The sequence below is a fragment of the Zalophus californianus genome, chromosome 13, assembly GCF_009762305.2.
Source record: "Zalophus californianus isolate mZalCal1 chromosome 13, mZalCal1.pri.v2, whole genome shotgun sequence".
Taxonomy (NCBI): domain Eukaryota; kingdom Metazoa; phylum Chordata; class Mammalia; order Carnivora; family Otariidae; genus Zalophus; species Zalophus californianus.
The window spans coordinates 63,082,809-63,154,897 of record NC_045607.1 but is presented as its reverse complement, the minus strand read 5'-3'; the positions used below and the strand labels follow the sequence as shown (position 1 = coordinate 63,154,897).

At 37.1% G+C, this 72,089-nt stretch overlaps 1 protein-coding gene across 5 annotated transcripts; it reads left to right on the top strand.

The window, feature by feature from the left end:
- The first annotated feature begins 15,277 nt into the window (after window positions 1-15,277).
- On the top strand, window positions 15,278-54,335 carry IL33 (interleukin 33). 5 transcript variants are annotated; one of them, XM_027616942.2, is made up of 10 exons: window positions 15,293-15,327; window positions 17,487-17,677; window positions 40,980-41,087; window positions 45,719-45,844; window positions 46,390-46,515; window positions 48,095-48,202; window positions 49,008-49,058; window positions 50,252-50,349; window positions 51,695-51,776; window positions 53,935-54,335. In XM_027616942.2, the coding sequence occupies exons 3-10, from the start codon at window positions 40,991-40,993 to the stop codon at window positions 54,021-54,023; spliced, it is 777 nt and encodes a 258-aa protein (XP_027472743.1). In that variant the 5' UTR covers window positions 15,293-15,327; window positions 17,487-17,677; window positions 40,980-40,990; the 3' UTR covers window positions 54,024-54,335. The 5 variants fall into 5 exon arrangements, with proteins under 5 accessions (XP_027472742.1, XP_027472743.1, XP_027472739.1 ...); XM_027616938.1 differs by lacking the exon at window positions 53,935-54,335 and adding an exon at window positions 38,366-38,498 and having other exon boundaries at window positions 51,695-52,137; XM_027616937.1 differs by lacking the exon at window positions 53,935-54,335 and having other exon boundaries at window positions 51,695-52,137.
- Window positions 54,336-72,089: the final 17,754 nt, after the last annotated feature.

Genomic DNA, 72,089 nt, shown 5'->3' with positions numbered 1-72,089 from the left:
CTGAGGTGATATTCGGGATGATTAGATGGCAGGGGAGGGGGCCTCTGTTGCCGCTCTGGCAAGGGATAGAGCCGTGGAGCACAAAATCAGAACTTTAAGTTGGCTTTACTGAGGGACGTCACTCCAGTGGCTAAGCAGGGGGTGGAACCCTCACAGGACCCTGGGGTCACAGAAAGACCAGGGGTGCCTGAGTGTGGCAGAGCTCCTGGGTATCAAAGCAGGGAAGCCGGCTGCAGAGACGGAGCCGAGGCATGGGCTCTCAGCTCAGGGTTGCCATAAACTGTGATTGGTGACAGTCGGGCCACTGCTCCTCCAGCAGGGACCCAACAAGCAGCAGATCTGGGGAGATTCCTGTTCCCTGGGAGGAGCGGCGCGGGAGCACACCTCAGGGATCCGCTGGGTTTGGAGACTCCACATGGGGTCGGGTGCCAGAGATAGAAAGGCTCGGTCACAGGCTGGGTGAGCACGGAGTGCGGCTGGACACCGGGGACACGGGAGTGACTGAGTGCTTTTCTTTGGGGGCTCACTGAGGAGCAGGCCTCGAGTTCTTGGATTCTGCAGAGTGGCAATTGGGAGGCCGCCATTTTCACTCTCGTCCTCCAAAGCTGTACGGAAAGCTTGCAGGGAACAAAAGCTCCCAAGAGCAAACCCAAGCCGATTGCTTAGCCCGGCCCAGCAAGGGTGGGGCAATTCCACCTCCGGCAAAGATATGTGGGAACCACGGCAACAGGCCCCTCCCCCAGAAGATCAGCACGAACAGGCAGCCAAGACCAAGTTTACCGATCAATGAGAACGGGAGAACTCCAGCATTAGGGGAACAATGCACATAGAATTCACAGCTTTTTAACCATGATTCATTAGTCTTCCAAAGTTAATTTTTTTAACTGTATTTTTTTGAATTTTTCTTTTTCCCTTTTTCAACCAACATCTTATCAATCCCCTTTTTAAAAAAACATTTTATTTTTTATTTTTAGAGTCATATTCTATCCCTTCATAGTAATTACCCTTATTTTTGGCGTATATATATATATAAGTTGTTCTCTCTTTAAAATTTTAAGATACAGTTTCCTCTAACATATCAAAATATACCCTAAATCTCTAGTGTATGGCTTTGTTCTAGTCTCTTGCCTGATCACATTCTCTCCCCTTTCTTTCTTTCTTTCTTTCTTTCTTTCTTTCTTTCTTTCTTTCTTTCATTAATCCTCTTCTTTCTTTTTTCAAACACTTCTGATCAATTCCTTTTTTAAAATAATTTTCATCTTTACAGTGATATTCCATCCCTTCATCATATCAACCTTTATTTTGTACATATATGTCTTTATTTCTTTAAAATTTTAGGAGGCACTTTCTTCTAATAGACCAAAATACACCCAAAATCTAGTGTGTGGCACTGATCTATGCACAAGCCTGATCATATTTGATCATATTCTGTTTTTTTTGTTTTGTTCTGTTTTTGTTTGTTTTTATCTCTTTTTCTTTTTTTTTTTTTCCTCTTTTTTCTTTCTTTCCCTTTCTTTCTCCCTGGTTTCAGGTCTTTCCTGATTTGTTTAGAGTATATTTTCTGGGGATGTTGTTAACCTCTTAGCATTTTGTTCTCTCATTCATCTATTCTCCTCTGGACAAAATGACAACACGAAAAAAATCACCTCAACAAAAAGAACAAAAGGTAGTACCGTCTGCCAGGGAGCTAATCGATACAGACATTAGTACGATGTCAGACCTAGAGTTCAGAATCATGATTTTAAAGATACTAGCTGGGCTTGAAAAAAAGCATGGAAGTTATTAGAGAAACCCTTTCCGGAGAAATAAAAGAACTAAAATCTAACCAAGTCAAAATCAAAAAGGCTATTAATGAGGTGCAATAAAAAATGCGGGCACTAACTCCTAGGATAAATGAGGCAGAAGAGAGAATCAGTGATATAGAAGACCAAATGATGGAAAATAAAGAAGCTGAGAAAAAGAGAGATAAACAACTACTGGATCACAAGGGCAGAATTCGAGAGATAAGTGATATGATGAGACAAAACAACATTAGAATAATTGGGATCCCAGAAGAAGAAGAAAGAGAGAGAAGAGCAGAAGGTATATTGGAGCAAAGTATAGCAGAGAACTTCCCTAATGTGGGGAAGGAAACAGGCATCAAAATCCAGGAGGCACAGAGAACCCCTCTCAAAATCAATAAAAATACGTCAACACACCCAACATCTAATAATAAAACTTATGAGTCTCAGAGACAAAGAGAAAATCTTGTAAGCAGCTCGGGAGAAGAGATATGTAAACTATAATGGTAGGAACATTAGATTGGCAACAGACCTATCCACATGGACCTGGCAGGCCAGAAAGGACTGGCATGATATCTTCAGAGCACTAAACGAGAAAAATATGCAGCCAAGAATACTATATCCAGCTAGGCTGTCATTGAAAATAGAAGGAGAGATAAAAAGCTTCCAGGACAAACAAAAACTAAAGGAATTTGCAAACAAAAAACCAGCCCTCCAAGAAATATTGAAAGGGGTCCTCTAAGCAAAGAGAGAGCCTAAAAGCAGCATAGACCAGAAAGGAACAAAGACAATATACAGTAACAGTCACCTTACAGGCAATACAATGGCACTAAATTCCTATCTTTCAATAATTTACCCTGAATGTAAATGGGCTAAATGCCCCAATCAAAAGACACAGGGTATCAGATTGGATTAAAAAAACAAGACCCACTGATATGCTGTCTGCAAGAGACTCATTTTAGACCCAAAGACACCCCCACATTGAAAGTGAGGGGTGGAAACCCATTTACTATGCTAATGGACACCAAAAGAAAGCTGGGGTGGCAATCCTTATATCAGACAAATTAGATTTTAAAACACAGACTGTAATAAGAGATGAGGAAGGACACTCTATCCTACTTAAAGGGTCTATCCAACAAGAAGATCTAACAATTGTAAATATCTATGCCCCTAACATGGGAGCAGCCAATTTTATAAGGAAATTAATAACAAAAGCAAAGAAACACATCGACAACAATACAATAATAGTGGGGACTTTAACAGCCCCCTCACTGAAATGGACAGATCATCTAAGCAAAAGATCAACAAGGAAAAAAAGACTAAATGACACACTGGACCAAATGGACTTCACAGACATATTCAGAACATTCCATCCCAAAGCAACGGAATACACATTCGTCTCCAGTGCCCATGGAACATTCTCCAGAATAGATCACATCCTAGGTCACATATCTGGTCTCAACCGGTACCAAAAGATTGGGATCATTCCCTGCGTATTTTCAGACCACAATGCTTTGAAACTAGGACTCAATCGCAAGAGGAAAGTTGGAAAGAACTCCAATACATGGAGGCTAAAGAGCATCCTACTGAAGAATGAATGGGTCAACCAGGAAATTAAAGAAGAATTAAAAAATTTCATGGAAACCAATGAAAATGAAGACACAACTGTTCAAAATCTTTGAGATGCAGCAAAGGAAATCCTAAGAGGAAAGTATATAGCAATACAAGCCTTTCTCAAGAAACAAGAAAGGTCTCAAATACACAACCTAACCCTACACCTAAAGGAGCTAGAACAAAAACAGCAAATAAAGCCTAAACCCAGCAGGAGAAGAGAAATAATAAAGATCGGAGAAGAAATCAATGAAATAGAAACCAAAAGAACAGTGGAACAGATCAACAAAACTAGGAGCTGGTTCTTTGAAAGAATTAACAAGATTGATAAACCTCTGGCCAGACTTATCAAGAAGAAAAGAGAAATGACCCAAATCAACAAAATCATGAATGAAAGAGGAGAGATCACAACCAACACCAAAGAAATACAAACAATTATAAGAACATATTATGAGCAACTCTATGCCAGCAAATTAGATAACCTGGAAGCAATGGGTGCATTCCTAGAGAAGTATCAACTACCAAAATTGAACCAGGAAGAAATAGAAAACCTGAACAGACCTATAACCACTAAGGAAATTGAAGCAGTCATCAAAAATCTCCCAACAAACAAAAGCCCAAGGCCAGATGGCTTCCCAGGGGAATTCTACCAAACATTCAAAGAAGAATTAATACCTATTCTCCCAAAACTGTTCCAAAAAATAGAAATGGAAGGAAAACTTCCAAACTCATTTTATGAGGCCAACATTACCTTGCTCCCCAAACCAGACAAAGACCCCATCAAAAAGGAAAATTACAGACCAATATCCTTGATAAACATGGATGCAAAAATTCTCACTAGTATACTAGCCAATAGGACACAACAGTACGTTAAAAGGATTATTCACCACGACCAAGTGGGATTCATCCCTGGGCTGCAAGGTTGGTTCAACATCCACAAATCAATCAACGTGATACAATACATTAACAAAAGAAAGAACAAGAATCATGTGATCCTCTCAATAAATACAGAAAAAGCATCTGATAAAATACAGCATCCTTTCTTGATCAAAACTCTTCAGAGTATAGGGATAGAGGGTACATACTTCAATATCATAAAAGCCATCTATGAAAAACTCACAGCGAATATCATTCTCAATGGGGAAAAACTGAGAGCTTTCCCCCTAAGGTCAGGAACATGGCAGGGATGTCCACTATCACCACTGCTATTCAACATAGTATTAGAAGTCCTAGCCACAGCCGTCAGACAACAAAAAGAAATCAAAGGCATCCAAATCGACAAAGAAGAAGTCAAACTCTCACTCTTTGCAGATGATATGATACTTTATGTGGAAAACCCAAAAGACTCCACCCCAAAACTGCTAGAACTGATACAGGAATTCAGTAAAGTAGCAGGATATAAAATCAATGCACAGAAATCAGTGGCATTCCTATACACCAACAACAAGACAGAAGAGAGACAAATTAAGGAGTCGATCCCATTTACAATTGCACCCCAAACCATAAGAAACCTAGGAATAAATCTAACCAAAGAGGAAAGGATCTGTACTCAGAAAACTATAAAATACTCCTGAAAGTAATTGAGGAAGACACAAAGAAATGGAAAAATATTCCATGCTCATGGATTGGAGGAACAAACATTGTGAAGATGTCAATGCTACCTAAAGCAATCTACACATTCAATGCAATCCCCATCAAAATACCATCCACTCGGGGCGCCTGGGTGGCTCAGTTGGTTAAGCAACTGCCTTCGGCTCAGGTCATGATTCTGGAGTCCCAGGATCGAGTCCCACATTGGGCTCCCTGCTCATCAGGGAGTCTGCTTCTCCCTCTGACCCCCCCCCCTCATGTTCTCTCTCTCTCAAATAAATAAATAAAATCTTAAAAAAAAAAACAAAAAAATAACATCCAGTCTTTTCAAAGAAATGGAACAAATAATCCTAAAATTTTTATGGAACCAGAAGAGACCCCGAATAGCCAGAGGAATGTTGAAAGAGAAAAGCAAAGCTGGCGGCATCAGAATTCCGGACATCTAGCTCTATTACAGCTGTCATCATCAGAATAGTATGGTCTTGGCATAAAAACAGACACACGGATCAGTGGAACAGAATAGAGAGCCGAGAAATGGATCCTCAACTCTATGGTCAACTAGTCTTCGACAAAGCAGGAAAGAATGTCCAATGGAAAAAAGATAGTCTCTTCAACAAATGGTGTTGGGAAAATTGGACAGCCACATGCAGAAGAATGAAACTGGACCATTTCCTTACACCACACACAAAAATAGACTCCAAATGGTTGAAAGAGCTAAACGTGAGACAGAAGTCCATCAAAATCCTAAAGGAGAACACAGGTAGCAACCTCCTCGACCTCAGCCGCAGCAACTTCTTCCTAGAAACATCGCCAATGTCAAGGGAAGCAAGGGCAAAAATGAACTATTGGGATTTCATCAAGATAAAAAGCTTTTGCACAGCAAAAGAAACAGTCCACAAAACCAAAAGACAACCAACAGAATGGGAGAAAATATTTGCAAATGACATATCAGATAAAGGGCTACTATCCAAAATCTATAAAGAACTTATGAAACTCAACACCCAAAGAACAAATAATCCAATCAAGAAATGGGCAGAAGACATGAACAGACATTTTTCCAAAGAAGACATCCAAATGGCCAACAGACACATGAAAAAGTGCTCAACATCGCTTGGCATCAGGGAAATCCAAATCAAAACCTCAGTGACATACCGCTTCACACCAGTCAGAATGGCTAAAATTAACAAGTCAGGAAATGACAGATGTTGGCAAGGATGCGGAGAAAGGGGAACCCTCCTACACTGTTGGTGGGAATGCAAGCTGGTGCAACCACTTTGGAAAACAGTATGGAGGTTCCTCAAAAAGCTGAAAATAGAGCTACCATACAATCCAGCAATTGCACTACTGGGTATTTACCCCAAAGATACAAATGTAGGGATCCGAAGGGGTAGGTGCACCCCAATGTTTATAGCAGCAATGTCCACAATAACCAAACTGTGGAAAGAGACAAGATGTCCATGAACAGATGAATGGATAAAGAAGTGGTATATATACACAATGGAATATTATGCAGCCATCAAAAGGAATGACATCTTGCCATTTGCAATGACGTGGGTGGAACTGGAGGGTGTTATGCTGAGTGAAATAAGTCAATCAGAGAAAGACATGTATTATATGACCTCACTGATATGAGGAATTCTTAATCTCAGGAAACAAACTGAGGGTTGCTGGAGTGGTGGGGGGTGGGAGGGATGGGGTGGCTGGGTGATAGACATTGGCGAGGGTATGTGCTATGGTGAGCTCTGTGAATTGTGCAAGACTGTTGAATCACAGATCTGTATATCTGAAACAAATAATGCAATATATGTTAAGAAAAAAAATAAAAGAAGAAGAAGAGAGCAGGAGGGGTAGAGTGAAGGGGGGTAAATCGGAGGGGGAGACGAACTATGAGAGACGATGGACTCTGAAAAACAAACTGAGGGTTCTAGAGGGGAGGGGGGATGGGTTAGCCTGGTGATGGGTATTAAAGAGGGCACGTTCTGTGTTGAGCACTGGGTGTTATGCACAATGAATCATGGAACACTACATCAAAAACTAATGATGTAATGTATGGTGATTAACATAACAATAAAAAAATTTAAAGATAAAAAGTTAATTCAATATTATTGACTATATTCCTTATGTTGTACATTGTGTTCCCATGAGTTATTTATTTTATAGTTGAAAGTTAGTACTTCAAAATACCATTCACCCATTTTACCATCCCCCAACTCCACTCTCCTCTCTGGCAATGACCAATCTGTTGTCTGTATTTATGAGTGTGGGTTTTGTTTTATTTTGTTCATTTGTTTTGTTTTTAGACTCCACATATAAGTGAAATCATGCAGTATTTGTTTCTTTCTGACTTATTTCACTTAGCATAATACCCTTTATGTTCCAACCATGTTATCACAAATAGCAAGATTTCATTCTTTTTTATGGCTGAATAATATTTCATCACACACACACACACACACACACACACACACACACACACTCCACATCTTCTTTATCCAATAATCCATTGATTGACATTTAGGCTGTTTCCATATCTTGGCTATTGAAAATAATGCTATAATTAATGTAGGGATGCATATATTTTTTCAAATTAGCGTTTTCATGTTTTTTGGATAGATAATGAGAAATGGAATGTCTGGATCATAATTTTTTTGAGAAACCTCCATACTGTCTTCCATACTGGCTGCACCAATTACATTCCCATTAACAAAGCACAAGGGTTCCCTTTTCTCCACAACCTTGCCAACACTTGTTATTTTTTGTCTTTTTGATATTAACTATTCTGATGGTATGAAGTGATATCTCATTGTGATTTTAATTTGCATTTGAAGACTGGTGATGTTAAGCATTTTTTTTCATGTGCCTGTTTGCCATCTGTATGTCTTGTTAGGGAAAAAAAATCTACTCAGATCCTCTGCTCACTTTTTAATTGGATTGCTTATTTTGTTGTTCTTTATACATTTTGGGTATTAAGCCCTTATCATATATATACTTTACAACTATCTTTTTCCATTCAGTAATTTGTCTTTTTGTCTTGATGATGATTTCCTTCAGGATGCAAAAGCTTTTTAGTTTGGTGCAGTCCCATTTATTTGTGCTTTTGTTTCCACTGTCTTCAGAGAAAGATCCCCCCCCCCCCCAAAATTGCTAAGGTTACTGTTAAGGAGCTTAGCAACTCTATTTTCTTCTAGTTTTATAGTTTCTGATTTTACATTCATGTCTTTAATCCATTTTCAGTTAATTTTTTATATGGTGTAATATAATCCAGTTTCATTCTTTTGCATTCAGCTATCCAGTATTCCCAATGGTGTTGGGAATGTGATGTCCTTCCCCCATTGTATATTTTGGTTTCCTTTGTTGTAATTAAATTGACCATATATGCTTGGTTCTATTTGTAGGCCTTCTATTGTGTTCCATTGATTTATGTGTCTTTTATATGTCAATGCTATACTGTTTTGATTACAATAGCTTGGTAGTATACTTTGAAAACAGTGAGTGTGAAACCTCCAGCTTTGTTCTTTCTAAAGAATGTTTTGGGTATTAGGGGTCTCTTCTAATTCCAGACAATGTTAGAATTATTTGTTCTAGTTCCATGAAAAATATTGGAATTTTGATAGGGATTGCTTTGAATTTGTTCATTGCTTTGGGCAGTATGGGTCTTTTAACAATATTAATTCTTCCAACCAGTAAGCATGAAATATATTTTCATTTATTCATGTCTTCTTCAATTTTTTTCATTAATGTCTTATAGTTTTCAGAGTACAAGTCTTTCACCTTGGTTAAATTTATTCCAAGGTATTTTACTGTCTTTAATGCAATTGTAAATGGGATGTTTTTCTCAATTTCTTTCTCAGAGTTTATTACTATATAGAAACAAAACAGATTTTTGTATATTAATTTTGTATCTTGCACTTTTACTGAATTCATTTGTTTTAACAATGTTTTAGTATCATGTCATCTGCAAATAGTAACAGTTTTGCTTCTTCTTTCCAATTTGCTTGCCTTTTATTCACTTTTGTTGCCTGATTACTGTGTCTAGGATTTCCAATTCTATGTTTTGGGTTTTCTTAATAACCATTCTTTTGATGCTTTTATTATGTCTAAAGTATGGGTGTCAAGGAGCATATGATATTTCACAGTTAAGTCTTTATGCAGGTTTTACTTAACCAAGCAATGAGAAATGACAGGCCTCACTGGACTTGATATTCAAATTATCTTTTTAAAATTTCCAGTATCTTCTGCCAGTTATTATGTGTAGAATATTATATTGAAGTGGTTGGCAAGTGACTGACATATCAGTTATCTCAAATAAAATAAAACAAATGCTTAGTTCATGTATTTAATACTAAAGTCTTAGATAAATAATGATTATGAGGTCCTAATTTTAATTTGCCAAATTAGACATTTTAATCAGAAAATAACTGAAACCTATTAAGTGGGGAGTCATATTTTTTAATTATTTTAATTCAATTAATTAACATATAATATATTATTTGTTTCAGAGGTACAGGTCTGTGATTCATCAGTCTTATATAATACCCAGTGCTCACTGCATCACATGCCCTCCTTAATGTCCATCCCCCAATTACCCCATCCCTCCATCCTTCTCCCTTCCAGCAACCCCCAGTTTGTTTCCTATGATTAAGAGTCTCTTACAGTGGGGTGCCTGGGTGGCTCAGGCATTAAGCGTCTGCCTTCGGCTCAGGTCATGATCCCAGCGTCCTGGGATCAAGCCCCAAATCGGGCTCCCTGCTCAGCAGGAAGTCTGCTTCTCCCTCTCCCACTCCCCCTGCTTGTGTTCCTTCTCTCGCTGTGTATCTCTCTGTCAAATAAAGAAATAAAAATCTTAAAAAAAAAAAAAAGAGTCTCTTACGGGTTTTCTCATTTCATTTTTTCCTATCTTCCCCTATGATCCTCTCTTTTGTTTCTTAAATCTCAGTGAGATCATATGATAATTGTCTTTCTCTGATTGACTTATTTTGCTTAGCATAATACCCTCTAGTTCAATCCATATCATTGCAAATGGCAAGATTTCAATTTTTTGATGGCTGTGTAATATTCCAGTGTGTGTGTGTGTGTGTGTGTGTGTGTGTGTGTGTGTGTGTGTGTGTGTGTGTATCACATCTTCTTTATCCATTCATCTATTGAAGGACATCTGGGCTCTTTCCATAGTTTGGCTATTATGGACATTGCTGCTATAAACATTGGGGGGCACGTGCCCCTTCAGATCACTACTTTTGTATCTTTGGGGTAAATAGTCAGTAGTACAATTGCTGGGTCATAGGGTAGCTCTATATTTAACTTCTTGAGGAACTTCCCTACTGTTTTCCAGACTGGCTGTACCAGCTTGCATGCCCACCAGTGGTGCAGGAGGGTTCCCCTTTCTCTGCATCCTTGCCAACATCTGTTGCTTCCTGACTTGTTAATTGTAGCCATTCTGGCTGGTGTGAGGTGGTATCTCATTGTGGTTTTGATTTGTATTTCCCTGATGCTGAGTGACGTTGAGCATTTTTTCATGTGTCTGTTGGCCATTTGGATGCCTTCTTTGGAGAAGTGTCTGTTCATGTCTTCTGCCCATTTCTTGATTGGATTATTTGTTCTTTGGATTTTGAGTTTGATAAGTTCTTTATAGATTTTTGGATACTAGCCCTTTATCTAATGTGTCATTTACAAATATCTTCTCCCATTCTCTCTGTTGTCTCTTGGTTTTGTTGACTGTTTCCTTTGCTGTGCAGAAGCTTTTTATCTTGATGAAGTCCCAAAAGTTCATTTTTGGTTTTGTTTCCCTTGCCTTTGGAGACCTGTCTAGCAAGAAGTTGCTGTGACTGAGGTCATAGAAGTTATCCCCTGTGTTCTCCTCTAGGATTTTGACAGATTCCTTTCTCACATTTAGGTCCTCCATCCATTTTGAGTCTATTTTTATGTATGGTGTAAGAAAATGGCCCAGTTTCATTCTTCTGCATGTGGCTGTCCAATTTACCCAGCACATTTGTTGAAGAGACTGTCTTTTTTCCATTGGATATTCTTTCCTGCTTTGTCGAAGATTAGTTGACCATAGAGTTGAGGATTCATTTCTGGGTTCTCTATTCTGTTCCATTGATCTATGTGTCTGTTTTTGTGCCAGTACCATACTGTCTTGATGATTATAACTTTGTAATAGAGCTTGAAGTCCAGGATTGTGATGCCACCAGTTTTGGTTTTCTTCCAATACTATGTTGAATAAAAGCAGTGAGAGTAGATATGTTTGTCTCCTTCCTTATCTTAGAGGAAAAACTTCCGGCTTTTCACCATTGAGTATAATGTTAGCTGTGAGTTTGACATATATACCTTTATGTTGAGATATGTTCACTCTATACCTACTTTAAGATTTCTTTTCTAATTTTGGGCTTTTTCTGTATCTATTGAAAAGATAATATTATTTTTATCTTCCATTTTGTTAATGTGGTCTATCATGTTGATTTATGAGTGTTGTAACATCCTTGTATCCCTGGAATAAATCCCACTTGATTATGGTGTATGGTTCTTTTAATGTTTTGTTGAAGTCGGATTGCTAATATTTTCTTGAGGATTTTTACATCTGCGAACATCAAGGATATTGGTCTATAATTTTCTCTTTTTTGTGTCTGTGGTGTCCTTGTCTGGTTTTGGTATCAAGATATGCTGGCTGCATACAGTAAGTTTGGAAGTATTCCCTCCTCTCAAATTTTTTAAAAGAGTTTGAGAAAGACAAATGTTAAATATTCTTTGAATGTTTGGTAGAATTCACCAGTGAATCCATCTGTTCCTGGATTGTTTTGTTTGTTTGTTTTTGGTTGGATTTGGATTACTGATTCAATTTCCTTAATAGTAATAGGTTTATTCAGATTTTCTATTTCTTCACAATTCAGTGTTGAAACTATAAATTTTTACGCATTTGTCCAATTCTTCCTGGTTGTCTAATTTATTGGTATATAATTGTTTGTAATAGTCTTCTATGATCCTTTGGATTCCTGTGGTATCAGTTGTAATTTTCGTATCTCCTATGATCCTTTGTCTTTCTGTGGTATCAGTTGTAACTTTATTTCTGATTTTATTTATTTGAGCTTTTTCTTTTTTTTCTTGGGAAGTCTAGCTAAAGGCCTGCCAATTTTCTTTATCTTCTTGAACACATTCCAAAACTACATTTTTACTGCCCCCTTTTATGTTTTTGATGTCGTTTCTTACATTTTTTTATATATCCCTTAACTATTATAGTTTTAGTTGATTTTACTACTTTTGTCTTCAAACTTCTTAATAGCTTCATAAGTGATTAATCCTCTGCCTTTATATATTTACCTTTTCCAGTGAGATTTTTCCTTTGTATATCTTATTCTTAGTGCTATTTCTTTTCAGCTTAAAGAAATCTCTTTAATATGTCTTGTATGGCCAGTTTAGTAGCGATGAATGCCTTAGCTTCTGCTTGTCTAGAAAGCTCTTTATCTCTCTTTCAATCTGAATGAAAGCTTTGCTAAACAGAGTATTCTTGGTTTGAAGTTTTTCCCTTCAGGGATTTGAATGTTTCTTTCAACTCCCTTTTGACTTGCAAAATTTTTGTTAAGAAACCTGCTCATAGCCTTATGGGGTTTCCCTAGTATGTAACAATTTGGTTTTTACCTTGCTGTTTTTAGATTCTTTATCTTTAATTTTTGACATTTTAATTATAATGTGTCTTGGTATGGATTTCCTTAGGTTCATTTTATCTAGAGGACTCTGGGCTTCCTGGATTTGGATGTCTATTTCCTTTCCTAGGTTAGGGAAGTTTTCAGCCATTAGTTCTGCAAATAAGTTTCTGTCCCTTTCTCTTTTCTCCTTCTGGGACCCCTAAAATGCAAATATTATTCTACTTGATGTTATCCCAGAGGTCCCTTAAGTTATTGCCATTGTTTTTTTTTTTCCTCTGTTGCTCTGTCTGGGTGGATTCCATTGCTTTATCTTCCAGTTTATTGATTCACTTCTGTCTCATCCAGTCTGCTGTTGAACCCCAGTAGTGTATTTTTAAGTTCAGTTATTGCATTCTTAAACTCTGTGACTTCTTTTTGGTATTTTCTTAAGTTTTCTACATCTTTGTTGAAGTTTTCATTGCGTTCATCATTTCCTCTCCCAAGTTCAGTGAGCATCTTTATGACCATTACTTTGAATTCTTTATCAGGTCCATTACTTATCTCCATATTATTTAGGTCTATTTCTGAGGCTTTGTCTTATTTCTTTTGTTTGGGACATATTTGTGTTTTCTCATTTTGCTTGACTCTTTTTTTATTTCTATGTATTATGTGAAAGAGCTACCTCTTTCTATCTTGAAGCTTTGTATAGATGATGACCTTCTCAGTCAATCTCACCCTAGCTCTTGATTCTCTCTTAAACCTTTGTGATTGTCTAAATAACCTGATTTAGTCTTGATATTCCCTCATTGTTGAGAGTGTGTTAAGACCTGTCAGTGATTCAAAGGTAAGAATCTCATTTAGCACCTAGTTTTGGGCTGACTGGAAACCACACTCTCAGGCAGCAGCTTTTAAAGTATACAAATATATAGTCCTGAGGAGTCACAATCACAGTCCCTACTGGCCTACAGACCAGGAGATATGGAAGTGTACCCTGGGTGATAGTTGCAATAATTGGGGCTCTAGAAGAGTGTATAAGCTCCTTTCTGGGAAGTCCCATCAACCTCTAGCAAGACCAAGGGAGTGTGCAAGGATGGTGTATCCCTGTTTATATTCCCCTCGAAACATTCCTTACCCTCTAGATGTGTGGGATACTTTAAGCCTGTCCCTGAGGCTGAAGCTCCAAGCTAAATAAATAGGCCTTTTTCATAGGAAGACTGGAGTTGTGTTTTAGTCTGCTCTCTGTGCAGTGCCTTGGGGTTGATAGCCTGCCAAAAACTGTCTTTCCAATTGTTACAGTCTTGGCCACCAGGGCCAGGCAATCAAGGAGTGTCCCTTGTGTGGATTGTGCATACCTACTGGTTTGGGCAAGGAAGCTAGAGATTATATGGGTGGGCCACATTCACCAGCTTCAGAAATGCAGTGAGCATATGTCTTCACTGCATGCCCCCAGAGCCTTCAGTAATGTAGTGTGAGAGTTCCTTGTCTGTGCACACACACCAGCTTTGAGCTGAAAGCTGAAATGTGGTAACTACTTGCTCTTGCCCACCCCAGCCAGAAAGTGGGGGAGCACTGCTACTGCCCATGATCTTTGACCTCAGCACATGCTGTACCTGCGTTCTTGCTCCCCCCCATCGCCCCGATCACAGCAAGGTGGTGAGAGGGTGCTGCATTTGAATTCATCTGCCTGTTTTTGCAGACTGTGTGTAGAGTGGAACAATTGTGTCCACCAGCATCTCCCTCTCCAGGAAGCACCTCAATTCCCATGCCCCTCCAGCCAATGCTTCCAGATCAGCAAATGAATGTCCCTCATATAGTATAGGTGCTTTTCAAACCGCTGTTTTTTCACTGGGTCTTGGGGCAAGTAAGACCATATGTGAGCTCTCCAAGAAGAGAATCTCAGTTTCTTATTGCATTCTGGGACCCCTAGACATCAGACGCATTGGTTTTCCAAGCCAGATTTCTGGGGCTTGTCTTTCCAGTGCAGATCTCACAGGCTGTGGCACCCAATATGGGATACTAACCCTCACTCCTTTGGGAAAAGCACCCATCTGGTGACATCCTTCCCTATTGTCTTTTGCCATGCCAGGGGTTGGATTTTTTGTGAGATTGTGTCTCTGCCTCTCCTACCCCATCTTGATGTGGTTCTTTTATCTTTGTTGTATCCTGTTGTTGCTATTCTTTGTTGTGGAGAGCAGTTCATCTAATTTTCAGACCTTTTTCAGAGGGAATCGATTCTTATGTAGCTGTAGATTTGGAGTGTTCACGGGAGAAGGTAAATTCAGGAACTTTTCACTATCACCTTAAAACTCCCTCCAAGAATTTCCATATGAACAGTGCTGAAGGTGAAGTTCAACTCTGAAGACAGCAAAGTTGTAATGTGTTGGGGGCAGGGGCAGAGGAGGATTGTGAGTTGGAGATGGGAGTGGGGTTTGCATATAAGATAATTCTGATGTGAGTTGGAAATAAAAAAAACATAAATCTATAATTGTTGAATTAAATTTTAAGATGGAAATGGGGAGAAGACAGAAAGTAGGAATCTTGAATGTTGACAGGACTGTAACTCTATTGGCTTTTTTCATGTAATTAAAATCCTGCCAAAATCTCACCCTCTCAGATGTTCTTACAGTGCTTTGGTTCTCTGCCAAACTTTGGGTAATAAATAGAATCTGCAAGCTCTCTGAACACAGAGCTGCAGCTTTTCAGAGAAGAAATCAAAACAAGATTACACGGTAAGAATAAAACTAATATTCTTGTACATTTTTTGTCAGGTTTGGTAAAATAAGATCTTGGGAACCATGGGGAACTGGTTTTTATTTCTATAAAATAAAGGATTAGACTGATTTGTTATTTATTGTCAATACCAGTAAAAGTTGATAATAGCAGTTGCTACTAACGTATAATTCCACTTTGATTTCCTTTGGGTGATTTGGAAAACTATTAATAAATTGCTAAAATTGATTATAATAGTCTTTATAGTAAGTTTCCATCCCCCACCACAAAACTTTATAAAACAAGCTGATAATTCTACTCCATACTGCTAATGCTTATCCAAGACAAACCTACTAACAATTGTTTACCAGTGGCTTCAAAAGAGGGGGACAAATAAAAGAACTGAGAGGGGCCATCCTTTCAAAGTCATCTGCTCAAAAAATAAACCATTTATGAAAAAATGAGGAATTGTCATCCTAAATGAGTAAATTCAAAAGCTCATTAGTTTTGCTACTATTCTTCATTTTGACACTTTCTTTAAAAGATTGTTTTATTCACTTTCTTTCTTGCTGTCTGCCTTGTGGCAATTTTTTCTCCTTGCATTTTTCTCTGCCTTATCTTTCCACACATAAATACATGCCTCCAGACTATTTTAATAAAGAAAATGGTAAAAATCCAAACATATCATGGCTGCACAAAATTGATTCCAGGTCACTGGAAACTTGAGAGTTTAGGAGTAGGTGTGATTGGATTTTCCTGACTCTCACTCCCTCCTCAGCTGAAGCTTGAATCATCCCTGTATGCCACTGTGGTCCAGTGCTGTTCCCAATATCCTTTACCTATTGCTTGTCACATTTGTCTTTAGAATACTTTTTGCTCCCAAAAGTCACAGTTCTATGTTCAGAAAACATCAGAATCCTCTATTTCCAAAGTTTGGAGTGCTTGAGAAGAATCACACAGTTGAGTAGTATCCTTAAATAGTTAAGAACTCTCTGCACAAGCATCACTTCCTGCAGCTCAAATTTCATATTTTTTCCATTTTTCTCTGAAAGGATCCCAGATTTCCTACCAGTCCTTCACTGGTAGCAGCATAATTCATTTTCTTAGCAATGATCTAGATATTTTTCTATTTCCCATCACTGTTTAGCTTACAATATCTACAGCCAGAATGTACCTCTTTCTCTTTCCCATTTATAGAGAAGGAAGAATTCTCAGAAGAACTTTTATTTAGGGTTTGAAACAGGGCTGAAAATAAGGCAGGAGATTGAGAAATGGGAGGTGCCACTCCTGGTTAGGTTCAGCAGAGGGTTAAAGAAACAGAGCTTACAACTAACTTCGCGGAATGTGTTTGAGATTCAATTATAAAAGGTTCATCCATGGGGGAATTAAATCATTTCAGGGAAATACTGTGGGGTGTGTATAAGTGTGTGTAGCACTGAAGGGAGGAATAAAAAAATAAACACCAAGGAATATTTATGCCAGTAAATATGATAGCACAAGGCCTTTTTTGGAGATATGCATGCAGAATTAACTCTTCACAGAGAAGTTCTGCAGAGGGGACCTCATTGAGGGAAGAAAAAATATACACTAGGGAATTTTTATGCCAGTAAATCTGACAGCATGAGGTCATTTTTGGAGATGTGAGTGTGACTGCCAAAATCAATGTATCTTTTACTCAACAAGTTGAAATTCTGGCAAACACGGTGGAAATCAAAAGTGTTAGAATTTTTCTTCTTTATATCACAGCTTGTAGCAGGGACCTTTGAAACATTAATACCAAAAATAATTTCCTTGAATAGCAGAAAGAAAACTTAATTCCTTCAAACAAAATGATGGTTGGTTCAAGGATTTCAGGAAATCCTGGTAGAACCTCTTATCTTTTTTCAGTTTCCCTCAGGGTTTTCTGGTGCTGACATTTGCATGCAAAAGTAAGCTTTAAAAGAACACAGCCTTACAGGGCAGCCAAAGTTCATTGTTGAAGGATGGTAATGGGGAAGTAAGGAGTTTGGGCCACTTCCTCCCTATAACAGACTCCTGGTACATACTCACATGCTGGCCTTGTTATTGTCAGTAGATCATGCTATATTCTGTAAAAATGTTTGGTTTTGTTTTTGCTTTATGTGAAGAGTGCAATATAGCATAATAGTAAAAACACACAGATTTTTTTTTTTTTATTCAGACAGGCCTTAAATCCATCATCTATCACTGACTACCTGTGTGATTTTGGATCTTACTTAATTTTCCTGACCCTGAATTTTTTTCCTCTGGTGCAAAATAGAAAACAAACAAAACAGTAACAATAACAAGACATCCTACCTTAGATGTTCTGATACCTATGAAGATAAAGCAAGTCAGAAGCAGTCATTAAAGGTAACTATTGTTAATCACTGATCACATACTAAATATGAGATATTTTCATCACATTATCCCATTTAATCCTCAGAGCATCTCTGTGAGATGACATTCTCCATTTATAAAGTTAAGCAAGAAAAATTTGTAAAGATTGTACTAACCCAAGATAACTCAATCAGTAAATTTCAAATTAGAGGTTAAAACTCAGAGTTATGTCCCATGAAGGAAAAGAACCAAGAAGGAAGATGGATTCCAAACACTTCATTTAGTGAGACTTTAATATTGTAAAGCCATTTTCTATTCAAAGTTTCCATAATTTTCAAACATAAAAATATTAGTGAGATGACATAAAACCTTCCACCTATTTTTTTAGGGTTACATTCATTGACATCTGAGGGAAAAGTTCCCTGCCAGCCACCATTTTCTTATGTAACTTTCTTTCCCATTGGTATTGCCAGAAGCAGGAGGGGTCCACCCACAAACTTGGCTGGGTGCTTTCACTTTTAATTAGCACAATAGTCTACATCTAATTCCTCTTCACTTTGAACACCTTATTAATTAGATGATTGCCACAATTTTCCCCAGCAACACTAGTGCATCTGAAACTTTTTGCAATCATAATAATGTTTTGCTCATTACTTCTCTTGAATTTCCTAGCAAAGATTCAATATTTTTTTTAAAAGACTTTGATAGAACTTCATAGAACTTCATAGTTTTGCATGTCTGCTGTGTTCAAATATCAACCACTCTCACTTCTTAGCCTGTTGGCTCTATCACTGGCAGTTGTTTCAGAAATATTATCTAAGCAGTTAACATTTTTTTCCTTAGGAGATTGTGTGCTTTTTCTCTTGTGTTCTTTGGGGGCTTATTATATACAAACATGAATATTCCCTTAGCCTGAATTTATTAGTCCCAAAATTTTTCCTTCCTGAGGTTATATTTTTCCATTATCTTTTATGTATTAATATATGTACATATATGTACTACTTGTCCACATTCTTTAGCAATCCTGTTTGAACGATACTTCATCAATAATCAGCATGACTGCTTCATATTGGTAAATTAGCAGTAGCTGTAGTATTCAGCTTATTTCAGTAATTTTTCTTTCCAATCTTTTTAAAAAGTTTCAGCCTCAGGGGTGCCTAGGTATCTCAGTTGGTTAAGCATCCAACTCTTGATCTCAGCTCAGGTCTTCATCTCAGGGTTGTGAGTTTGGGGCCCTCATTGGGCTCCACCCGGGCGTGGAGTCTGCTTAAAAAAAAAAAAAGTTTCAGCCACAGACATAGGTGCCAATATTCATTCTAATGTAATTTGGTAGATATATTCAGCTTCCTTTTTTTTTCTTCACTATGACCTATATAAGATCCATATTACCTGAATGTATATACAGCACTACTTTATCAAAGATGGTGCATATTTCATCTTCACTGACTTACTCAAGAATCATATTGTTTCTGACCATAATCATAATTGTCACAGTGTGGTGGTTAATAGAATAAATTGGATATTATTAACGCAAAGGAGAATAAGCTGTTTTACTATGAAAGTTTGGAGGGTCCTATGCCTAAGACATGACATGTAATGCTTACATCTGGTTGTCTAATTATTATTACCCTTCATTATGTCAAGTAGTATGATTTCTCTTTGTTACTATGACGTCCATGAGATCAGACTCAGCATTTAGAAGCATTAAAACAATTTTCATTGTGATGTGCCAGTTGGAAAAAAACTGTTGTTTATAAATCCTTGTATTTCTAAATTCATAAAAGTATAAAAATTAGATAGAAGTCCATTTTTTAGCAGCATCCAATTTTTTTTTTCTGGTTATTTGTGATATATGCTCCTAAATGAGCACCTGGGTTTATTTAGACTACTATCTAGGCAGACCAATACAGTGACTGCTAACCTCTAGGGTTGTTGTTCATTGTTAGGTCCAGATAACTTCTGTACCTATTATATGTGAGTCCTCTTCTTGGCAAAGGAAGGAACACCAGTTATATTTTTTCACTCTGCATCATTGGGATATACTCAGGAAGAGGTCATTATCTGTCCAGAGGAGAAGAACAATTAAGTCTTATCTTGAAGAAGAAGAGAGGTGGTTAACAGTCTTTACATGTTAGTACCTTTCACAACAAACCCAGCTACTGAGTAACCAAGGTTGAACCTACTTAGCATCCCACATAATGATGATGAAGGCAACGGTTTGGGGAATAGCTGGAGCAGCCCATGAAGTAGGCAAAGTGGGAGACAAAGGCTTGTCATACCATCACGGACAAGTTTCCAGCCCTCTGAGTTCTATTTTCTGATTGTTGCATAAGGAAGTTCTGTTTAAACTTGTACAGGAATTAAATATCCAGGGTGTGGATTGTAACAAGTTTTTTCAGGTCAATGGCCAGGAACCTCCACACTTGTGAGTGGCAAGCTTCCATACTCTTGACATGGGTTGGGAAGCTGCCAGTAGCTTCTTCCTGCTGCACGGCCTGTGCATGGTGTGGGGCAGCACCCCCTCGTTGGTGGGCATGGGGGCTGTGCTGGCCATGGGCCTGCTCTGGGCTTCTGCCCTCAGTTTCTACATGGGTCAGTTGGAGCTGGATGTGAAATTGGTGCCCTAGGAAGATGGGACAGCCTCTGCTGAAGGCCCAATGAAGCAGGCCAGCCACCACCAGCATGAGCAGCTAGGCCATGAGGAATGGCTGGGTGCTGGACAGCCCAGCATCCAAGGACTGGGACATTAAAATGTGACCCTTCCCTCACTCCAGAAAGAAAGAAAGAAAGAAAGAAAAAGAAAGAAAGAAAGAAAGAAAGAAAGAAAGAAAGAAAGAAAGAAAGAAAGAAAGAAAGAAAGAAAGAAAGAAAGAAAAGAAAGAAAGAAAGGAAGGAAAGAAAGGAGGGCAGGCACTTCCATACTCTTAATTTTTAAATTTCTTCTAATAATCAAATTTAATATCATCTAATACATGACACAGTGTATTACTGGGTGGCTATTTGGTTGTGAAAAAATATCTCATGGTTTATCCAGGGGTGATCTTCAACAGCTGGTATGGCATGAGCAGAGATAAATAGGAAAAGAACCAGCCACATAGAGAATGCCAGCTGAATACCAGCATTGGGAGGGACTCTCTTTCTGGCTTTGGACTATACCAACTAATCTGGGATAATTGGCAGTAAGGATAGGGTGGAATACCTAAAGTTTTACAGCACTTTTAACAACTTGACCAGTATTTCTGTTACTATTTGATAGGCATATCCCAAAATTAGGTGAAAATTCCTACAGAAATTATGCAAGATGTAACGTCAGTCTTTGTACAAGGGAAAACTTTCACATATTATGAAAATATATTTACAATTAACTTCTGAATAAAGGTAAAATGAAATAATATTTTTAACAGAAAACAGTTTTTATTTTTAGTGTTTTTCACCTTTGAGCATCATTATGAACTCATGATTTTTGTTGACATTGTTGTAACTAAATCATTTTCAAACTTAACTTGTTTTGATTAGCTATATTTTTTATTGTTTTGACTCAAATTGTCAAATTTGGCACATAGAAGCCCTTTTATGCTGGCTCATTTGCTTTTTTATTAATCACCTCAGAACTTTGAAAAAGGCATCACTGTTTTCAGGCAACAAGTTATTTTGGCTCATCTTTCATTTCTTCCACCCATAACATGAAACAAGCTATTCTGCAAAGAACTCTGATTTTTTCAGTGGAGAACATTATTAGATTACAAACTATGGGCCTTGGGATATATACTGGATTATTTCATCTTAATACTGACATTAAATCAGTTCAGTTACAGAGATAGGGGAAGAAACATAAATACATAAAATCATGAGTTCCTACTGGCAATTTTATTTTATAAATATATAAAGATTTTGTGTGTGTGTGATGAGCACTGGGTGTTGCATGTAAGTGATAAATCACTAAATTCTACACCTGAAAAAATAAATAAAATACAAATACTTTATTTAAAAAAAAAGATTTTTTTATCACCCAATTGTTTGTTGCTTTTATCTTAGAAAATATTAATGCTTTATTAATTGAAAGTTGTTTTTTTCACATTAGCTACATTAGTTACTGGAGGATATGAAAACCTGTTTAACAGTTCACTTTATAAATGGAATGTTAACTGAAGTTTGATATTCAAAAGTCTTTACAAGTCATTGCATTTTGTCACTATTTGTCCAACCACAATGACCTACTGAATATGTATCATATGTATATGATTTTCATAATCAACTTTTATTTTATTCATAATCAATTTTACACAAAAATTTATACACACAAAAATTTTTGGTAAACAAATCCAATTGATGTTTTGCAAAAATAAAATAGTAATAATACTACTATATTGGTAATCTGTAAAATGAATAACATATAATCTATATATTATATATAATAACAATAATCTGTAAAATATTAATAACAGTACTGCTATTGGCCATCTGAATTTATTACATTTTAAAGATTTTATTTATTTATTTGAGAGAGAGAGCAGAAGGGGGAGGGGCATAGGGAAAAGGAGAAGCAGACCCCCACTGAGCAGGAAGCCCAAAGCGGTGTTCGATTACAGGACCCCGCGATCATGACCTGAGCAGAAGACAGATGTTTAACCAACTGAGCCACCCAGGCACCCCTGGCTATCTGAATTTATTCTTTTTCCCTTTTTTTATTATTATTAAGTTATGTTAATCACTATACATTACATCATTAGTTTTTTGACGTGGTGTTCCATGATTCATTGTTTACGTATAACACCCAGTGCTCCATGCAGTATATTGGGTATATATCCAAAAGAATTGAAAGCAGGATCTTGAAGAGATATTTGTACACCCATGTTTACTGCAGTATTATTCAAAATAGCCAAGAGGTAAAATCAACCCAAATGTCCATTCACTGATAAATGGATAAAGAAAATGTGGTATATACATATAATAGAATATTATTCTGTCTTTGAAAAGAAGGAAATCTTGTCACATGCTACAACATGGATGAACCTTGGGAACATTATGCTAAGTGAAGTAAGCCAGACACAAATACTCTATACTATATTATCTCACTTATATGATGTGTCTACAGTAGTCAAACATATAGAAACCGAGAGTAGAACAGTGTCATCAGGAGTCTTGGAAAGGGGGAAATGGAGTTGTGCAATGAATATAGTTTCAGTTTTGCAAGATGAAAAATTTCTAGATATCTGCTGCAGAACAGATCTAGTTAACACTACTGGATTTAATAAAATTTGATAAATTTAATTAAAAATTTAATTAAAGGGATGCCTGGATGGCTCAGTTGGTTAAGTGTCTGCCTTCAGCTCAGGTCATGATCTCAGGGTCCTGGGATCGGCCTGCCTGAATAGTTGTAGGGCTCCCTACTCAGCAGGGAATCTGCTATTGCCCCTCCCACTGCCCCTCCTCTCTCTCATGTTCTCTCTCTCTCAAATAAATCAATAAAATCTTTTTAAAGAATAAAACAAAAATAAAAATTAAATTAAAAGAAAAAAAGAAGAGCTTTGAGCATGGGGAGCAGGGGAAATGTTTAAATAATCCAGCCGTATTTAAAGATATTATTAAATCAATGTCCAGAATACATTAGTTGTTTGCCATTTCATTTTAGGATTTAGAAAAAGGCAATGTGATGACATTTAGACAAAAAACAAAGAGAATTTGTATCACTTGATATGCTTTAGCTGCAAAAATAGAAAATGAATTGAACATGACTTAAAATATAAGACAATTGTTGCTCACTTAACAAGAAGTTCTAAAGTGGTCAGTCCCACAATTGATGCAAAGAATCAAGGACATCACCAAAGACCCAAGCTCTTCTCACCCTTCTGCTTTGTGGTCCTCAGACTGTCCATGATCTCTCCCTTTATGGGAGATGGTTGGTCCAGCTCTGAGCATCACATCCTCAAAGAGGCCAAGTGAGTGCAAGTCAAAAAGTGCTTATTCTTAAGGAAAAAATTTTCCCAGAAGTCCCAGACACACCTCCCCTTTGTCTCATTGACAAGATCTGAGTCACATGCCTACTCCTAGATGCATTATTGGCAGACAGACAGGATTGCCATGAATGGCTTATGTTTCTGCATACCTAAATTTATTCTTTGGGGAAAGAAAAGAGATTTGTCTGCTAAGAAACAGCATTCAACCCAGGTAACTCTCAACATCTTCTAATTCCCACAGAACTCCAGCCATTTTTGGTTTTTAAGAACTTATAAAAATAAAAAAAAAAAACACCTTCTGAGAAGGGCAGCCAAACTCTTTTTAAAGTTACCATGAGGATTCTGCCTTATTTCAAAAACACACAAAAAAGCTTTTTTAATCTGAGCAACTTTCAATTCCTTCAGATCAGAAAACTAAGTCTTTAATCAGGCATATCAGAACCACTTATTTTGTACTAAGGGAAGAAGAGAATGTGTGCATTTCAAATCTGACCATTTTCCTGTCAGCTCAACACATTCTTAAACACAGATGCTGACACTTCTTTAATTTTTTCAACCATGAGTGCTTACTTAATTCTGTCAATGAGTCTCTTTGACCACCACACTTAAGAATGGGGAATCTGGGGGCACCTGGGTGGCTCAGTCTGTTAAGCGTCTGCCTTCCGCTCAGGTCGTGATCTCAGGTTGTGATCCCAGGGTCCTGGGATCAAGCCCCGCATCGGGCTCCCTGCTCTGTAGGAAATCTGCTTCTCCTTCTGCCTCTCCCCTTGTTTGTGCTCACTCTCTCTCTGTCAAATAAAAAAATAAAATCTTTTTTAAAAATGTGGACTCTGGGGGCGCCTGGGTGGCTCAGTTGGTTAAGCGACTGCCTTCGGCTCAGGTCATGATCCCAGGGTCCTGGGATCGAGTCCCATATCAGGCTCCCTGCTCAGCAGGGAGTCTGCTTCTCCCTCTGACCCTCTTCCCTCTCATGCTCTCTATCTCTCATTCTCTCTCTCTCAAATAAACAAAATCATAAAAATTAAAAAAAAAATGTGGACTCTGTATATTTTAGAATTCACTGACAGTCTCTCTCTTTCTTTTACTTAAAAAAATTTCATTCACATATAACACACACAAAACTGCATAAATCATAACTGTATAGCATAATGAATTGTCACAAAGTGAACAAACGTAAGTAACCATTTAAAGAAATAGAAGAGTATAGAACTCTAAGGACCTTCTAGTCACCACTCTGTACCTCAAGAATAGCATTATGTTTTCTAATATAATACGTTCAATTTGTCTGTGGGGTTTTTGAACTATTTATAAACTAATTCATACAGTATATATCCCTTTGCATCTAGCCTTTCACTCAACATTGTGTTTGTGAGATCCATCGCTGTAGCTGCACATAGATGTAGCTTGTTTATCTCATTACTGGTTAGAATTCCTCTAAATAAATGTGCAACAATTTATCTAATTATAATGTAGATGGACATTTTCAATGTTTCCAACTTAGCATTATATGACTAAGACTGCTATGAACATTCCCTTATTATGTCTTTTGGCATTTTTATGCCTTTCATATATACCTTCAAGTAGAATTGTTGGGCCAAAAGTATGCTTTTGAATACTACCAAATTTTTTCTCAAAGTCTGTGTAGCAATTTATACTCTAATCAGCCATGTAAAATAATTCCATTTTCCCCAAATCCTTGCAAATACTTGATATTTTCTATCTTCCTCATTTTAGCCATTCTGACAGGTGGGCATTGTGGTTCTCCTTTAATGTATGCATTTTCTTTATCTTCCTTAAAAATACACTATGTCAGTCTGGGGTAGCTAGTAATTTTTCCCCAGACTTGAGTTAGCTAGGCAAACACAATTTAGAAAAAAACATATCTTCCCTAAGATTTAATTTTGGAGTTGAGGCATTTGTCTATTGTTTCCCAGTTACAAAGCAACATTAATTAGGGAACAAAACAAGTCATCATATTGTATTTGGGTTTCAGGAAAAAAAGTCAGGAATCACTTTTTTTTAAGTGCCATACCATAGTAGAAAAAAAAGGGGGGGATTATCCTCTTAACCCCATGGTCACAAATTTAATTTTTGTAGACTTTTTTTTAACAAATCTACACCTTTATTTATTTACTTTTCAGTAAGTTTAAATCCTTGAGGGGTACAGCATCACGTGGATTCTGTGGCTTTAGCAGGAATGTTGCTTCAGAATTTGGCATGAACCACGTCACTGTTTCCATGAGCACAAATTACTGTCCCCCAGATTACTCTGGTTTTGCTCAGTTTGCTACCAGGAGTTACTGTGTTGTTCTTTGCTGTGTACACATAAGCACATCTCTTGCCTAGATAGAATTCAATTTCATCTTGACCATAAATACCTTCAATTTTAAGAGGAGCTGTGTGCTCCCTCCAGTTCCAGAGACCCCACTTATAGTCAGCAAAAATGGCCTTGGACCACAGACTTCCATCGTTTTAGGAGTCCTATTTCCAGCAGGCCTCCTCAGGCTCCAAGATGGCAGAAAGAGCTAGTTTTTATATACTTTGAATACAACATACTTAAAAAAATTTAGTTGAGGTATTGTTGAATCATTATGAGTTAATAATAATCCACCCTGATTAATTTTCTTGATTAAAACATTATTCAAATGACATATAATTTAACAAAGTATCCACTTTTTGTAATTTATCACAAGCATTGGGGTTTTTTGGGTTTTCTTTTTTTTTTTTAGATTTTATTTATTTCAGAGAGAGAGAGTGAGCACAAGCAAGGGGGAGGGACAGAGGAAGAAGCAGACTCCTCACTTAGCAGGGAGCCTGATGTGGGGCTCAATCCCAGGACTGTGACCCAAGCTGAAGGCAGACACTTAACCAACTGAGCCACCCAGGCACCCCTATCAAAACCATTTGATAAAACAGATCATATCAAGGTTCTACATGTGACATCAAAATAAAGGCTGACTGGCTGACTGGTTTGTGTTTTTAGCACAAGGACAATTCTTATCTTCTGGTTGAGTGTCAGAAACCTGAAACTTACCTTTTGAAACTTATCTTTGATATCTATTTTTGAAACTTACCCTTAGTCTTCATAATATAATTATCAAGCACTTGACTAACCAGTAGTTGATTTCCACTTTTAAAGAGAAAACTTTTTTTATAAGGTTTTTATTTTTAAAGGAGGTCTGCTACATTTATCTTCCACCAATACAGTTTTGTTACCTCAGCTGCTACTTCAGGCTGCCTTCTCTTGCTTCTAAATTTTAGAGACTAGAGCTCCTCTTTCCCCATTTCCATAAATATCTGGCTCATCCTTTTAGAAATTCATCTTGTTATTCCTTAGTTTTCCAAAGCCTACTAGCTCCCAGGATCAATTCCTGAAGTATCTAAGTGGCATCCTTGTGCACTGGAAATTGAAGTTAGGTATACTTTCACTGGCTTTAAATATATATTGGTGGTATCTGGAATAAATTTCTCCTCATCAATATTTTTTGTGGTTGAACTATGTACCATACCCAAGCCTACCTTTTTACAAATGAGCCAATTTAAAGATATATATTACATTCTACTCTGAAGATGAGCTTCAAAATTTAAATCTTTCCTTGTCTAAAAATCTCATGTTTCTCTTAAAAAACAAACAGCAAGTTACCTGATAAAATTTAGGATACTTCCCAAAGAATTGTATCTTTCTTAGGATTTCAAATTATACAAATATTAAAGTACTTCAGGCTTTGGAGTCTGGGCACTATCCCCAGAGTCAAAACTAACAGTAATGTGCAAGTTTTCATTCTTGGTTAAGCAATCCATTTTGTTTGTATTGTTCCTAATTCCAGATGTTCTTTGTAGAGAATTAGGCAAGACTCAGAAATAATTCTTCCATACATACATATACATAAATGCAATTATTATCTTTTCATGAACAAAGATGATAGATTTTGATATATATACAAATGATTTGTCTTGAGACAAAACCCTTGCAGATTGTCTTCCTTTGTAGATCTTGGTATAAATAAACTTTTTAGAAAGTAAAACAAGCCAGGTCTAAGGCAGTGAACTGAAGCAAAACAGATTGTATTTCATCTCCAGTTTTGAGTACTGATTTATGACTTAGTGACTCAGGTATATACACATGCTGTGGCTTGATGCCTGCTTTCTCTATGTGTATTTCTCAGCAAAGCCTTTCTCCAGATTGAGATTTTGCATCTATCTCCAATTGTTCTTCTGCCACCTTATACAGAATGCTGTGCCAGAACTATTTTCTGTGACTCTGCTTTAATTACATCTTCTAAAATCTTTCTCATTCTACCCTCACATTATTTTATAAGCTTAAAGGAAACAAGGCTATGTCTCCTTACCCCCACCTGGAAAACTGAGCAGCTTCATTCGTTCCTAGAGATGGGACACTGTACTGTGTAAGAATGCATTAAAATAGTTATTAAATTCCATATATGATACAATAGGACAGTGCCAAAAACTTCCCTGATAAACTGAAACTGTTGCCTGTGCTTTCTTCACACTTTGTTATTCTTTGCTATTGTTTAATATCTTAAAGAAACAACAGCAGGGTAGAGAGGAAAGAGCAGTGACAGCTACCACTTTGTGAGTTGGGAGACCAGAGTTCTGGACCTGACTCCACCATGTACCCACTCCCTATGTGACTTTGAGTGAAGATCTGCCCTTAATGGTTCCAAAAATACCTAATGTTAATTTCACAGGTTTGTGAAATTGGGGGCTACTCTAAGACTAACAACCATCCATCCATAAACCCAATCAAAATTTTCTTTTTCCTCGTCCCAATAGCTTCATTTTCCTCACCTTCTCTCTTTTTTCAATGTTCTGCAGTTTCATAATTAATATATCAAAATATGGATTTCTTTCATTTTTTTAACTTGCTTGGGATTCTTAGATCTGAAAATTGGAGTCTTTGAATGATTTTGGAAGTTCTTGGTCTTTATACCTTCAAATATTTTCCCTTCCCTATTTTATCATTCCCTTCTAAAATTCCAAATAGATACACATTATCTGTCCTCCAAGTTTCTCACCCCCTTTCCCATATTTTCCATCTCTATGTATCTTTGAATTGTATTCCAAAGAATATCTTCAGATATATTTTCTAGTTCACTGACTCTTCATCTAGTTCACTATTTCTGATCTGCTATTTAATCTGCTGTTTAACGAAGTTTTAATTTCAATATTACATTTTTTTATTTCTAGAGATTCTATTTGGATCTTTTCCAAATCTAATTTTTCCTTGTTCCTGTTTTCAATATTTTTAGAACTCTACCTCAAGATATTAAAATCAGGTGTTTTATATGTCATTCTTGATTGTTCTAATACATACACCAACTTTGCAGGTTGGTTTCTGCTGTCTGTTCCTTCTGTGGTTCTCACCATGGTACCTAGTATTCCTGTGTGTTTTATAAATTTTGACTGCAAACTACTCATTTGCCCTGGAAATTTTTCTGTGTAAATGAATACTTTGTGGCTTGGGCTGCAGCTGAGTTCAAGATAAGACTTGTGTTTGCCTTTCCCATTTTTCTTGAGACATTACCAACCTAAAACCATTCTATATTTAACTTTCTATTTCAGACTTTTGGAAACACACAGGTAGTGTGATTTCAGACTGCAAACCCATATGAGGTCTGACTTTTCATGAGGAGAGAAGTCTTCAGAAGAATGGTTTTCTTTCTATCCAGTGCCAGAGTTGAGTCAAACAAACTTCCTAGTGGTGCCCTTCTGCAAGTGAGGTTTATTTATCTCAATCACCCTTACACTGCAAGCGCAGCCCTTTGGGTGTTCAGGTTTAAGCCATGCATTATTAGAATCCTCATGTTAGGTATATCCTGGGCTTTATTTGGGGCCCTGTATTTCACGTAGTTTTCTACCCTGTCTCTAGCATTTGGCAGACAACTTTAGGAAAAAGCCAAGATTCCTTGCCTCCCAGTATTTTGAACACTAACTTTCCCTCTAGTTCAACAATGAGTTTGAAAAGACTTTTTTAAATATTTCTTTCAAGATTTTAGTTCTTTTTGTCAGAAGGACTTGTCATGGTAACTAATCCACCATTATGCTGAAAACAAAGTCTCTAATTAACTTTATAATGAGCACATATTAAAATTTAAACATAAAACCATATTTGTATTAATAAATTAATAAATTACTGATTTTTAAAAATCTCTTGGGGTTCTTTGCAATATTTCTTTTTCAGACAAGGTTTCTACTCCTGACAAAGTTTTGAAAATTCCCTCTTCTAACCTTAAACTGCAATGATTTCTTATGATGCTGCTAAATCTACTCACCAACTAGACAACCAATGATGGCATACGAACTGGGCTTTAGTCTCACTCTCCCTTTACAGGGTTAAATAATCCAAATGGCAGGGATTTAGGCCATATTCTCAAAACTTTAATTTGTTTTCTTATAGCAAAACTTTTTTGACCAAGTAAACTTTAAGCAGAAACCAAGTACGGACAAGGAGTTTCTGCTCTGGATGTGGGGGATAGGCAGGAAGTTCTGAAACCCAAGAGGTTTAGATTCCTCCACCCCTTTCTAGAGCACCTCATGAATTCTGAAAATATTTGCTTCAGGTTTTAGCCATGGACCCCCGGGGAAGTTACTTGATCTTTCTGTGCCCCAGTTTTCTCATATAAAATAGGGGAAATAATAGTACCTCCCTGACAAAATTGTTGTGATGATTGAAGGAGTTAAATATATAAAGCACTTAGTACAGTACTTGGCACATAGTAAATACAATATAAAGGTAAATTTTTAAAAACACAGAACTTTTATTTTAACTCTGCATAGTTCTACTGAATTTTTTATGCTCCACTGAATTTTTCCTTAATCCATAGTTTGTATATTACTTGTCCAGTTTTACTTAAAAAAATTGTAAGTGAAAGAAAAAAGTTATCTCAACTTTAAACTTCAGAATTAAACGAAAACCAAAGACCTGTTTGTTCCATGTTGTTTCTTTCTCATATATTGCTTTCCTCTAGCACTTAAAAGTTTCACAATATAATTACAAACTCTGTAGACTTTCTTTTTCTTTGTCATTTTGCCCTAAGACAGAATGTAGCCAAGTCCATGGTTTACCTGGATTTCAGATCTGCCTTTGCCTAAGACATGACTCCAGGTTACTTAATTCCCCCCTTGTCTAACCCTGTCATCCTATCTGCTGTGAGGTAGTGAAAGGAGAGGACAGGGGCACAGGGCTGAGGCAGAGCTTGTGCATTTTTCTGAGAATGATATCTTTTGTGGGGCAAGGCTGGTGCAGCTGCTAGTATTGAAGTAGCAGGCCCAGGGAAAGTGGAAAGAAGGAGCTGAAGTGAGAGCCTGTATAGGAGCACAAGAAAGAGTCAAAGGGATAGGAAGACGCTGGCTTTCATGCAACCTCTTCATTTTTGAGATGAGGAAACTAAGACCGGAAGAGCTTAAGAGCCCTGCAGGGAGGAAGCAAACCTTGAGTCTAAGCTTGGGAAAGGAGGTCATTCCACCTCTGCTTCTTCAAAAATCATTAAAAATTTGGTTCAACACATAGCTAGGTGTCCAAAGTATGTGAGGCATGGGGAGGCGCACCGGAGGGGAATAAAACAACACACTGAACTGAACAATTCGAAATGTCTGGTCACACTAAAACCACAGGGCCATTGGCCAAACAGAAAGTCAGCTTCTTTAAATGATTTAGAAAGAATATTGACCCAGGAACAGGAAGACCTGAGTTCTATTAGCTGAGTCATATAAAACTGTCATTTTGTAGTAATGCCAATTCCACAGTGCTCAATCCATAGTTTCAGCTCTACCACTCGGTAGGGCATTTTGACAGGGCCTCCACATCTGTTCAGTGAGTAATACCTGCCTTACTTAGTATGTAGGGATTTTGCAAGGACAGACCCAAAGTACACCATATTTACTGGGTGCCTGCTATCAGTGATTGCTTGGCAAACAAAGATGACTAAGGTACAACCCTTGTTCCCAAGAAGCTAGCAGTCTAGCAGAGGAGAGAGGAAATTGAGTATACTTGGATGTGATAAGCAAGTAAGAAAAGAAGCAATAAATTCTGCTTGATTGTGGGTAGTTAGGGAAACAAAGTCATTCAAATTGGGCTCTAAGGGTTAAATAGGAGTTTCCCAGACAAAGAGGAAAAGCTTGAGCAAAAGCATGGAGGTGTGCAAGTGTGTGGTGAATTGAGTAACAGTAAGCAGTCCAGTGGGTACAAAATGAACAGTGGGGGGGAGGCAGTGTTGTGTTACATTAGAAAGGTTGAAGGGGCAGGTAGTGCCAGTGAATAAAAATGATTGGGTAAGAATGAGTCCAGGAAAACTGTGGGAAAGCATAGACATACTTTATAAATATTAAGTGAAAAACAAAAAAAATGTTTTCCTAAAAACTCATAACATCCCTACCTTCCTCTCACAGGGGTTTGGCTTGAGTCACACATTGATTTGCCAAATTTCTTTGTAGTGCTTCCTCTCTCTGGGAGAAATGTTTTCCCTGGGTCCAGGTAAGAGGCATGTAGAAACTTTCAGAGTGTCAGAGACTCAGGGACAGGAAGTGATTCAGTTTGAGTAAGGACAATGCTATCTCATTGTTCCCCAAACTTCAACCTCCTTTTCTTCCACATCACTTTTTCTGATCTCCCCCAAGAAAGAAGTGAAACCAGTATACCCAAGGGAACAGAAGGTAATGTGATCACTCTCCCATCTCACCCTCTCTGTCCTGCTCCCCTATAAAATCTCCCAGAATGAAGTCATATAGTGTTGCCGAGCTTAGTCATATTCCCCATTTCCTCTCCCTCCTACAGGCCAGGACAAGTTTGGGGACACTCTCTCCTTCCCGTAATTTTTTAGGACCCAACAATGGGTTTGTATAATTGCACCATACCTTCATAGATCCTCTGCCGATGCAAGAGCATGTAAGCTTGACAAGGTGAGGAATGGACCCTCGGGTCCATGATTTTAATTACACCTCATTCTAACAATGGTTCCCATGGAATAAGGGAAAGAACCAGATGGATTTGAGTTCAGATCCTAGCTTTGCTACTTACTAAGACATTTATTTAATCTCTCAATCTCTATTTCCTTATTTCTAAAATGAAGGCAATCATACTCAAATACCACGATCATGGTGACAATTAGAGATAGTATATATAAAGCATCTGGCCCACAGAAGATGACCAAGACACTGTAACTGCCATCACCATTATCATCATCATCACCACCACCACCATTAAGAGCTTGAATTAATGCAGACTCCTTGATGATTTCATTCCTTCCCTCCTACTGCCCTCTATCTGTTCCTCATATGGCAGCCAGAGTGCTCTTTTAAAAACAAAACCCAAATCACATCCCATATTACTTAAAACCCTTCCTTGGCTTCCCACTGCATTTTGAATAAAATCTAAGCTCCTTCCTCTGGCCTCCGCGGCCCAGCCCTACCTGGCTTCTGTCCCCTTCCATCACCAACCCATTACATTATACTCTCCTCATTGCCCACTGTGTTCCAGCCACACTAGCCTGCTCAACTCCCTAAATACTACAAGTTCTGTCAGGGCCCTTGCCCTTAGGGTTTTCTCTGTCCAGAAGGCACCCTCTGTCCCCTCTCCTCCATAGATTCTTCACACCCTTGGAGTACAGCATAAATGCCATCTTTTGTGACCACACTACTTTAGTACTACTCTTTATCTTCTTTACCAGCCTAGTTCTTATTTATCATTGTTTATAAATGAATTATTTGTGTGATTATTTGCTCAATATCTATCTCCCCAAAGAAAGTAAATTCTGGGAGGGCGGGAGAAAGTTTGTTTTGTTCACTACTATACCCCCGCACCTAGCCCAGCACTAGACAAGTGTTTGAGTTATTACTGTTACCATTACTACAGCACTCTGCTGTAGTACAGATAGGTGCAAATCCAGCATCATTTGGGACCTTGGGATCTTAGGAGGGCAGAATTTCCTTACAATGATTACTAGGTATCTTTCTTTTCAAAGCATTTAATTACTTTCTAGGGCATCAAATATTTTATATTCCAAGTTTTCCATAATTAACATGTATTTTAATAAAAATTTCTTATAAACTCTGCATGTTAACAACAAGCCCCCTCACAGGAAATCAATCTAATTAAGTGAATTTACTTTAAAATTCACAATAAGGAAAAAAAGACCAACAGGCTTAACATGATAAAGGGTATTGGTATTTTAAAAGAGGGAAATTGCTAATCAAAGGGCATTGCCTGACATATGAGAGGTGGTTAGTGATTCAGTAGATGATTTTCCAGTTGATCAGATGTAGATAATAAGACAAAGTGAAATGAAAATTTTCATGCAGTGCCCCATGAATACTTTGATGCCTTAGAAAGTAATTAATGCTGTTGGAATACATTGTCCCTGACAAGTTATGGACACGTGATATTTGTTGAATATAAGTTTCTGGAAGCCTCCTCAGGGCAGAGAAAAACAAGCACATTGCAACTTTGGAAATGACTACGCTTCATACATTTTTTGTTGTTGCTCAGATGTGAATCACCAACTAATGAATTTCTATGTAAAAAATTATTTCTTGATAGATTAAAATCTTCTTTCAAGTTGTTTGGGGTTTTTTGTTTTTTGTAATTTAAATATGTAACATTTCATCTGGAATGTCCTCTCCCTCCTTTTTTCTTGAAAAGCTTCTATTTCCTTTTATCATTAAAATGTGGCTTTCCCCTGGTGACACCACTATTCTCAAAATCCACCCCTTTTCTTGTGTGCCCATTTCCGAGGGCCAACAGAGAAGTGGCACATTTCTCATTTTCTACATATGTTAATTTCTTTCCATTCAGGTTGACAGGGACCCTGATGTCCTTTTCTGGTTGATGTTGCCTCTGTTGATGTCACCCTTGGTGACTCCAGTGCCTGTTTTCATGACTCTTTAATACTTTTCCACAGCCCACCCACAAAACCTCATCCTGACAACCATTATCATCAGAACTTTTCTACCTCCAAGATAGAGAACATTGGAATTCCTTGGTTTACAAACAACCTCATCTTTCTACTTCTCCTACTCCCATTTTTTTAACCTTTTTAAAGTCATTTTTTAAATTGTGGTAAGATTTATCATTTTGACCATTTTATGTGTGTAGTGCAGTGGTATGGAGTACATTCATATTATTGAGTAACCATTACCACAACCCATGTCCAAACACTTTTCATCTTCTAAAACTGAAACTTGATATCCACAAACAGTAGTTTCCCGTTCCTTATAAATTCTTTTTTTACATTCTCCAAGGAACTACTTACCCTCAAAAATGAAAACTCATACTTATTTCTCTCAATTTCTATAACTCTTCTCACAACCTACTTTATGAAGATTCAGGTCATTTTTACAAGACTATCAAGTTCATGTCCCTTAAAACTTCACATCTCACCCATTCTCTTGCTCTTCCTCCTCTTCTAAAGAAGTACGCGTCCTCCTTTTCAAAGCCAACCCCTCCACTAGTATTCTTTTTCCTCTCTCTGTCTCCTCTGGGACTTTATTATATCAGTTTTCTCCATTTCATTTCTCTCTTTTCATTTTCTTTTTCTCTCTACATTGAAACAAGCCCAAGACTGCCATATACCAATAAAAAAATCAATAATAACAATAAAAACACGTATTAAGTTCCCACTATGTGCCAGCTACTGTGCCAACGGTTTAAAATATACCTTCTCATATAATTCTTGTCATGAGCCACTGAGTTCAAATTATTATAAAGAAAATTATTATGAGGAAACTAAGAGCTTAGAAATATCAAGTAACTTGTCCAAGATTCTCTAACTAGTAAGCAGCATCTTCCCTTCTCCATGGTACTGTCAAAATAGAATTTTCTCTTTGTTTCCCTTTCATTAATGTATTTCTTGAAAAAGTCTTAGTTCCTCCTCCACACTGTGCAATCCACTGCAGTTTCTTGGAGATTCCCATGCTTACTGGACTCTCTCCAAGGTCTCTAATCTCCATCTGGGTCTACTAGTGCTCATCAACCCAATGTTCCTTTTTGAGATGGTTTTCTCTCTTAGACTTCATAATATATTAACTCTTCTTTTTTCTGGTTCTCTTTCTGGTCTTCTTTGCTAATTCCTTATCTTCTCCTACCCCTTAAATGTAAGATTCCCTATAGTTCCATTTAGACGTAGCCTGCTCTTCCTGTTCTACACTCAGCTGAGACAATCTCATTTGTTCCTACATCATCAATTCTCATGCTGAAATCCACATGTAGTGAATCCAGATTGCTAACTCTGGCCTCCCCGACCCACCCACAACCTAATACCAGCTCAGTGCTGAAAGTTCCATATTTGTTCCTCATTTATCTCAAATTCCATCTGCCCCACATCAGACTCATTATCTGTACCTGAAAATGGACTCTTCACCTGAGTTTCCTACCCTGAACACCTGACAGCCCCCTCAGTTCCCTTCACCTCCTCACTTCCCCAGTCCAGAGCTGATACAAACACATCCAAAAAGAGCTGTGGAGGCTCTGTGATGGACACAACCCTGAACCAAGAGTGCAGCTTGGGTTCTAATCCTGATTCAGCCACTAAGGAGCTAAGTGACTTAGCGGAGCTGGAACAAGGACTCTCTGAAATGCTTGCAGCACTCACCACCTTCATCCCCTCCTTACTGGCCTCACTAACATTGCCCTAGTCCCTGCCCTCACTGCTTTTTCCTGGGCTATTTTAATTTGCCTCCTGACTGGGCTTTGTTTCCTAGCTTTCTCTTCTTTCATTCTTTCAGATGATCTTTCACGCAAACATAAAATTACATTCACAAAACACATTTTTTATAATACTTCTCACTTGCTTAAAAAACTTTTAAAAGATTCCTGTTGGCTACAGGATAAAATTCCAACTCCTTGTTGCTGCATTCACAGCCCTTTGCCTGCTAGTCCCAACATAACATATGAAACTTCACTTTGTCTAAACTGGATTACATGTGTGGTTGAGATAAGCACTGGAGTGGAAAAAAATCCTATTCCTTCTATACTAAATGTAATAGTGGATCAAAGATTTAGGTTTTAAGTAGTATACAATTTTAGAAAATGGTGTGATAAATTTATTTATAATTTTAGAGGAGGGGAGGTTTTTTGAAGCAGGACACAAAATCCAGAAATTCTAAAACAATAATTAAATTTGACCACATGAGATTTGAAAATTTATGTATGGCCAAAAAAAATGCCACTAATAGTCTAAAGATAAATGGTACTGGGGAAAATTTTTCAACACATGTCACAGATAACACATGTTTCATTTCTTACTTTACAAAGAATTCATATAAATCAATATTTTATAGAAATTGACAACAAATACATTGTTTAAAAGATGCTTAATTTCACTAAATAAATAAAATTCAAAACCATGAGATATTTTCCACTCCTTAGAAAGGCAATTTTTAAAAATTTTTATTTATTTAAAGTGCAGTTAGTTAACATACAGTATAATATTAGTTTCAAGTGTACAATACAGTGGTTCAACACTTCCATCCATCACTCTGTTCTTATCATGACAAATGCCATCCTTAATCCCCACCACCTATTTCACCCATCCCCCCACCCACCTCCCCTCTGGTAGGTAACCATAATTTGTTCTCTAGAGTTAAGAGTATGTTTCTTGGTTTGCCTCCCTCTTTTTTTCCCCTTTGCTCATTTGTTTTGTTTCTTAAATTCCACTAGAAAGGCAAACATTTTAAAGGTGATGACACCCATTGCTGCTAAGGCAATGGTGAAAAGAGCATTCACCTGGATCACTGAAAAAACTATAAACCAATACAAACTTTTAGAAATTCAATGGGGTAATATCTCATCAACATGTAAGATGCACAAACCCTTTGATTCAGCAATCTTGCTACTAGGAATTTGTGCTACCAATGAACATACAAAAGTTAACCAAGAATTACAACACACACACACACACACACACACACACACACACACACAGACTCACATGTCAATTGCAACACTGGTGATATTAGAAAAGAAGAAAAGAAAGAAAAAAAACAGAAACAGCCAAAGTGTTGATCAATAAGAGTGCCTGGGTGGCTCAGTTGGTTAAGCGACTGCCTTCGGCTCAGGTCATGATCCTGGAGTCCCGGGATCGAGTCCCACATTGGGCTCCCTGCTCAGCAGGGAGTCTGCTTCTCCCTCTGACCCTCTTCCCTCTCGTGCTCTCTATCTCTCATTCTCTCTCTCTCAAATAAATAAATAAAATCTTTAAAAAAAAGTGTTAATCAATAAAAGATTTGTTATGGTATACTTACATGATTGAAAGCTATTTATAATGCTTCCTGTAAAAGAATATTTCTGACATTAATTGGAAAATCAAAAAAGCAGCTTACAAAATAATACTTGCAGTAGATTCTATTTTTTATGAAAAAATATATATGCATAGTATTTCTGTATTGGAAAAAGAATGTCAGGATATATAGCTTATATATGCTTTCTTATCATTTATCCATTTTCTGAGTGCACATCCATCATTTTTATAATCAGAAAAAAATTACCTAAAGTTTTCAACTTCCCAATAGAAAAGAGAAAGGCAATGAAAGTCTGTGCCCTTGTATGCTCTACATTGAGCAATAAACAATACCTAGAGTCCATGTCATAGAGGTTTCATAAAAATTAATGATTAACTGAGTATAACTCACTGAAAGTGCTGCAGTTAAAATAATCTTAAAGCTCTGTTTAGGATTTGGCTGTGGGATAATATATACTCCCACTCATTCTAACCCATTCAACTAGTGCTATTTGCATTGCCTCATTCATCAGACACTGCCACCCAATGTTGCTTAATCCAAGTGCATATATATAAGTAGAGTTGGAATATAGCATCAGCCACTACCAAATGCTGACGACAAGAAACTTCATTATTTGAGACCAGCCCTTCACGTTTATAACTAAGGTAAGGTATCATAACCAGTGTGTAAGAATATTTGCCTATATTATTGGGAAAAGCAGCATGAAAGAACCAGTGATTTTTATATTGCTATATATTCTGAAATATTTCTGACTTAAAAATATGAGAAGAGTAAATTTTAAGTCTGAAAAGAGTGATTGTATTTTTTAAAGCAAAAGATTTGTAGACTGTTTAAAGAAAATGCTTTGTTTTTTAGAATAGGATTTAAAAATATTTCCTGACTATGCTTTTTTTTTTTTCTGACTATGCTTTTGACTTATCATTTGATTCTTAAAAAGCAGCTGACTTTCTCTGTGTCAATCACTCCATTGTAAATGTGGTATTTCAGTTTCTTATCTATGTTGCTTAAATCAGAAAGCTAATTTTGGTTTAGAGCAGAGTTCCTCCAAGTATGTTATCTCAGATTAGTCCATGATAATAGATAGTCCTTGTTAATAAGGGTGTTAATAGAGGTAGTGGGGGAAGTTACAAGATCAAATAATTACCAAAAATAATTAAACAAAAGTACCCATGAATCTTCAATGAAGGACTGTCAACATCTTTACTATGCTAATGTGGTTCTGACTTCACAAGACGTGGAATATAGATAGGAATATTTCCCAGATTTATTTGAAAATGCAACAGTTTGTCGCGGGGGAGGGGGGTAAATGTCCATCCAGGAGAACTTTTTTTTCTGGGACATAAGGATCTTTGGATAAAAAAGAAAACAAACAAACAAAAAATAATCCAGCATTACAATTTTCATGTTATCAGTAAAGTGTTACCTGCATACCTACTGTGTGCAGGGTATTATTTGAATGATTTCCTGAAAATTTAAAATTTAACTACAGTAAGATTACCTAACTGCACATGTTATGATTACATATCAACCACCATATTTAGAAATTTATTATTTCTAAAGAAGTTGGACAACTGCCCAAATTCCCAGTTCTGATTATTTTCTTCCTACATTGGAGGAAGGAGAGAGGAGACACCGTGCAGAAGCTCTGGCATAAAGATGGAAATCAGGAGACTAGATTCTGGTCCCAGTTTTGTTTTTGTGATCCTGGGCAAGGCACTTTCTTTCAGTCTTAGCTAACTCATCCATAGATTTAGAGGCTCAGGAAAATTATATCTAAGGTTCTCTGCTTCTAAGTGTTCTTCTACCATTGAAGATTTTTGCTCATGAAGCCAGTTGTAAATAGGATGGCTGTGTGTAAGATTCTAGTTCTATCTAAATAAGAAAATTTGGAATTTCAGTCTATTCAAGGTTGTTCAGAAACAAAAATAAAGTTGCATGAAGTTTATCTTTCACGGAGTCCTCTAATGTAGTAACTCAGTGCTCATCCCTTACCCTGCTAAAAGGGCCGATTCATATAAACTTTGTAAGAGATTTAAATAGTAACCACCCTGGGAATACACTGAATTTTTTTTTAATCTAGGAAAAAGAGGGCAAGGCTTAATACAAGTAGAAGTAACTATTAATAGAATTTCAAACATGTAAGGGGAGGATTTAAGGCTGGAGAAGTCCTGCTCCCTCCACAAATCAAAGCACCACTACTTTACCTTGATGATGAAGCCAGGCTATGGTACCCTACTAAATGAATACAGGGCTTTCTGCAATTTATAAGAGAAAATGCATATTCTTTCAGTAAGGTACTCTGACCCATCTTGACACTCAAGGCATAGCATCCATTGATGATCCTTGCTTAAATCAAGTATTACACTGGGGGCTACAAGATTGTTATTTTTCTAATTCTACCATTCCTTCTGTAATGAATAAGTCTCTTGTTCATTCATTCTTGAGGAATGCTATGGACTGGTGGGTTTCTTTTTGCATGAAATGTTTTATAGTGAATTACCATCATTATTCTTTCTGATGCTCAAATTGTGCCAAATTTGGCCAGTGAGAAACCCTTTAAGGGAGACTCCTATGTCCTTTTGACACAAACTCACAAGTTTTTGAATGACTGCTTTCTGGCATAACTGAATATTTCATATTCACTTCCACATTCTCAGCCCAGACCTAGAGAGTCCTGGTTCTTTTTAGAGGAAAAAGTATTTAGAACCTAAGATACGGGCACACTGATAGTGCTGACTCAGATTTAACATTACAGAGATTTTTCCCTTGGCCTCTTATATTTTATATTTGTATCTCCTTTCCACTGCAATCAAAATCCTATAATATCAATATATCTACTTATTTGCTCTATCCTATAATATAGTAAAAACATTTCAGAATCCTAATATCAATAATACTACCACCAATAAACCCACTAAGTAAAGTTTAAGATTTCTTGTAGTTCTTTTTGTCCTCTGACTATATTTCAATATGGATATATTTTCAGAAAACTATATTCAAATTTTACTGAAATAATTATTTTCTTTATGTGGCTATGTTATTAATGCTATTTTGAGTTAGCCACAGTTGTTTCTGTTTATTTTCAAGTTGAAACAATTGAACTAATGCTACATTTTAATCCACAGAAGCCTGAAAAATGAAGACTAAAATGAAGTATTCAGCCACCAAAATCTCCCCAGCAAAGATGAAGAGTTCAGCAAGCAAGGCTTTGGTAAAATCTCCCAAGCTGAGAAGTAAGGACTTAAGAAATTCTGATTGTTTTACACACTATTTTTATCTGTTATCAAATTCTTATTATTCTGATGTTCATACATGTTATCTTTCCAAAAGCTACTAAGACTATAAGAGCTGAAATTAAAAGGGATAGCTCATAAGTTTGTAATACAGCAGCATTTGGCTTTAAACAGACTATACATAGCCAACTTTTGCTTATTTGATACATCGCAGGACAAGAATGGCTTGAGTAATTTAAACCTGCTAATAGTGATAAACATACATAGTCCTTCATATCAATCCCTCCTTATCCACACCTCTTTCCAACTAGTCCCAAATTCTTTTTCCTAGACTAACAAAATTTTAATCTGATCTTCTTTAATTCAATATTTATTGTATATATAATATACAACTTTGATGTATCAAGCTGTGGTCTTGACTTGCAACTTCTGATAAAGGAAAGATTAATAAGTGAAGATATTTGAATAATCCATGCCCCAAATAAAATAGAATTGATCAAATGATGCTCAAGTCTGTCCAATTGCAAACTCAAAGAATCTGGCATAAATTGAAGGGTAAATAAAGTCAGGCAGTAGCCATAGCTCTAAGATGAAAGGGCTATCTCTTTGATTCTGAAAATTATCCTGGGGGCACTTGGGCGGTTCATTTGGTTAAGTGTCTTGACTCTTGGTTTCCACTCAGGTCGTGATCTTTGGGTTGTGAGATTGAGCCCCACAACAGTCTCCAAGCTCAGTGGGGAGTCTGCTTGAGATTCTCTCCCTCTGACCCTTCCCCCACTGGAGAGTATGTATGTGCCCCTGTGCTCTCTTTCTCTCTCTTATAAATAAATACATCTTTAAAAAAATTATCCTAGGAAAAAAATTATGCATATTTATACTCACATTTTTTTCCATACAAAAGAGGTAACACAGAAGAAAGTTAATAGAACCCTGGCCAGACTGGAGAGAAAATAGATGAGGAATGATGGTAGGGACAGGTGTACCTTTGTCCTTTGTTCTCCTCTCCATTTCCCTGAACATCTTTCAGGCTAGAAGATAAAGCAGTGTTAAAGAATATCATTTTCTCTTTTCCCTGGGGCTGTGGCCCACCCATGTTGGTTTTAGTAACCAGGGAAAACATTAATTTGACTGTGGCTTCTGAATGGCCAGAAAATCACAGTTAAGTTAGTCCTTTTGTGTCTGAGTCAAAATGCTCTGTGTAGAAACAGTGACTCCGTGGAACTGACTCTGTGTCTTCAAATTCCCTCCTAATAAATTTCCTCTGCCCCCCCGCCAGCTTGTGCATACCCACTCTCTCTCTTAAAAAAAAAGAATGTGTTTTCCTTGCACCCCAGGAGTTGTGGCCCCTTCATAGTTACTGGCGTGAGGGAGTAGGCTGGAGTTTATGCCAGAATTGCTAGCATTGATGCAAAAATTAAAATGTAACCCCTCCTTTAAGCGTGCAGTGGCCCTAACAGCTCATTTATACCATTTAAAGAAACAGTGATAAAGATAATCCCCAAACCATTTATATGGCTTTGGAATATAGCACATTATTTTTATTGTCTCTTAGCAGATCTTCTTTTCCTATGATATTGGCTCAGTTTAACACTAACATTGTCATTATTTATACACTCTTGGCCAAAATTTCAACAGATACCTATAAAGTGTGTGGCAGGTATTTCTCAAAATTCGAGGTGCAAGCAAAGTCATATCTTATTTTTCTTGATAAACTGTTCTGAGCCACCAAGCAACAAAGCAAGAAAGCTTGTTTTAGTTCCTTCTCCTCCTTTGGGCTAACAAGTTTTGACACAGTCACAAAGCCACAAAACTCAATATCCACCCACTAGAGATATACATACAGTGAGGTTCCATATGAGTCAGCACCAGAGTATTTCACCTCTACCACAGACAAGATACAGGACTTGATGAACTAGAGAAAAGCCCCTCCCCAAACTCATTCCCTTCCCAGTTTCCAGGAAGCTACTCCCAGAGTCAGGCCATTTTCCTCTGCTACTTCCTCCCCCTACATCCATCAACACTTTTCCTGCCCTGACAATCTAGTTTCCTTATGGATATAGCCAGAAGTCACAATATGGGAGCCTTGGGGCAGATCCATCCAGCAGAAACATTTTATTTGGCCTGAACCATAAAGTCAAATGCCACAGATCAATCAAGGGTAATAAGCAGTGAGAAGAAAGCTTGGAGAAATAGGTGTTTGGGAAAGAAATGAAAGATGAGTGATTCACTTATGTAGTTCCCCTTAGGCTCAGCCATAGTCTGGCTCTCTCAGTGGCAGAACTACGTAAGATTTCCAGGCCCCTTCCCATTTACTCACCAGAAATGCGTGAGGGGTTTCATCATGCTGTTGCTATGATGAAATTACTTATGAGAATTTCCTCACAAGCCATGCTAAGACACTGCTTTCAGACATCAGGCAAGATAGAGACATAGGAAGTGACAACAGTCCTTACATAAGCTTGACATGGCCCTTTGACCCCAGTGAGAACTCTCTCCCACAGAGTCCCCAAGGCCATGACAGCTTTGTGTTTCCCATCTGAGAGCACAACCATTACACTATACTTTCAGCTGCCCCAAACACCAAAGTATACCTTCTTCCAAATTCTCCCAATGTGAAGTATCTTCAATACTTCAAATGTAGTCACCCCTTTATATATTATATCCAGTGTTTGTCCCACTAGATGCTAACACCTACATCACTGTCTTTAGCCCCTGTCTTCTTCCACATCCATAATCCTTCCTCAATATCATGACCCTTACTTCTAACTACACCCAAGACCCACATCCTGCTCCCCAGAGAGTCCACTCTCTGTATTAGACATGAGTGTCAGTCATGTCCCATGGGATTCTGAATACAACATAAAGATAAGTATGTAAGGAATGAGCATCCTTATAATATCATCTTATGCCCTTTAGGTCTGGAGAGACAATGTGATGTAGTTAATAAAGTATTGTCTTAGATTACTCATTAGGAGACCAAGTTCAATGCTCGCTCTGGTATAGCTTTATAAATTTCTTTGCATTGTAAAAGCACTACCATAAATATGCGATACTATAGCTGATATTTATAAGCTATGATGCAATGTTGGGAAGTTCCAGGGTAGATGTGAGTATAATTAAGTGGTTTTTGCCCTGTTCAGACAGTTGAAGAGACTTAAAGGAAGATGTCCATCTGAATTGGAGGCAAGATATAGATAATTCAAAACGATGGCTAATAAAATTTACTTAACTTTGAAAAGCATATGAGGAAGACAAATCTTTTAGAAAATTAAAAAAAAAAATCATAGAATGGATCCCAAAGTCACAAGTAACTATTTTCATTTTCTGAATTACTGTGAGTGAAAAACTGAAATTTGGCTGTGTTATAGAAATTTCTTAATAATTCATTTACTGTAATGTTAAAAGTTGAGGTGCCATGACTCAAGTGTTACGACTTTCTTTTCTGTTTGACCTGAAAGGCTTTTATGAATTTCCAAGTAGCAAATTTAATTTTTTACTTGAGACCTTTTCTTTGACTAAATGAATAAAAATTACTAAATAGGTGATTAAATACTTATTTACTTTAACTGATTTAATTTGTATTTATTATGTTAGTTCCTAAAATTGCAGATAACACACTAACATTTGACGAGGGAGGCAAGAATACTCAAAGAAGAAACAATAGTCTCTTCAATAAATGGTGCTGGGAAAACTGGATATTCACATGTAAAAGAACTCACAAAAACTAACCTGAAATGGATTAAAGACTTAAATGTAAGACCTGAAACCATGACACTCCTAGAAGAAAATATAGGGAAAAAAGCTCCTTAACATGAGTCAGTTATTTTTAGCATCAATAAACTCTAGAGACTATAGCTGTCCCTCTAAAATTATTAAAAGTACATTCTAGATAAGTAAAAAAGATTATAGACTTCATATGACCATAAAAGTTCCCCCTCAGGCAAAGACTGATGTATGTTGGATGTAGATCTACACTCCCTTATATAGAATTCTGAAAACCAAAATTTTTCTAAAGACCTAAAATTTTTCATAACTCATTTGGTGATAAAATATGATCTGAACTTACATGACAGTCAAATCCTGACCTGAACCAACATGAGGTGTTTATTTCACTTTATGTAAATTTTCCTATATTTCACTATAAAATCAATAATTAATTTTTGATTATGTGAGTACTGCCCTAGTCCCTGCTGGGAGTACTATATATATATGTATATATAGTATATACTCTACATGACAATTATAAAATCTAAAAAACTGTGAATTTTGAAACACACTGGCCCCAAGATTTCTGATGAGGTACTATAGACCTTTTTTTTTAGCAAACATATTTTTTTTAAAGATTTTATTTATTTACTTGTCAGAGAGAGCGCATGCATAAGCAGGGGCAGCAGCAGGCAGAGGGAGAGGGAGAAACAGGCTCCCCGCTGAACAGGGGGCCCAATGTGGGGCTCAATCCCAGGACCCTGAGATCATGACCTCAGCTGCAGGCAGCCACTTAACTGACTGAGCCACCCAGGGGTCCCAAAACTGTAGACCTTTAGTTACTTTCTTGGTCTCCTACACTTAGGGTTTGTAAAAGGATAAAAATGGATGGAATGAAACAGTATCAAAAATTTTCAACTGTTTAGAATCCCAACAGAAAGCTGAAGAAGTTTGCCAGATGTATTTTATGCAGCTGCGCTCTGGCCTTATCATAGAAAAGACAGCCTGTTATTTTAGGAAAGAAATCACCAAAAGGCATCCACCAAGAACAGGTAAGGCGAAACTACATTTCCTAGTAATTCTTCAATATAATAATGGGCTTCTATTTGCCTTTATTTACCACATCTTGGATATGTAATTTTTTCCCTTGAGCAAATTTTCCTTCTGAAAAAAGTAAGGATGCTGAACTATTTTCTAGCCATTTTCAAAAGGACATATAAAGAGTTTTTATAGCATGGGAGAAAATGGTTATGTTATACTATTAAGTGAAAACACAGGATATAAAATTATAAATATATTTACAGTATTTTTAAGTGTTTTTTTTTATTTAAAGGAACTAAACTAAAATGTTAATAGCAGTTATTTTTGGGTGTTGAGACCATGGGTAACTAGTTTTCTTCCACCTGGTCTCCAATGGGTATGCCCTACTGGGGTATAAGTGTGCCAGGAAGTACTGATCCCTTCAGATTATGGGGTGGCTAAAGCCCTGGGGTCAGTCCCAGCAAGCAGCTTTGACTGGGAATCCTCCAATGGGGGTAAAGAGATTTGGGCAGAGTGGATACTGACAGTCCACTCCTACTCTCTCCTTGTCCTACAGCTGAAAAGTACAAAGAGCACCATGTGGTATTCACTGCTTGTCGTCAGCAGCTAAAGAAAGACTTTGCCTGTGAGGTACCTATGGTCCAGAAATGTATTGGAGCAACTAATATTCCGAGTATCCAAGGTATGACTGGTGATGAGGGTGGTGTGGGTGTGAGGAGGGAGGTAAGACACAGGACCAATGCCACTCTAGGAAGAAGCTCCAAGTCTATGCCTTCTTGTATAACAGAAACTTCTGTCCATTTGCTGTCCACATACCCATTTAGTGGTATTCAAACTAGGTACAGAGTAGCTACTCTAACAATGAATGTACACTTTATAGTTAGCCCTCCATCATTATTTTGAAATGCTTGTTATGGATTAGAATCCCATATACATTATTCCTGGGGAAAATATGTTATCCTTTGGGGGAAAAAAAACCCCACATGTCCCCCCCCAAATTTCAACATTTTGACAATGAAAGAAAATTAAGAACTATTATATTTTTAAAATAAAATTTCAACTCTTAAACATTTTCAATGGTTGTTCAAATGGCTTTAAGTTGCATTGCATCAGCTACTCGTGCAAATAAAGTCCAAACTGATGGAGACCATCAAGAAGTGAAGAGATCATTACGAAACTTTGAACAGGAATTGCATGTTGCCATTTCAAGCATAATTCTGATATAAATGTCTTAAGTTCCCAGAAGTAAACTGAAGTTTCTCATTAGGTATTTTTAAATCATTTTACTTTAGAAGTTCCATATACAGACTCAATATTTAACATTCTTCTGTTTTGTATGTTATTTTTCTTAGCACAATTCTATAAAATAAAGAAAACATAATAATTTTTTCTTAAGGACCAACATAGTTAGTCCCTAATTCTACACCAATTTACCCCAGCATGCAGTAGAAATATTCTCCTTTTCTACGTGTGCTGGAACATTTTTTTAAAAGTTGGGAATACTGCTCTAAGTGTCTCTGTTATTTAGCCAGAGGACAGAATGGTACTCACACTTACACTCTCCAGGATTGTTGGAAGTCTCTGAATAACTCCACACCTTACAGATGGGTAATTCATTTAACCATGTCTATCAAAATACAGTCTCCTTATCCACAGTTCCCCTGACCATAAGAAGCAAGGAAGCAGAGGTTTCCTCAGGCAAAGTCTGTCAGTTTTCCAGCTTCTTTCTCTCCACCAAATCCTCCCATAAACACACTAATGTGACCTCTTATGGTTTTCAAGCAAGAGACTAGTATCTCTAATCCCATTCAAATGGCACACCTTATCCTTTGAGCTACATTAAGCTTGCACCAAAGGCTTTTTTTTTTATTTTTTTATTGTTATGTTAATCACCATATATTACATCATTAGTTTTTGGTGCAGTGTTCCATGATTCATTGTTTGTTCATAACACCCAGTGCTCCATGCAGAACGTGCCCTCCTCAATACCCATCACCAGGCTAACCCATCCCCCTACCCCCCTCCCCTCTAGAACCCTCAGTTTGTTTTTCAGAGTCCATCATCTCTCATGGTTCGTCTCCCCCTCTGACATACTCACCAAAGGCTTTTATCTATCCAAACGTGGTGGGCAAAGTGCAGCTCAAATTGGAAAGAAAAAAAGCAAAAACCTTTAAGGAAGCATTTATTTTTAATTGATGAAAGATTGTTCATGGGAACAAGTGTTTTTGAATTTTTAATGACAAGCTTTTCACTTGTTACAGAATATTCTGCTTCCCTGAGCACATACAATGACCAATCTATTACTTTCGTTTTTGAGGATGGAAGTTATGAGATCTATGTAGAAGACGTGGGAAAAGACCAAGAGAAAGGTAGAATATTTCCTTTTGTCTATAATGATAGTATGATGTATGTATGATGTATGATGTATGATGATGATATAATGATGACTAGTAAAGTAAAAAACAAATTTACCAAGGCCTGCCTGAGTGGATCAGTCAGTTAAGTGTCCAACACTTAACAATGCTCAGGTCATTGATCTCAGGGCCTTGGGATCAAGCCCCATATCAGGCTCTCGCTGCACGTGAAGCCTACTTAAGATTCTCTCTCCCCGTCTCACTCTGCTCCTGCCCCTCCAGCTCAATCTCCCCCCCTTAATAATAATAATAATAAATTTACCAAACCATAAATGGTGGATTACTTCAGACATGGCAAATAAATTTCATGCTGTGTGCTAACTCCAATGCATTGGCAGCAGATGCCTAAATACCACTAAGCTGAGGAGAATTCAGAAGCTTAGTCAGGGTTTATCAGGGAAGAATGTTGATATTGAGAAGTGGTATCTGTTGTGAAAGATGGAAAGAAAGACCACACATAGTTTCTATTGTTAATGACCCACTAGATCTTTCCAGCCTTATCAATATCACCAAAGTACAACTTCAAGTAAAAGAATATACCAGTGCTATGAACAACATATTAAATATTTTAATAGTGACTCTGTTAGAGAATTCATCAGAGCATATTCATACATTTTTGAGACCTTTCTTAAAATCACAAAAGTTTTGCTTTTATTGATATATAATAAGAGGATATTTTCTGCTATTATGTATATGTTGAAATTGAAACCTTTTGATAAAATTGTAACTCACCAAAGGGATTTTATGCATTCTCTTTCAGATAAGGTGTTATTCCGTTATTATGATTCTCAATCCCCCTCTCATGAAACAGGTAATTTGGAGGGCTGGGCAGCTGTAGTGCTTGAATTCTTGAATTTGGGGTAAGGACAAATCCAAAAATTCTCCATGAAAAAGGAAGGCAGTCTCAGAAGGTTCTCTCCAGCCCACACTCATGGTAAAATCTTAGATTCTTAGAGGATTTATTCCACCCATCCTTTGTACAGCTTAATAATTAGGATAAATGTTTACATTTAAAAGAGATTCAGAATAATAGTGGCTTAAGCTACACAAAACTTTATTTTTATCTTAGCCAGGACTGGAATAGCAGTTCTGCTCAACAGGTTGTACAAGGACCCAGCTCCTTCTCTGTGACTCTGCCAACATCTACATGGTTCAAGATTACTTGCTACCATGACAATGCCCAATCAGCAGGACAAAGGAAGACAAAGGCATGAATTCTTTTTCCCTTTAAGGACAAAACCTTGAAGTTGCACCTGACACTTCCATTCACCTCTCATATTGGTCAAAACTTAGTCACATTGCTACACTTAATTACAAGAAAACAGACTGGGAAATGTTCTATTACACAAGAAGGGGTAGTTGGATATTGGGAGACAACTATCAGTGGCTTTGCATGCAGACAGGGAAGCTGACACCCAGAGAAATACCCAATAGAGTCACAATTCTACAGTTAGAAACCATATAAGAAAACTAAGGAGCTTAAAATTACCCCCAAATTGTCCAATGATTCTTTAGTTTCATTTGGGTACAAATACTTCTAAAAGACATATGGGTTAATGAAGCAATTATTTTACATCATATCTTGGACTCTTTTCCTAGGTGTTAAATTCATTTAAATTAAAATGAGTTAAGTTTTTAACTTTATAATTTACATTTTTTTAAATTTTATTATGTTGTTAGTCACCATACATTACATCATTAGTTTTTGATGTGGTGATCCATGATCCATTGTTTTCGTGTATCACCCAGTATTCCATGCAGTACGTGCCCTCCTTAATACCCATCACTGGGCTAACCAATCCCCCCTTCCCCCTCCCTTCTAAAACCCTGTTTGTCTCTCAGAGTCCATAGTCTCTCATGGTTCATCTCTCCCTCCAATTCCAAGCCCCTTATTTTTCCCTTCCTTCTCCTAATGTCCTCCATGCCATTCCTTATGTTCCACAAATAAGTGAAACCATATGATAATTGATTTTCATTTTTTATTTACATTTTTTTAATTGCAAGGTGATGGTGTTGATGGCCAGACATTATTGGTAAACCTGAGTCCTACAAAAGACAAAGATTTTTTGCTGCATGCCAACAACAAGGAACACTCTGTGGAGGTAATAGAAATATGCCCTTAACTGTCTTAACTGACTCCACTCATTTGTGCAGATTTGGGTGTCTGGCATATTTCAAAGAAGAAGTTTTGTTTGTGCTATTGTACCTAAAACACAATCAATTACTACAAATAACTTGCTTCTGGAGTAGGAAAGGGAGGCAAACAGCATGTATAGCCTTGTTACTGAAAGTCTGATCTCTGCCAGCAGTGCACCTGGGAGTTTGTTAGACACGCAGAATTTCAGGCTTCCTCACAATTGAATCAGAATCATAATTTAATAAACCTCCAAGATATTCATAAGCACATTAAAGTTTGAGAAGCACTGCTATACAGAATGATCTCAAATCCTTTCTACTCAACTTTAGGAACTACTTTGTTCTTCCAAGAAGTGTTTCTTGATAAAATATAGTTTTCTTAGGCAAATGCAAAAATAATTTTACACTCTGACCCTGCTAAAAGGAAAGTCATAAACATTTCCATATGCCAAGATTCACAATGTTACAGTGTTATTACAAAAAATGTAAATAGCAGTATAATATTGGTCATGATGAAAATTTATAAACATCTTCAGGAACAAACAAGCCAAAGATAGATACCAGGAAGAAAACATAAGAGTATAATATAGATGACAAATGACATAAATACAAAATTATAAATCTAACTAATACAACATGTAATGTATTAACATAAACACTGGATGGTAACCAGCATCTTTCTTAACAAACATTCCTAAATGTATATAACAGTGTTGGACATATATAACTATTTAATAATATGAGCTGACCCCATACAGAGCTCTATTACATGCCAAATACTGTGCTAAATGTTTTACAAGCAGTCTCCTTTAATTCTTGCAGTAGTGCCATAATAGAGTTGTTGTACTGGTCAAATATTACTGTAATACAGACCATCCCCCACACTTACTGGCTTAAAATAATAATCACTTACATAATTCACATACGTGCCGATAAGTTGCAGGTTGACTGATCTAGAAAACTGATTAGACTAAAAAATTGAGGTTTGAGAAGTAAAGCAATGTACACACGTCTTAGAGATAGTACATGGCAAAAGTTGGGCACAAATCCTGAGCTGCTGCATCCAAATCCACTCACTCTAAGCTATAATGTCTCTCAACTGAATATCAATGAGTCAAATCAAATCACCCCCCCCCACTTCAGTCCTCTACCAATTTCTTCCTACTCCGCCACTCCCATCCCCTACTTAGTAAGCAGCTTTGCTAGAAATATTAAGTTACACCTATTCCCCTTTAGTTTCTAATGCAGGAGGTAAGGTTGACTTTGGACTTCCCACTTACATGCTGGTTGTTTTCTTTCTTGTTTCCTCAGCTACAAAAATGTGAAAATCAATTGCCAGACCAGGCCTTCTTCCGCCTCCATAGGAAGTCTTCTAAATGTGTTTCATTTGAATGTAAGAACAATCCTGGAGTGTTTATAGGAGTAAAGGATAACCACCTTGCCCTAATTAAAGTAGGGGACCAAACTGAAGATTCGAGTATAGAGAATACCATATTTAAGCTTTCTTAACTTAATGTGATGAAAGCTGTGGAGCCTGGGTTGGGTAGCCCAAATAGCTACTGCTGGAGAAAGGAAGGATGAGAGATTAAAAAAAAAAAAAAAAATTAAGGGAAATGGAGATTACTTAGTATGCTCTAGAATATTTTTCTTATTATTTGTATAATATATTTTTATAATCCTTCAGTTCTGTTTTTTATTACCCTTTGTCTCTCTACATATTCAAAAGTGTGTTGTTAAAGAAACCTCAGAAAATATACAACCTGACTTTTACTTTTTTCTACTTTCAGTCCAGAAAGCTTCATATTTAGAGCTGAGACCTCTGGGGGAAAGCAAGGGCCTTAATCCAAGTTTCATTTTAGAAGGGATCAATTTTAAAAAGCTACATAGAGACATAATTTTCCCTGGTTCAAAAAAAGTTTCCAACACTAGAGCTGTTGGTGAAAAGATAATCAGATCTACTTAGACTGACCATTTCACAGATGGAATAAAACACCAAATTTGTTTGAAGATGCCCAAAACTGGGACACTTGGGTGCGTTTGGCTCAGGTCATGATCCCAGGATCCTGGGATCAAGTTCCACATTGGGCTCCCTGCTCAGCCAGGAGCCTGCTTCTCCCTCTGCCTGCCACTCCCCCTGCTTCTGCACCCTCTCTCTCTCTCTCCCCCTCTCTGAAAACTAAATAAATAAAATATTTTTAAAAAAAGAAGATACTCAAAACTTCAGATACCTACAAAGGTAGGCAGATAATATGAGAAAAGCCAAAGATATTTGAAAAATTAAGAAAAATAAATCCAGTATTTGTAAAGTAAGTAATTTTACATCTAATTGTTTCATTTTTAAAATGCTGACTTTCATAGACTGAGTTAAATTTAGCAAGGCATTCTTACATTAAGAAGTGAAATAAATTTTAGTTCAGACATATAATTGAAATCTTTGGGAATATCTAATAAACTACATACCATGGTGATACCACAAGTCCTCTAATCTACTAGAGCCTAGATGGGACACAGAATTAATGTTACAATATCAATAACTGGCTATTCCTTATGTTTGTGGTATACCATGTCCTCTGACACTATGCTCCAGGGATCTATGACTTGATATACATGTCACCCTGGACAAAATTTCTTCTAATCCTTTCTTCCCAGGTGTACAAGTGTCTTCTTTGTCCAGCTTCCTGATTAGCCTGCTTACTATGGAATATTTATTTGCCTTTTCTTCCTTCTTCATTTCTTTTGACCTACTGTGCTCTTGATATACATTTTGTGTCTCCTGAGCTTCATTCCATATCACCCGACCTCTAGATGCCAACATCTTTTTCTACTTTGTCTACCTGATGTAGAATTTCACATAAACCTACTGATGGCAATATTTTTTCTTAAACATCTTTGTGTTTTACATTACTAAGGTAGTAAAATTTATACTCAACCATATAATAAAATGTTTCAACTACTGAAGGAATAATTTTTGCTTATTTTAAAGCCTTAAATTCTCCTATAACTTTTTCATAGGTTTAATACTGACAATAAATGATAAAACTAATAACAGTACTTATGAAGTACAACTTTTTCTGAAAGTGTAGGCTTTTTAATTTCTAATTTGTTGAGATCATTGGATATAATGCCGGTGGAACATAAGATTAAAAAGGCTAAGAATTACTGTGTGAGGGTAAACAACTGTAAACAACAATATATCTTTCATTACATTGTCAATTTTATTAATGGAGACAAAAATAAAAGCAAAATATATACCATCTTTTCTGAAAAACACTAAATGTTGACCATATGCGTCTGTATGTTATACTTAAAATGATTGTTTTAAAGTAACCAAATATATTGATTACATTGTTTAATTTCTTGAATAAGTTGCATTTTTTTAAAAGTATGTGAGGTATTAATGATTTTATGATAAAATGACTATTCTGAAATGTTTAAGTCAAAGTAAGCATATTTTAATCCACTGATGCTGATATCTGGAGTAGATCATTTGTCTGGTAATTCAAAACTAAGTAAGAGAAGGGATTGTGTCTTTTTCACCTTTGTATTCCCAGTGCCCATTACACTGGCCAGCACAAAGGACCAATTCAGCGACTTTTACCTGAGATCAAACAGCCAACATACACTACAAAAGGAACTTTAACATGACTTCTGAGTCAATTATGTATCTTTTAACCTGATTATCTTATTTCTGATGTTCAATTTCCGTTTTAAGAACACTTTCCACCATCACTATGGTGAGTATTGTTTTATTAAAATATACAAATGTGCGGTGGCCTTTTGCCACTTATTTTCATGTGTTTTGATATCCATAACACACACATTACTGGAAAGAATGTGTTCATTTCATTGTATCAGAAATAACAATTATGGGGACGCCTGGGTGGCTCAGTTGCTTAAGCGACTGCCTTCGGCTCAGGTCATGATCCTGGAGTCCCGGGATCGAGTCCCGCATCGGGCTCCCTGCTCAGCGGGGAGTCTGCTTCTCCCTCTGACTCTCTTCCCTCTTGCGCTCTCTATCTCTCATTCTCTGTCTCTCTCTCTCAAATAAATAAAAAAAAGAAATAACAATTATGTCAAAACTTGCTTTTCCCTCATTTTATTTATATTTGTTAGATTTTTATGTATTTATTGGATACCTTGAAATACTGTTAAGAAAATTTTATTTGAATGAGTAATGTGGCTTAGAATTGGAAAAGAAAAGTAAAAGTTGAGATTCAGGGGATTTGGAAAGAAAATCGCTAATTAGAATGCAACAGCTTAATTAAAGTCTAAAAAGATTGACTTATAACCCCCACATCTGCAAAACAAGTCAAAAAACAAAAACAATTTCAACTTTTGTGCCTCATACCAAGAAACTGCATGATAGATAGAGAAATCGTAAGCTAGAGTACCCACGTGGGAATTGAACCAGGCTTGTCCTTTCCCCCATCATACAATGACCTGTACAGCCCAGAAATCTTGTCCTCTAGCATTTGCTCCTTAAACACATGCCATGTATATTGGACTTTGCTAAGTACCATGAAGGCACAAAACAAAACAAAAACCTAAGCTATGCTCCTTATCCACATGGAATTTAAAACATGTACAATTATGTATTAAAACTCCAACTCTGCAGTACACAGTTGCACAAAGGTAAGAGACATCAATGTGAGTTTTTCATTAAAGAAAGAAACAGGACTGAAAACTCTATCCCCATACCCTAGTACCCACCCACCCTGATTGATTCATATATCCGTTCTCAAGGTCATGTTAAATAGGTTCCCTCTGCAGATCCCAGGCAAAAGGAGGTCAATTCAGTTGCTCCAAATTCCTTAATAGTTAGGGTTGGGATTAGGGGGCTTAGGTATCTGAGAAACAGATGCAAGAGATAGAAGTTAAAGTCAATTGGTAGAGTTAGAATCAATGAACTGCTTCCTGTTGAGATACCAAGATATTTGTCCAAGTCCAATTATAGTCCCTAGCCCATAGGATACTCCCATAAGAGAATACATGAATCACTACCCAGCATATTAAAAACATAGGTTTGCCAGTTGAAAATAGAGCTACCATACAATCAAGCAATTGCGCTACTGGGTATTTACCACAAAGATACAAATGTAGGGATCCGAAGGGGTACGTGCACCCCAATGTTTATAGCAGCAATGTCCACAATAGCCAAACTGTGGAAATAGCCAAGATGTCCATCAACAGATGAATGGATAAAGAAGAAGTGGTATATATACACAATGCAATATTATGCAGTCATAAAAAGGAATGAGATCTTGCCATTTACAATGACGTGGATGGAACTGGAGGGTGTTATGCTGAGTGAAATAAGTCAGTCAGAGAAAGACATGTATCATATGACCTCACTGATATGAGGAATTCTTAATCTCAGGAAACAGAGTTGCTGGAGTGGTGGGGGGTGGGAGGGATGGGGTGGCTGGGTGATAGACACTGGGGAGGGTATGTGCTATGGTCAGCGCTGTGAATTGTGCAAGACTGTTCTATCACAGATCTGTACTTCTGAAACAAATAATGCAACATATGTTAAGAAAAAAGAAAAAGAAGAAGAAGATAGCAGGAAGGGAAGAATGAAGGGGAGTAAGTCGGAGGGGGAGATGAACCATGAGAGACAATGGACTCTGAAAAACAAATTGAGAGTTCTAGAGGGGAGGGGGGTGGAGGGATGGGTTAGCCTGGTGATGGGTATTAAAGAGGGCACATTCTGTGTGGAGCACTGGGTGTTATGCACAAACAATGAATCATGGAACACTACATCAAAAACTAATGATGTAGTGTATGGTGATTAACATAACAATAAAAAATTAAAAAAATAAAAATAAAAAAATAAAAACATAGGTTTGCCTCTTGCGCCATTAGTGGGAATGCAGATTGGTATAGCCACTCTGGAGAACAGTATGGAAGTTCATCAAAAAGCAAAAAATAGAACTACCCTATGATCCAGCAATTGCACTACTAGGTATTTACCCAAAGGATACAAAAATACAGATTCAAAGGGGTACATGCACCCCAATGTTTATAGCAGCATTATCAACAATAGCCAAACTATAGAGATAGCCTAAATGTCCATTGACTGATGAATATATATATATATATATATACACCACCCCTTCTTTATCTATACACACACACACACACACACACACACACACACACACACACAATGGAATATTACTCACCCAGCAAGAAAATGAAATCTTACAATTTGCAATGATGTGGATGGAACTGAAGTGTATTGTGTTAAGTGAAATAAGTCAGAAAGACAAATATCATATGATCTCATTTTCATACGTGGAATTTAAAGAAGAGAACAGATGAACATATGGAGGGGGAAAAGAAAAAAAAGGAGAGAGGGAAAAAACCATAAAAGACTCTTAAAAATAGAGAACAAACTGAGAGTTGATGGAGGGAGATGTGTGGGGGATGGGCTAGTTGGGTGATGGGTATTAAAGAGGGCACTAGGTGTTATATGTAAATTATGAATCACTGAATTCTACCCTTGAAACCAATATTGCACTGTATGTTAACTAAAATTTAAATAAAAATTAAAAATAAATAAAGAGATTATCCTGGCTTATCAGAGTGGAGTGAATGTAATCACAAAGATCCTTTAAATGTGGGAATAGAAGGCAGAAGAGTCAGTCACATTATGGTGTGAGAAAGACTTGAGTAGCCATCACTGGCTTGGAAGATGGAAAGGCACCATGAGACCAAAACTGGGGACAACCTCTAGCAGTTGGAAAAAGCAAAAAATGAAAAAGAAAAGTCTTCTCTAGAAAAATATTTAAATATCTGGAACATATTTAATTATGTTTTAAAATCTCTGTAATGTGGTACTGATGAAGGAATGGACAGATAGATGAAAAGAAAAACATTTTGTGGTCTCAAATGCATGTGTAAATTTAATATATGATAAAGGTGACATCTCAGTTAAGTATGGAAAGAGAAATCTTTGTAATGGAGGTATTGGGTTAATTGGATATCCATAAGGGCAAAAATAAATTGTATTCATGAATCATACTGATACTAAGAGAAATCCCAAATGGGTTAGAGATCTAAATATAAAAAGTGAAATGATGGAGGGAATCATGGTAAAATCTAACATCTGTTAGTAGTAGAAGTCCTTTGCTAACTATGACTCAAATTCCAGATGCAGTTAATCAAAGTATTGTTAAATTGATTATATGTTTTTTTAACCCATGAGGAGTAAAATGTTATATGAGGAAAATAATTGCAGTTATACCATGAATAGTTAATATACCATATATAGTTTCTAAAAATAGAGAAACAGTCAATAACCCTATAGAAAAAAATAGGACAAGATATGGGCAAGTCACAGAAAAAAAGTGCAAATGGCCCTTACTCCAATCCTACTTCTAGAAATCACTTGTAAAGACACAATTTTATGTGTATACTACCCAAAGCAATCAACACATTTAATGCAATCCCTATTAAAATACCAATAGCATTTTTCACAGAACTAGAACAAACAATCCTAAAATTTGTATGGAACCACGAAAGACCCCAAATAACCAAAGCAATCTTGAAAAAGAAAAGCAAAGCTGGAGGCATCATAATTCCAGACTTCAGGTTATATTACAAAACTGTAGTAATCAAAACAGTATGGTAGTAATACAAAAATAGGTAGATCAACAGAACAGAATAGAAAATCCAGAAATAAACCCACAATTATATGGCCAATTAATCTTTGACAAAGAAGAAAGATTATTCAATGCAAAAAAGACAGTCTCTTCAGCAAATGGTGTTGGGAAAACTAGACAGCAACATGCAAAAGAATGAAACTATTTTCTTACACCATACACAAAAATAAATTCAAAATGGATTAAAGACTTAAATGTGAGACAAGATACCATAAAAATCTTAGAAGAGAGCACAGGCAGTTATTTCTCTGACATTAGCCATAGCAATTTCTTTCTAGATATGTCTCCAGAGACAATGGAACAAAAACAAAAATGAATTATTGGGACTTCATCAAGATTAAAAGCTTCTGCACAGCAACAGAATATCCAATAAAGGGTTAGTATCTGAAATACATAAAGAACTTATCAAACTCAACACCAAAAATCAAATAAAAAATGAGCAGAAGACATGAACAAACATTTCTCCAAAGAAGACATACAGATGGCTAACAGACACATGAAAAGATGATCATCATCACTTTACATCAGGGAAATATAAATCAAAACTACAATGAGACACTATACTTGTCAGAATGGCTAAAATCAACAATACAAGAAACAACAGATGTTGGAAAGTATGTGGGGAAAGGAGAACCCTCTTGCACTGTTGGTGGGAACGCAAACTGTTGCAGCCACTCGAAAACAGTATGGAAGTTCCTCAAAAAGTTAAAAATAGAATTACCCTACAAACCAGCAATCACAGTACTTGGTATTCACCCAAAGAATTAAAAAAAACATTAATTCAAAGGGACACATGCACCCTTATATTTATAACGGCATTATTTACAATAGCCAAGATATGGAAGCAGCCCAACTGTCCATCGATTGATGAATGGATAAAGAGGATGTCACACACACACACACACACACACACACACACACACACACACACACACACACACAGAGACTGGAATATTATTCAGCTGTAAAAAAGAATGAAATCTTGCCATTTGCAACAACATGGATGGAGCTAGAGAGTATAATGCTAAGTGAAATAAGTCAGAGAAAGACAAATACCATAAGACTTTACTCATATGAAGCAAAACAAATGAGCAAAGGGAAAAAGAAAAGAGAAAGACACAAACCAACAAAAAGACTCTTAAGTAAAAAGAACATAAGTTTGGTTTATTGCTTACAGGCTGTGCAAATTCAGCAAATTATGTGACCTCTCTCAATTTTTCTATCCTCTGTAAAATGAGGAGTTATCAAATACTGTAGTTGTTTACCTTATATCCATCACCACTATCCCTACTTTCTTACCAACAGAACCTCATTTTGTACTGGACAGCAATATTCCCAACTCAAAATATACAACTTCCCAGAATCTCATGCAGTAGATATGGTAACCATTTGACATGGTTCTGAAACAATAAGATATAGGCAGGATAAGGGGTTGAGAAAAGCTTTTGTAAAGGGGACATATTCAATTAAAGTGCCCCTTTTCAGTCTTTCACCCTCTCCTCCTTCCTCTTACCTAGACATAGCTATAAGGCTGAATGTAGAACAACCAGCTTCTTACCATGAGTCAATGAGAATGGGGAGAAAGGCCAAAACATTAAAACTGGTAGGAAGGAAAGATGGAAGAACCCTGGTGTAGTGAGCAATACTCGTTGTTCTGCCCAAATCCCCTTGTATCCCTTTGTACTGAATTATTTTACTACATTTCTGTTTGTACACCTATATAACCATCACTACCACCACCTTCTATGCTCTTTCAATATCCAGCACTTGAAGCTCTTCTTACAAGGATTGTCTTTATGGTACTGATGTTGCTTTGCCATCTTCCACAGAGAGATGAAAGTTTCTGTAAGTTTGCATTCCTCCATCAGCCTCACAAGGCTTTTGAAAGTCCTTGTCTTAGGTCAAACAATTCTGCCTTAAATTTCACTCAAAAATTCTTCTATAGACTTCGTGCTGAAGCTACCACCCCTGCTCTGCCCAATTCCCTTATCAGTCTTTCTTGGGAATAATTCTTTTTTTTTCTTTTTTTATTGTTATGTTAATCACCATACATTACATCATTAGTTTTTGATGTAGTGTTCCATGATTCATTGTTTGTGCATAACACCCAGTGCTCTACGCAGAATGTGCCCTCTTTAATACCCATCACCAGGCTAACCCATCCCCTCACCCCCTCCTCTCTAGAACCCTCAGTTTGTTTTTCAGAATCCATCGTCTCTCATGGTTCGTCTCCCCCTCCGACTTACTCCCCTTCATTCTTCCCCTCCTGCTATCTTCTTCTTTTGTTTTCTTAACATATATTGCATTATTTGTTTCAGAAGTACAGATCTGTGATTCAACAGTCTTGCACAATTCAAAGCACCCACCATAGCACATACCCTCCCCAGTGTCTATCACCCAGCCACCCCATCCCTCCCACCCCCCACCACTCCAGCAACCCTCAGTTTGTTTCCTGAGATTAAGAATTCCTCATATCAGTGAGGTCATATGATACATGTCTTTCTCTGATTGACTTATTTCACTCCGCATAACACCCTCCAGTTCCATCCACATCATTGCAAATGGTAAGATCTCATTCCTTTTGATGGCTGCATAATATTCCATTGTGTATATATACCACTTCTTCTTTATCCATTCATCTGTCTATGGATATCTTGGCTCTTTCCACAGTTTGGCTATTGTGGACATTGCTGCTATAAACATTGGGGTGCACGTACCCCTTCAGATCCCTACATTTGTATCTTTGTGGTAAATACCCAGTAGTGCAATTGCTGGATCGTATGGTAGCTCTATTTTCAACTGTTTCAGGAACCTCCATACTGTTTTTTTTTTTTAAGATTTTATTTTATTTATTTGAGAGATAGAAAGCATGAGAGGGAAGAGGGTCAGAGGGAGAAGCAGACTCCCCACTGAGCAGGAAGCCCGAAGTGGGACTCGATCCCGGGACTCCACGACCATGACCTGAGCAGAAGGCAGTCGCTTAAACAACTGAGCCACCCAGGTGCCCAAGAACCTCCATACTGTTTCCAGAGTGGTTGCACCAGCTTGCATTCCCACCAACAGTGTAAGAGGGTTCCCCTTTCTCTGCTTCCCAGCCAACATCTGTCGTTTCCTGACTTGTTAATTTTCGCCATTCTGACTGGTATGAGGTGATCTCATTGAGGTTTTGATTGGGATTTCCCTGATGCCGAGCGATGTTGAGCAATTTTTCATGTGTCTCTTGGCCATTTGGATGTCTTCTTTGGAAAAATGTCTGTTCATGTCTTCCGCCCATTTCTTGATTGGATTATTTGTTCTTTGGGTGTTGAGTTTGATAAGTTCTTTATAGATTTTGGATACTAGCCCTTTATCTGATATGTCATTTGCAAATATTTTCTCCCATTCTGTCGGTTGTCTTTTGGTTTTGTGGACTGTTTCTTTTGTTGTGCAAAAGCTTTTTATCTTGATGAAGTCCCAATAGTTCATTTTTGCCCTTGCTTCCCTTGCCATTGGCAATGTTTCTAGGAAGAAGTTGCTATGGCTGAGGTCGAAGAGGTTGCTACCTGTGTTCTCCTTTAGGATTTTGATGGACTCCTGTCTAACGTTCAGGTCTTTCAACCATTTGGAGTCTATTTTTGTGTGTGGTGTAAGGAAATGGTCCAGTTTCATTCTTCTGCATGTGGCTGTCCAATTTTCCAAACACCATTTGTTGAAGAGACTGTCTTTTTTCCATTGGACATTCTTTCCTGCTTTGTCAAAGATGAGTTGACCATAGAGTTGAGGGTCCATTTCTGGGCTCTCGATTCTGTTCCATTGATCTATGTGACTGTTTTTGTGCCAGTACCATACTGTCTTGATGATGACAGCTTTGTAATAGAGCTGGAAGTCCAGAATTGTGATGCCGCCAGCTTTGCTTTTCTTTTCCAATATTCCTCTGGCTATTCAGGGTCTCTTCTGGTTCCATACAAATTTTAGGATTAGTTGTTCCATTTCTTTGAAAAAAGTGGATGGTATTTTGATGGGGATTGCATTGAATGTGTAGATTGCTCTAGGTAGCATTGACATCTTCACAATGTTTGTTCTTCCAATCCATGAGCATGGAACGTTTTTCCATTTCTTTGTGTCTTCTTCAATTTCTTTCATGAGTATTTTATAGTTTTCTGAGTACAGATCCTTTGCCTCTTTGTTTAAATTTATTCCTAGGTATCTTATGGTTTTGGGTGCAATTGTAAATGGGATCGACTCTCTCTTCTGTCTTGTTCTTGGTGTATAGGAATGCCACTGATTTCTGTGCATTGATTTTATATCCTGCCACTTTACTGAATTCCTGTATGAGTTCTAGCAGTTTTGGGGTGGAGTGTTTTGGGTTTTCCACATACACTATCAAATCATCTGCAAAGAGTGAGAGTTTGACTTCCTCCTTGCCGATTGGATGCCTTTGATTTCTTTTTGTTGTCTGATTGCTGTGGCTAAGACTTCTCATACTATGTTGAATAGCAGTGGTGATAGTGGACATCCCTGCTGCGTTCCTGACCTTAGGGGGAAAGCTCTCAGTTTTTCCCCATTGAGAATGATATTCGCTATAGGTTTTTCATAGATGGCTTTTATGATATTGAGGTATGTACCCACTATCCTTATACTCTGAAGAGTTTTGATCAAGAAAGGATGCTGTACTTTGTCAAATGCTTTTTCTGCATCTATTGAGAGGATCATAAGATTCTTGTTCTTTCTTTTGTTAATGTATTGTATCACGTTGATTGATTTGCAGATGTTGAACCAACCTTGCAGCCCAGGGATAAATCCCACTTGGTCATGGTGAATAATCCATTTAATGTACTGTTGGATCTTATTGGCTAGTATTTTGGTGAGAATTTTACATCCATGTTCATCAGGGATATTGGTCTGTAATTCTCCTTTTTGATGGGGTCTTTGTCTGGTTTTGGGATCAAGGTAATGGTGGCCTCATAAAACGAGTTTGGAAGTTTTCCTTCCATTTCTATTTTTTGGAACAGTTTCAGGAGAATAGGTATTAATTCTTCTTTAAATGTTTGGTAGAATTCCCCTGGGAAGCCATCTGGCCCTGGGCTTTTGTTTGTTGGGAGATTTTTATTGACTGCTTCAATTTCCTTAGGGGTTATAGGTCTGTTCAGGTTTTCTGTTTATTCCTGGTTCTATTTTGGTAGTTGATACATCTCTAGGAATGCACCCATTTCTGCCAGGTTATCTAATTTGCTGGCATTCAGTTGCTCATAATATGTTCTTATAATTGTTTGTATTTCTTTGGTGTTGGTTGTGATCTCTCCTCTTTCATTCATGATTTTGTTGATTTGGGTCATTTCTCTTTTCTTTTTGATAAGTCTGGCCAGCAGTTTATCAATCTTGTTAATTCTTTAAAAGAACCAGCTCCTAGTTTCATTGATCTGTTCTACTGTTCTTTTGTTTTCTATTTCATTGATTTCTGCTCTGACCTTTATTATTTCTCTTCTCCTGCTGGGTTTAGGCTTTATTTGCTGTTCTTTCTCCAGCTCCTTTAGGTGTAGGGTTATGTTGTGTATTTAAGACCTTTCTTGTTTCTTGGGAAAGGCTTGTATTGCTATATACTTTCCTCTCAGTACTGCCTTTGCTGTATCCCAAAGATTCTCAACAGTTGTGTTTTAATTTTCATTGGTTTCCATGAATTTTTTTAATTCTTCTTTAATTTCCTGGTTGACCCATTCATTCTTCAGTAGGATGCTCTTTAGCCTCCATGTATTTGAGTTCTTTCCGACTGTCCTCTTGTGATTGAGTTCTAGTTTCAAAGCATTGTGGTCTGAAAATATGCAGGGTATAATCCCAATCTTTTGGTACCGGTTGAGACCTGATTTGTGACCTAGGATGTGATCAATTCTGGAGAATGTTCCATGGGCACTAGAGAAGAATGTGTATTCCGTTGCTTTGGGATGGAATGTTCTGAATATGTCTGTGAAGTCCATTTGGTCCAGTGTGTCATTTAAAGTCTTTATTTCCTTGTTGATCTTCTGCTTAGGTGATCTGTCCATTTCAGTCAGGGGGGTGTTAAAGTCCCCCACTATTATTGTATTGTTGTCAATGTGTTTCTTTGCTTTTGTTATTAATTGCCTTATATAATTGGCTGCTCCCATGTTAGGGGCATAGATATTTACAATTGTTAGATCTTCTTGTTGGATAGACCCTTTAAGTAGGATAGAGTGTCCTTCCTCATCTCTCATTACAGTCTTTGTTTTAAAATCTAATTTGTCTGATATAAGGATTGCCACCCCAGCTTTCTTTGGTGTCCATTAGCATGGTAAATGGTTTTCCACCCCCTCACTTTCAATCTGGGGGTGTCTTTGGGTCTAAAATGAGTCTCTTGCAGACAGCATATTGATGGGTCTTGTTTTTTAATCCAATCTGATAGCCTGTGTCTTTTGATTGGGGCATTGAGCCCATTTACATTCAGGGTAACTATTGAAAGATATAAACCAAAGACTGTAACTGTCTTTTTTCCATTGCATATTTTTTCCTGCTTTGTCAAAGATTAGTTGACCATAGAGTTGAGAGTCCATATCTGGGCTCTCTATTCTGTTCCATTGGTCTATATGTCTGTTTTAGGGCCAGTACCATGCTGTCTTGGCGATCACTGCTTTGTAATATAGCTTGAAATCGGGCAACATAATGCCGCCAGCTTTGTTTTTCTTTGTCAACATTTCCTTGGCAATTCAGGGTCTTTTCTGATTCCATACAAATTTTAGGATTGTTTGTTCCAGCACTTTGAAAAATGTCATTGGAATTTTGACCGTGACGGCATTGAAGGCATAGATTGCTCTGGGTAGCACAGACATTTTGACAATGTTTATTCTTCCAATCCATGAGCATGGAATGTTTTCCATCTTTTTGTCTTCTTCAGTTACTTTCATGAGTGTTGTGTAGTTCCTAGAGTATAGACCTTTACTTCTTTGGTTAGGTTTACTCTGAGGTAGCTTATGGTTTTTGGTGTTATTGTAAATGGAATTGTTTCTCTAATTTCTCTCTCTGCAGTTGCATTGTTAATGTATAAGGAAGCAACTGATTTCTGTGCATTGATTTTGTATCCTGTCACATTACTGAATTGCTGTATGAGTTCTAGTAATTTGGGGGTGGAGTCTTTTGGGTTTTCCACATGAACTATCATGTCATCTGCAAAAAGAGAGAGTTTGACTTCTTCTTTGCCAATTTGAATACCTTTTATGTCTTTTTGTTGTGTGATTGCTGTTGCTAGGTCAATCGGTTAGTGCATGCTACTTATACTGCTTTTATTTAAAAACAACATGATTGGGGTGCCTGGGTGGCTCAGTTGGTTACATGCTGATTTGATTTCAGCTCAAGTCTTCAGGAACATGAATTCAAGCCCCATGTTGGGCTCCACACTGGGTGTGGAGCCTATTTAAAAATAAATAATTAATTAATTTGAAAATAAAATAAAATAAAAACATGATCATCCATGTAAAAATCCAGTGGAATCTACAAAGAAGCTAATAGAACTAATGAGTTTAGCAAGGATGCAGAATGCTACAGTATCAATACACAAAAATCAATTGTATTTCTATATAATAACCAAAAACAACTGGAAATTGAAATTTTTAAAATACCATTTATAATACAATTAAATACAAAAAAATACAATGAAAATTTTAAAATACTTAGAGAGAAATCTGACAAAGATGTACAAGACCTATACATTGAAAACAACTAAACACAACTGAAAGAAATTAAGGAAGACCTAAATAGGTGGAGACATATACCTTGTTCATGGGTCAGAAGATGCAATATGGTTATGATGCCTATTTTCCCCAAGTTGATATATAGGTTTAGTGAAGTCCCAATCAAAATCCCAAGCTGATTTCAAAATTTATATGGAAATGCAGAGGACCTAGACTAGCCAAAACAATTTTGAAAAAAAAAACAAAACACTAGAGGCCTCTACTACTTAATTTTAAGACTTACTATAAAAGCTACATTTATGCAGACAATCTGGTATTTCCATAAAGACAGACAAATACATCATATTTGTGATGTATTTGCAGTGAAACCATAGAGAGTTCAGAAACAGATTTAATCATATACACACAACTGATTATTTATAAGAGTGTAAAGGTAATTTAGTGGGAAAAGGATAGTCTTTTTTTTAAAAGATTTTATTTATTTGACACAAAGAGAGAGAGAGCACAGCAGAGGGAGCGGCAGGCAGAGGGAGAGGGAGAAGCAGGCTCCTTGCTGAGCAGGGATACCAACCGACTGTGGTGCATAATCCTACTCTGGGATCATGACCTGAGCCGAAGGCAAACATTTAACTGACTGAGCCACCCAGGTGCCCCAAGGGAAAAGGGTAGTCTTATCAACCAATGGTGCCCATACAATTGCATATCCATATGCAAAAAAAAAAAAAAAAAATGAAGCATTCCAAGATAGTGGCATAGGAACTCCTGAACTCATCTCCTCCATGGAAACACAAAATCTACACACCTACATATACAGCAATTCCTCCTGAAGAAGAACTGAGGGCTGATTGAACAGTTTCTGTACAACAAATGATAGACGGAACACATAGAGAAGAGTAAAAGAGATGGCAACACAGTAATTATGGGAATACCATCCCCCAGGCAGCAACCTGAAGCAGGCAGGGCTATCACTGAGGGGTTGCCACACAGACTCCACCACCCTGGGCACAGCAAAACATGGCAGTTTAAAGGGCAACTAGACTGTAAGTTAAAGAAATTTATATTCTAAGTCTAGAGCATCTGCCAAACAAGAAACTGCCAGAACTCTCTCTCTCCTGGGCCAGAGGTGCTGGTAATTGCCATTATTTACATTCCCCCTCCACCTTGATAGGACAGAGAAGCATGATCCAGGAGTTCTAGCAGTTTTAGTAGGGCCACCCCACTTGCCCTGAGCCGCTGGCCCATACCAACTGCAGCTGTCCCCCCTAGTCAGCTCTGGTGCAGTCTGCCCCAGTCCCTCCCCCCACACACTCTTGTCAGCCAACTCCAGCTCCAGCCCTCAAGCCAGAAACAGCAAATCTATAGAAACACAAAGTAGATTAGTGGTTGCCTGGAGCTAAGGGTAGAAGCAGGTCTTGATCTCAGGATCATGAGTTCAAGTCCCATGTTGGGCTCCATGATTCACCTTAAAAGGTGATGGAAATTGCTTAAAGTTGGATTATGGTTATACAATTCTGTAAATCAAAATTCATTGAACTGTACACTCAAAATAGATGAATTTTAAGGTATGTAATTTATACCTCAATAAAGCTAATTTTTAAAAAGATTTTTAAAGTAAGTGAACATACATCTATCATATGATCTAGCCATTTCACTCCTTGGTATTTACTCAAAAGAAATAAAAGCATATCTCCATACAAAGACATGAATGCTCATATCAGTTTAGTTTATAATAGTAAAAAACTGGAACCCAAACATCCATCCACTGGTGAATGGATAAACAAACTACAGTGTATCTATACAATAAAATTAGTCCTCACCAATAAAAAGGAACAAGCTATTGAGATTCACTGCAACATGGATAACTCTCAAAATAATTAAGCTGAGTGAAAGAACTGGATTAAAAAGAAAAGAGTGCATACTAAATGATTCTATTTATAAAAACTTTAGAATATGCAAACTAATCTATAGTAATAGTACATTAGTGGTTGTTTGAGGATGGGAGTGCATGGGAGTGGAAAAGAAAGGAGTAATAACAATAGGGTAAAGGAAACTTCTGGACATGATTGATATGCTCACTATCTTGACCATGCTGTGATGGTGTTTCAGGAGCACACATATTTCAAAACTTATCAAATTGTCCATCTTAAATTATGTTTATTGACTATTAAGCTTCAAAAAACTGTCAGAATGTTTAAAGATATTTAATAGGCCTACAGTATCAGTAATTAATAACTGTATTTTTGAAATGTTTTGTCTTATTCAGCTTCTTATTGCATTGTCCTTATATGTGATTAACTGAAGTAATAAAAACTGTAATAGAATAAAGAAGTAACCCACCAAATGATGTTGCATGTTGAAATGAAAAACAAAACAGTTTTTCAGTTGCCAGACCCAGGTTGGAAAATCATGGCCTTAGATTCATTAGTAAGTTACTTTTTAAAATTTAAATTCAATTAATCAACATATAATATATTATGGGTTTCTGAGGCAGAGGTCAGTGATTAATCAGTCTTATGCCAGTGCTCATTACATCACATCATGTACCCTCCTTAATGTCTATCACCCAGTTAACCCATCCCCTCATCCCCCTCCCCTCCAACAACCTTCAGTTTGTTTCCTATTATTAATAGTCTCTTATGGTTTGTCTCCCTCTCTGATTTCGTCTTGTTACTTTTAACATCATTCAGCCTCTGTTTCAGTCCATGAAGTGGAATCACAATATGACCTTCCTCATAGACCTGTTTTGAATATTAAAGAATGTAATACAATGAAGGTGCCTTACTTAATACCATGCCTGGTGTCTCAAAGAAACTCAATAAATGGTATTCCTTTTCTCACTTCTAAGACACAATCTGGTTGGGAGAAGCATTTGACTAAATAAAACTGTTCTAAGGAATTATCTGAAGATTGTGTAAACAGGAGGTAGGGAAGGGGAGAGGGTGGGTGATTTCCAAAAATTGGGCAGTATTTATCCAGAATTCTGGCAGACAAGAACTTCTGTCCCCTACATAGATTTAGTCAACAGTGCAGGTATTGCAAGGCCTAGCTGAAATAGCCCTTCAAATTATTGCCCTCCTCCAAGAGCTAACAGTTGCTATCATTGAATGGATGGAGTTATGGACAATTTTCATTTTTATCTTAATAGCAATTTACATTACCTGAATGCATTATAACAAGCAAAGAAAATGAGAAAAAATACTTATTTCCATTTTGAAAATAAAATTGTTTGAAAAGAAAATTAGTTTAAAAAAACATGTTACACCTACCAGGAGGGAAAGATGTTTTTATTAAAAAGGAAAATAACAACTGTTGGCAAGAATGTGAAAATATTGAGACCTTCATACGATATTTGTTAAAAGGTGCAGTGGTACAACCAATATGAAAAACAGCTTGTTGATTCCTCAAAAAGTTACTATTTGACCCAAATTCTACTCCTAGGTGTATACCAAAGAGAAATGAAAACATTCACACAAAAAACTTCTACACAAATGTTCATGGCAGCATTGTTTATAATAGCCCAAAAGTAGAAACAACCTAAATGTATCAATTGATAATAACCATACAATGGAATATTATTCAGCTTCAAAAAGGAATAAAGTACTGATAGATGTTACAACATAGATGAACTTTGAAAGCATTATGTGAAGTTAAAGAAGCCAGACACAAAAGAACACATATTGTGTGGTTCCATTTATATGAAATATACAAAATAAACTACTAAAGGCAAATACATGGAAACAGAAAGTAGATTAGTGGCTTGCAGTGATGGGGGCAAGAGGGTGAAGAGAATGAGAAATGATTGCTAAGTGATTGCTAACAGGTATGACGTTTCTTTCCCAGGTGATAAAAATGTTCTGGAGTGAGATAGTGTTGGCTGCACAATCTTGTGAATATGATAAAAATATCTGAATTGTATAGTTTGAAATGGTGAATTTTATGGTGTATGAATTACCTCAGTTTTTAAAAATGGCCTTGCTTAGTATTTGTCTTTCTCTGACTGACTTATTTCACTTAACTTAATACTCTCTAGCTCCATCGATGTCTTTGCAAATGGCAAGATTTCATTCTTTTTTATAGCTGAGTAATATTCCATGGTGTATATATATATCCCACATCTTCTTTACCCATTCATCAGTTGATGGCTACTTAGGCTGTTTCCATAATATGGCTATTGTAGATAATGCTGTTATAAACATCAGCATGTATCCCTTTGAATTCGTATTTTTGCATTCTTTAGGTAAATACCTATTCTGTAATTGCTGGATCATAGTAATGTTTTAACTTTTTGAGGAACCTCCATACTGTTTTCCAGAGTGGCTGCACCAGTTTGTATTCCCAACAACAGTGTACAAGGCTTCCTTTTTCTCCACATCCTCTTCAACACCTGTTGTTTCTTGTATTGTTGATTTTAGCCATTCTGACAGGTGTGAGGTGATATCTCATTAGTTTTGATTTGCATTTTCCTGATGATAAGTGATGTTGAGCATCTTTTCATGTGTTTGTTCACCATCTGGACATCTTTGGAAAAATGTCTATTCATGTCTTCCACCCATTTTTTAGTTGGATTATTTATTTTGGGGGTGTTGAGTTTGATAAGTTCTTTATATATTTTGGATACTAAACCTTTATCAGATATGGCATTTGCAAATATCTTTTCCCATTCCATTGGTTGCCTTTTAGTTTTGCTGATTGTTCCTTCCCTGTATACTTCACTATATTGTATATCTGAAACTAATATTATACTCTATGTTAACTAACTGGAATTAAAACATTAAATTTTTTTAAAAATAAAAAATGACTCTGCTTAGAACTAGTAAATTGCCTAGTATGCCACTACTAGTATAAATAATAGAGTAGGGATTAAATGTCACAAATATGAAGATTAAAGCTCAGAGGGATTAAATGTTGACTCTGCTCCCTTCAGAGCTGGTCACTAGGAATAAAAACCTTCTCAAAGTTGCTCAACAACAACAGTAACAACAAAAAACACTGGTATTAGTTCACATTCTTGAGAGAATCAGATTGCCCCAGCATATCTACCTATCAAGTTGTTCTTGATTGATGGTCCTTTCAGCTTTAGTCATGGGGTCACATTACATAATATAAATATGAACACCTTCATCAGGGCTACCAGTGGAAACAGCAGAGAAGTGGGTTGTAGGCAGCCCAGAACACATCGCCTACTTTACACCAGGTGGGCAATCAGTGAGTGGTGGAGCCAGAGAATCTAAGGAGAAACAAAAATCGATAGACTTGATGCCAAAGAATCAAGATTAACTCCTAGATATTCAGTCTGATAAACTGAGAAAAATGATGCTGTCAGAAACAGAAATGAGGAAGTGGGAAAAAGAATTAGTGGTAAGGAAGAGAATGAGTTTGCTGGAACAGGGTGAGTGTGAGCTGAAATGACCATGATAAGGAAATACAGCCAGAAAAAAAAATGGTGTCGTCTACACCCTCAAGTATAGTTGGTGATCAAAACATGAGTTGTCTTCCAGGTGGCATCCCTTGATTCAACTCCTGCCTCTTACACTTTTCCATTCATTCTTACTAGATAGTCCTATTGTCATATTAGGTTGCAAACACAATCTCAATTCAGTAATTAGAATGTCCAGTTCAGTGAAATAGTCAAATCTCTGAATTGATTAGCATCACATCTTCTCCCCACCCTTACCGTTCCTAACTCCACCCTAAATCCTGCTTCAGGCTAGAATCTTGCTGAGAGGAAAGGGGCTTGGGTCTTCTGTTCAAATTCTCCTTCACTTGTTACCTGAAGGTTTGCTCCCCCTAGGGATTGAAGTTTGGTGGGAAAATGGGGAACAGAGGGAATGAAGAAGAGAGGAAAGGTAAAGGAATAAAACAATTCTTAAAAATTGGGTGGCTTCAAGTTTGCCAGGCTTAGGAAGCAATTAAAACTGATATCCTTGAACCAACCTGGCAGATGACTAAAGTTGATGCTTTCTTTCAAAGGGCCCTTTAAAAATCCCCTGCTGTCTCCTGTTGCTGCTCTCCTGAAAATGCTATTGAGTTAGAAGGGTTGTAACATATTACAGTTTCTTCCTTCACCCCTTGTTGTTAGCTGATACACCTTCTTGGAGTACATTTGGAAGCAGGTATACTGCCTATCCAAAAGACCCCCTGGGAGCAATTGAGGAGCCATTCATCAGCAAGGGACAGAGCGTGCACAAAGGGCAGATAGCCTGGTTGTAGCTTTTTGCTGTGCTTCACCATAAACTCCAAGCACCTGCACAGCCATGCAACTGCTTTTCTGGGACAAAATGGCATCAGACACAGTGCTGGGAGGCTCTCCTCCAGAGGAGGGGAGCAGTTCCACACCTTGCTGGGTCCTTTAAGATTTGGAGTTTT

Excerpts from the sequence above, each read along its gene's own strand:
- IL33 (XM_027616941.1), top strand. The coding sequence starts at position 40,991 with ATGAAGACTAAAATGAAGTATTCAGCCACCAAAATCTCCCCAGCAAAG. Across the intron at positions 46,516-48,094 it reads TAATATTCCGAGTATCCAAG|AATATTCTGCTTCCCTGAGC; the intron begins GTATGACTGGTG and ends CACTTGTTACAG. Across the intron at positions 50,350-51,694 it reads ACAAGGAACACTCTGTGGAG|CTACAAAAATGTGAAAATCA; the intron begins GTAATAGAAATA and ends TTGTTTCCTCAG.